The following is a 72089-nucleotide window of genomic DNA, read 5'->3' on the forward strand; positions in this document are numbered from 1 at the left end:
AAAGAACTCAGTACTCACTAATTTTGTCACCCAATCTTGTGTTTTTTCACCCTGCAACAACCAAAGCAAAGAAATTAGGTTAACTTTTCTTCATCTAAAAATCTAAATCTGAGTAAATCACACAAGTTTTGATCATTTAAAACTCTAAATCTTAGAAAAAAAAACACTCACCTCGCCATTCTGCGATGATTTTAGAGATTTAACACAATTCAGAGATGAATTGAAAGAAAATCAATCACCAGATGAGAACTTGTTTAAGGTTATGAACGGAAATTTTGATTTTGAGAGAGAGAGAAACGAAAAAAATATGAACTTTTAGACTGTCATTTCAAGGGTTTGGCGGGAACTGTAAATGGAGCCGGCCCAGGCGGCCCTAGTAATGGTTTCCGGAGAAAGTGTGAGGGGGCGCCTCTAACAAAATTCGTACTGTGATAATAAATTTTACCCTATATGTCTTCCAAGGGTTTCATCAAAAGTCGATATAACCCAAGCAGACCAAAATAAAGAAAAGATGATGAGAGAGAATTTCTGAACCCTGAACCCCTAGCGAAAGCACAAAATTGAGCTCTAATGGCTACTTCTTCTTCTTGGTCATCCTCATTTCTTATCAAACCTTCAAATGTGATTACTCCTTCTACTAACGTGCGCCATCAGAATGTCAATTTCTTTAGTCCAAAACCTTTTCCTCTTTTGAACAGAAATGGTTCTTCCACTAGACTGTTTGCTGCTTCAAAAAAGAAGACTGAAGAGATTATAAGTGCTGTTAAGCAAGTACAGGAAGAACGAAAACCATTACAAGAAGATGAGGAAGAGGTTGAAGAGGATTTACCATGGATTCAAGAGAAAGCGTTGGATGTAGTTGAGTTTACTGGTTCAGTTACTCAAGCTTTACCTGGTCCTAGAGTTGGTCAAAGTAAATTACCATGGCTTCTTGCTGTTCCTTTAGGTTATTTAGGGATTACGTTTGTTATTGCCTTTGTTAAGACTGTTCGGAAGTTTAATTCGCCTAAAGAGAAGAGACGAAAATTGGTAACAATCTCTCTCCATTTCTTTGTCTATTTTAGGGTTTTGTAGAGAAATTGGGATTTTTAGGGGTTTTATTGTTGTTGATTGATGACTTGTTTTGAAATTGTTTTATATGGTTAGGGCATAATTGGTGAAAATTTTGTTGTATGCAGGTGAATAAGAATGCTTTCTTATGCATATCAATAGATGAGTTGTTTCAGAAGGGAAGAGATGCTGTGGAACCATCCAGTCTCAAGGAGCTTATGCAAAAGGTTAGATATAAACATTACATGTGAATTTGAAGTTGTTGGTTTGGCTTGTAGTAGGGCATTGTTATTGTGGTTGAATATTATGGAGTTGATTTGATATGAGCCATTTCGCTTGCTGTTAAATAAATGCAAGTTAAATTAGAAACAGTGTAACACATGGTGGTATCAAGTTAGGTTTAATGGTCAGTTGTTAAGCCTCTGTTAGTTATTGGTGAACTTCCTATATTGCTGGTTAGACAGAAGGAGGTGACGATGAATGTTTTGTTGGGCTGGTATATATCATATAATGTTATGTTTTGTCATACGTTGGGTCAGTAAGTCATGTGGGGAAATTCTGGAAGAGGAGCGAACAAATGATTTGACCGAGCTGAATGGTTGGATGAAGCTTTGAACAAATCTATGACGTTAGGCATCTGGAATTGAGAATTAAGATGTGCAATTAGTGATCCTCTGTGAATTATCATATGAAATCTAGAGTACTTAAGGATTACATATGGTATACATCGTGGGTCAAAAAACTGTCTCCATGGGTAGTTTTTTCTATCTCTTAACAGCACTCATATGTTACATGATGGGTTTCCCCTTGCATCATTACATCGCATTTTGCAGACTTCTTATAGTGGTTCAATCTATCAGTTATTTTGCATCAGTGTACGTGATAGTTGATTTCTACAAAATGAAACGAGTCCTTAACTCATGTTACAATGAGTGTGATCACCATTAGAGATGGTTGCTCGTACGGATTCCTTGAAAAATTTGATCTGATTGGAGCATTTCCCTCACTTTAGACTATCATAAGAAGTATGCAAGGTTTTCAATATATCCAGTTGGCAATGGATGCTATTAGATTACACAACAACACTTTTTCCTATATTCTGGTCCCTATCCCATTACATCCACTTTAAGTATTAAGCTATCCTGGATTTTTGTTTTAACTCCATTTCATATGCGTCTTTATTCATTCGCTACTCTACATCCAGACAGGTTTTGGAATGGAGGAGATCTTGAGGAAGTATGTTAGATATGCAATGAATGAAAAGCCCTTCAACCCGGATATGGTAGCTGATCTAATCCAACTCAGAAAAGCTTCAATGCTGAATGATAATGAGGTTGCTGAAATTCTAAATGAGATTTCAAGACGAATTGTACGGGACAAAGGTATGTAACTGTAGTCTGATCCGCTAATGTAATTCTTATTTAGTATTTCCCTTTTCCGCTATATTCTCTGGAAGGCTAAATCATCTAAGATGCACAAAAGCTGTTAGTTTGTTGGTACTCTGTGATACGCTCACAGTACGTCGCTGTGAACATGTTGGTGGGTCTTATCAAGCAAATTCTTCATTGGAACATTACTCAGCCTAAGTGACTGCCTGATGCAAGAGATCAGCTCTACCCTCTTTTGTCTTAAGTGCATAGTAGATGATATCTTCCAATTATTGTTTGGCAATTCCAGTCTTTCGAACAGGTGTAGTTAAGAGTATTGATCTGATTAGCTGCCAGTGTCACTGCAATTAATCATAGGAAGCATCAGATATTTGGTGTGATCCAGGTAGAGTGCTTTCTATACAAAAGCACAAACTGAATATAGTGACTCTTCAAAATCTGTAACAGGAGATATGTGCTCAAACTTAGGCTTAAAATGACTTCTGCGTAGTGGGTACTTGAGTAGAGTTGGAACTTGGAAATAAGAAGACTTCTTTTGTTCGGTGTCTCTTATAGGTTTAAGACATTTTTGCGATTTATGAATACAGAATCCTGTATCAAATGACGCCTCTTAATTTGTCAAATGGAGTGCATGATCCAAAATAAGCAAAGACAAATGATGATAAGTGATTGATCTGGTGATCTACTGTAATTGCTCCACAGATGCGACAGCTAACATCTTTACTATGCCTTTTCAGGTCCTGTTGTCATGGATATTTCAGGATACTCAGAGAAGGGTTTCAAGAGAAAACTTGCTGTGCAGGCCCTTTTTGGGAAGATTTTTTATCTATCAGAGGTAAATGGAAGGATTTAATTGCATTATGTGTTTGCAAACATTGTTTTTTTTTTTGTTCCTGTGTTTTTCCACATTGTTTTCAAGTATATGGTTTATATGATTATTACACCATTCATTTTTTGCTGCTATAATAGAACTTTATGGTAAAGATTGTACGGGTCTGACCAGCAGTTGAATGAAGCTATGATATTAAAAGAAATAGTAGGCCTAATTCTAATTTTGGCACCCGAAATACTAAGTTGCATGGTGATATGCTATATACGTGTAAATACAGAATCGGGGATAGATTGATTGCATATCATGTGCCACAAGACACTTGGGATGAGTTTACCAAATGATTCTGTATTCACAACAAAAGGAGATTGAAACAAAGGATTTGGCGAGTCCTAACTTCTTTTACATTCTTGCTTGGGAGCCTGGTTATTATTTTCAGTTATGAGTTTTGGTGAATTCTATACGTTTGATGAGATGTGCGGCTTTGGTGTGTTTAATTGATTATACTTTTGTTGTGTTTACAAACCAGCTACCGGAGTTCGGTTCGAGGGAAAGCTCCTTGATCATAAAGGACATATTTGGTGTTACAGAGTAGGCCTCATTGAATGAACCAAGTCTTTTACGTCGTGGCCTCTTCTGTCTTTTCTGATTCCTGTATATTTACCTTTCCTGTTGCTATGCATTATCCAGTGAAGATGCAATTACTCTCCGAACACATACTCTGTCTGAGGCTGGGGATGTGGAGTCACTGCAGAAGATGCTTGGAAATTCGAATCCTGAAGAACCCAATGAAGGATCATCCATTGCTTCTGATGATTAATGTGTAAGATACCTCAGATATTCAAATGCAGGGGCATTAGTGGAAGATCAGTGTTAGGTTTAGCTTGATGTTCCTTTAGCGAACCGTCAGCAACATCATCTTCAATTTACTTTTGATTGTATATACTGATAACATTTTGGTAAGTCTCTTTCCCCTACCCTATACTCAGTAACATATGCATTTTTGCCAAACAAGCAGTGACTATTTTACCGGGAGATTTAATAATAAGAAAAAGAGAAAGATGTAGCCAAGGGGTATGGGAAATTTTTGCAGTAGATTTGCAGATTTAATCAAGTAAGCTGATGTTTCTTTTCTTTTTCTATTCTTTTTAAGTTTTCTTTCAATGAATGGCAAACCTATAGCGTAGGATATCTCAGTTTCAGGACTAGGAGTTGCACCACCGCATCATTAACATGGCTATTGGGATGATGTTAGTTATGAATTGAATGTCCTGACCAACGAAATAGAACCCTGACATTGGTTTTCTTATTAGACCAAAGATTCCTAGCCACCAAACCCCACTATGGCAGTTGTAACTGATTAGTTGTTCCCAAGCTCCATAACTATTCTTTTCTGTTTGTTGATTGATTAAAAACTATGCGTGACTGATTATGTGTATAATCATTATCTGAATTTTATACTTGGCTATAAGCATTTATATTCTTCTGTAGTTTTTTTCAACTTAGTTTCTTCTCAGCTAGGTGTTTTATGCATAATTCTAGACATAATTATTTGTAAGCTTGTGAGATAAGAACATTCATGAATTAGTTTTGGTCACTAAGAAGACAAAATCAGAGGCAGATTTCATGAATCAGGGATTTTATTTTCTCAATCTTAGACTATGACAACCCAAATTACGAGAAGTTTAGCAACATGTATCTTATTGAGTTATTTCTAATTTAAACAAACTAGAAACACAATCATGTTGTTAAATCATGTTTCCTTGTTCCTTAGATTTTTCCTTACCATTTTTAATACATATTAGTTGTGGATTTCGGCTGCTTTCCTTCTTGTCTTTCAAACTTCAACTCTACATTAACAGGGTTTCCTTGGTTTGCTGCTGCGGAAACCCTACTTGCTTCGCATACTGGCGTCTTAGAAGTATTCTGCTTGCTTCTTTTTATCACGTTGAAATGCTTGATAGTTGATTCACTAAAACAGTGACTTCTGCATTACATATATTGTTAGACCCACAAGTATAGCATTTTGGATTGCTTTATGATGAAGATGGTTAATTTCTTTTGAGATTTTTGTACACAGGTTTTGTTCAGTTTTTGGAAACTTGTAATGCTTTTTGACCACATTGCAAGTTACTGGCATTTTGGAGTGTTTGTTACTTTAGTTTCATTTTAATCGTTGTGGTTAACTTAGCATGATTTTACAATGGCCTCTTTGAATTTGGCATCTCAAACTAGATCTAGTTCTTAAAATTCATGAGAAAGATGATTAACAATGGATACAACAACGGCAGTTGCTTTTTTTTTTTTGGTTTTATGTACTTTATTTCATATATTTGTTTATTTCATCTGTATAAGAATTATTGCCATTGATTTCTAATAATTAGGAGAGGCGGTAAACAGATCCCATGTGACCCCAAGGACATAATAAATGTTGAAGTTTCTCCAAATTGGTATAAATGGTTTAGAATGACAACCTGCAGCTAACTGTTTTCCTAAACAATTTCGTATATTTTAATCCAGAAAACGTGAATGATAGAAAATCCAAGTTCGATGGTTTTTTTTAAGTTTTGGTTTTCTAGAGAGAGAAAATGTTAGTTGATGGGATCATATGTGGAGGTTCTGGATACCACTAGACATGCTCTGCTTAATGCTTCTTCATCCAGTATTTCTAACCTTTAAAAAGTCTCCTACTTAGGCTACTAGCAATATATTAAGGGTTAAGCTCTAATTTGTTGTTATTTTAGTACAGCTTGGTCCGGGCAGCTGGCTTTAGCTTCTACTTCTAGCATTGTAGCTTGACTAACCTTCCTAGCGAGCTTATATTGGATATGTAAGATTGCTGTGTTTAGATGCATCATTTCTTGTTAGGATTGCTTAAAGTCACACCAGATGCAGAATTTGAGATCACACGTGAACATGGGCAGAAATACAGGGACTTGCTTTGGATCCCCGAGACCTGATAATGTGAACTTCGTTTTGTTGCGACTATATTTTGGTTGGTGTCTCAAAAGAGTGCTCCACACCAAAAACGTGTAACTTATTGGAGAAAGGAGGAATTATCCACAAAATTTGTCTTGGGTGTATGAACCCATCACAAGGCGGTTTTTCAGCATATTCGTCTTTTAGTGACTCGGACTGTCTTGGAAATTTGTGTAACGTGATGAAATCCCACCCGTTGACATCCATCTGACTTGGGAAGTTAAAATGAAAAGGTACTGTAGCAGTATATTTTGTGTACCCGAAATATCAAATCTAGGTCTCTGCCAGTGTTCCACGATCTTTTTTACTCGCGAAGCTTCAACATAACTCCGATATGGGAATGATTGATTGTTCGCCTGTTACTATCTAGTTGCTTGCAATCACAATGAAGTGGACTTTAGCCACCTTTGGATCAAGGCATTGATTTATGGATATGGGCCACGCCCAAAACGGCATCAAATCGTGTATAGCACACGTAAAACTCCGACACAGTTGCAGCAGTAAGCTAAGCCGAGTCGATGATTCATGACCGACAACAAGTCAAAAGTCAAACATATCCTCTAAGGCTAAAGCTGTCTCTACTTAAATGTTAATTTAGTCTAAGCTTAGTATTATATCAAAGAAGAGAGTGGACTATGTATTATCGTTAGCATTTGATGCAACCTAATAATAACTGAACTAAACCTCAACCCCCATAAATAATATACAGATAGAGAGAGAAAAACAAACAAAATACAGCATCAGTCTGTTCATCCTTGTATGCACATCTGCAGGGTCTTTCTCCTAAATTTCTTGAGAGATTTCATTAGCATTCTCACATGTCCGTGATGATGATGTTTTGAGCACAGTCTATTATCACCAGGTAATTTATAAATTTTGGTCAGTCACCTACATTTATTTACTCACACATTTCATTCTCATACATCTACTTACATAGATTATGAGAGTTCGGTCGTTCTCTACCAACGCACCAAGGATGTAACTATATGCACTCGCTGTTTGGGCTACTTTGGTAGAGGAGTAGCTTCTTTCCTCTGGAACAACATTTTCGTGCATCATGTTGAACAAAAAAGTTGCAAGAAATATTCAATTCGATTAAAGATCGTCGTGTTAATGCTGAAAATGAAACATAAATAGGTTTTCCAGCTATTGCATCACGACTAAGGCTCTTTTCTGTGTTGAAAATTAGTTCATCATTATACACTTATAATCCTCCTTTTTCTTTCTTTTTTTATTTAGGTGATTTTTTTAGTTCTTATATGTTTATTTCCTTGCAGGTTATGTTTTGTTCATCTGTGATGGTCTGTTCATGGTAATTCATAAGTAGCCATATTACCAGTACAATTTTGTACTACTAGTAAAATGGAAGAAAATTACTATCTCATTTGCGCTTCATCAATAGTCGTATCAACTTTATTTTTCATCGTTTTTGTAAAGATTTTGCGAACGAAAAATAAAAAGATTGGGAAAAACGGCACTTGCTTGAAATTTCCTCCAGGAGGTCGAGGCTGGCCGTTGATTGGCGATAGCCTTAATTGGTACAATGCTGTTGCAGGTTCTCATCCACCCGCTTTCGTTGAAGAGCAGGTTAAAAGGTACTTAAAACCAAACTCTGATTACACGTTCTGAGTAATACAAAGCCATAGATGATGGCGCTTTCATGTCATCTCTTTTTGAACCCCACATAAGGTAAAGTATTTAAGTGCACATGTTGATATTTATGATCATATGTAGGTATGGAAGGATATTTTCATGTAGTTTATTCGGGAAAAGGGCAGTCGTATCTGCGGATCCAAGTTTTAATCGGTTTATCATGCTAAATGAAGGGAAACTATTTCAATCAAGTTACCCGAAATCATTTAGAGACTTGGTTGGAAAAAATGGGCTAATTACAGTACATGGAGAGCAACAAAGGAAACTCCATGCAATTGCATCAAGCATGATGAGACTAGATAAGCTCAGAGTTCATTTCCTTAAAGACATTCAGATGGTTATGCTTCGGACTTTAAATAATTTACATGAAGATCAAACATATCTTCTTCAAGATGTTTGCAGAAAGGTACATATACACAGAAACGGCCATGCCTTAAACATGCATTTAGTACTTGTTTGTAAGTCATATTCAAAAAAATGCTGATTTTGGAAGTCTTAAACATATTTAGGTGGCAATTGAATTGATGGTGAATCAACTAATGGGAGTCTCAAGTGAATCAGAAGTAAACCAAATGGCTGGATTCTTTTCAGACTTTGTGGATGGTTGTCTTTCCGTTCCCATTAATCTGCCAGGGTTTACATACCATACTGCAATGAAGGTATATATGATATCCTTTACTACGTGTTTTTTAATTTTCTCTGGTGATAGTAGTGTCTTATCTGACCTTCTTCATTTGTGTATGTGTGTATTAGGCAAGGGACAATATAATTAGCAAAATTGACAAGACAGTTGAGAAGATAAAAAATGAACAACTTTCAGCGACATCTGAAGCCAGAAATGGTGTTCTCGGAAGGTTAATAGAAGAACAAAGCTTACCAGATGCTGTAGTTGCGGATTTTATAATCAATTTACTGTTTGCCGGCAATGAAACTACTGCTAAAACTATGCTTTTTGCAGTATATTTTCTCAGTCAATCTCCCAAGGCACTTCAAGAAATTTTGGTAATATATACCTTACTAACATAAGATTGTTAATCTAATCTAATAAACTTATAAGTTGATCAATGTTCTAACATGTCTATAAGTTTTAACACAACAGGCAGAACAAGATGGTATCAGAGGAACTTCTGGTGATGAACACATGCTCACTTGGGAGGACTACAAGGCTATGCCTTTCACTCAGTGTGTAAGTATCCAAAACTAGAATTCTTTCATAGGAGTTGAGGTTTTAAAGAGACCTGACAGACTTCGGCTTCCAAGGAAGAACCTACAATAACAGATACTACCATGCAACTGAAACTAATCAGCATGCTCGTGTGCAGGTTATAGATGAGACACTTAGGATAGGGGGGATTGCGATATGGTTGATGAGAGAAGCAAAAGAAGATGTTGAATATCAAGGTAGCTATTTGTCTTTGTCATGCATTTTTCTAGGTGTGTTGCAAAACATTTAGTAAACAATCAAGTAGTTATTTTTCTTAATTTTTTTGTAATGCAGAATATGTAATACCGAAAGGATGCTTTGTAGTGCCATTTCTATCAGCAGTTCACTTGGATGAAAACATCTACAAGGGTGCTGTGAATTTTAATCCATGGAGATGGATGGACCCTGACAATAAGGTAACTACATTCAGTTAAATCTGATCCACAAACCCTTGCTCGACCACAAGGATCCGAGGCTTTAGTATATTAATCAGTTGTATAACAAACAGGAAAAAAGAAACTGGAGGACTAGTTCTTTCTATTCACCATTTGGAGGAGGGGCAAGATTTTGTCCCGGTGCTGAGTTAGCCCGCCTACAAATTGCCATCTTTTTACATTTCTTCCTCACCAAATACAGGTTGGCTAACTCTAAATTCTTTGTTTTGCCCTTTTTAGATTCGGAAAATGGGTTATTTGTCCAAATATTTTTAAATCATGGTTCAAATGGACGAGTAAAAATTAGTATGGGTGAAATGGACACCAAAAAAATAACAAGAATGAAACTGGATTCATCCTGACTTAAACTTAGAAAAGAGCGAGGATGAAACTGGATGAATCCTGATGTAAATTAAAAATAAGAAAAAGTATTTCAAAATGGGTAGGATGAAACTGTTTACATCCTGGCTATTTTTACATTCTTGTCCATTTAAACAGTATCAAATTTTGCATGTCCTTTTCATCCAGGAATTGTTGATTTTGGTCTTTTTAACCAATTTTGTGTTGTCGATTCATATCTAATTCAAACTTACTATGGGTTTTGATTGATCGATGCCGATGCCGTAGATGGAGCAAAGTTAAGGAAGATAGAATGTCATTCTTTCCATCGGCGCGACTTGTAAATGGTTTACAAATTCGTATGTCGAAAAGGACGGATTGATAATGATGCGTGCAATCTCGACTCAATTGTAAATGGTTTCCGGAGGAGATTGGATTGTTGAGTCTCTTGAATTGTTTATACAGATATACAAATCCATATATATTGTTTTTATTTATATATGATTTGTATATTAAATTTGATTTTTTCATGTTTGTACATTCTTCATCACCTACTACTATTACTATTTAAATTGTTTCCAAGTAGCGCATTGGACGAGACAATGAGATTTCGTTAGTCAATTATGAATAACAAGAGTTAAGAGCTTAACCTATGAGAACATATGAGATATCTGTTCTAATCACCAGAAATATGATAGCAAAGAAAAAATCTCACAGGAAGTCAGAGCAACACATAAGAATAATCGTGAGGATTAAGTATCGAGATCATCTTAGCTAAGCTACAAACTTGTATTAACAATGTTTGATTTACTCTTAGAAGGAAGAACTAATCTTTTCAGCAAGGAATTACACCAAAATTGGCAACCAAAATCGTGTGAAAGTGGATACTCGAGCGTCCGGGTGGAGACTCCTCGAACAAGCAAATTGCCTAAACCTTTTCAAACAGATGCACTGCACGAGAGTGCTTTGAGTTCGAGAGATCAATTTGTAGGACTCCGGCCTAAACCAAGAAAATGGTCGTTACAGAGTCAATTCAGTCACAAAGAGGGATGAGGGTAGATATGTAAGAGGGAAGCTGAGAAGTATATGTGAGATCAATGATGATCAAGGATTGTGGATGTATTGACGATTTCTGCAAGTTGGTGAATTGTTAAGTTCTGAAATAAGTTTTTTTCGATTGAGCGATAATTTCTTGTGGGTCGAAAATGTTGTTTACCAGATGATTCTTGGGTTTTCAATCATGGATTCCAAACTTATTTATATTGCAAGAATAGTAGACACATTGATCCCCAATAAGTGTGACAGTTGCTGGAGTGAAAGAGTGGGAAAATGGGAAATCGTGGTTAAACCAGTTCCATGTCGTGCGGAGACTTGGTTGATTGTACATCCACTACTTTGCTAACTTTCTCAACCGCTTGCATGACTTACTCACATTTCTAATAGTGGGTGTACACACATGCCGTAGGCCGCCAGACCAAAACCCTAATAAATATCCCTAATAACTCCCTCATGCCAGTTGTTAACTTGAATAGACGATGAGTCTTAGCCTTGATGATTCGAGCATAATGAACGAATGTGGTATGATATGAGACTCATGGATTGAGCATAAAGTGTCTGCTGAGACATAATAATGGAAATACGTTGAGTCTTGATGAATTGTGATATATCATTTTACCAGTCGAAGTAATAATGATATTTAGATCGAGTGTCCGATGAGATTGCTCGATCAAGGACTTATTTTGATATGTCGAGTATTCGACAAGAAATCAAAGATATTGCTGAATTATACAGAATGATCTTTTCTGATCTAATATATCGATGAGTGATCGAATGACAAAGTAGGAATCAGAAATATTGGATGGTCATCCGTTCGAACCATGTTGCACAGTCGAGCAAAAATGTTGGTAGCATGACCAAACATTAGTATAAATTAGAATATTGATTGTTGGATCAATAGAATTCTCGAATGTTGATAGTTGAATCAACATGAGGGATATTCCTACTTCAATTTTGATAGCTGGATCAATATGAGAATTACTTCTCGGTCGAGCAATTAAATATTGATACCAAGTATTACTAATTTGAGCAAATATTGCTAGTTTGGGCAAATATTGCTCGATCGAGCAAATATTGCTAGCTGGAGCAAATATTACCCGATTAATAAATTATTCGTAGCGGGACCAAATAATATAATTAAAATAATAACAGATGGACCGAATATTATTAATTAGAATGTTGATTGCTGGATCAGCATAAAAATATTAGGGTTTGAACGTGTTCAGAATTATGCTTTGCAGAGCATTTGGTTTGAAACCCTAATTTTGATCGATTGTTGATCAATGGATGATTTACTGAAAATCAAACGTGAGTGAGATAGGGACCGGTAACATGGGATGGTGGCCCGACCATGTAGCGCCCAGGTGCTCGAATGAGCATGCACCAAAGTCCTTTGTAGACCAGTTGGCGAAAGGATGATTAAATGCTCGTTTAATCATCATTAAAATAGTGCTCGTCTGAGTATTAAGTAGTAAAACCTAATTATGGAGAGAGGAGGGACAAACCAATGGGTATGGAACCGGCCTTGGTGGTTGTGTGACCATCTGATGGTCGATTGATCAAATTCCAAGTTGTTTGGAAAGAGTTTGAACCCAATATGAATTATGGAATATTAATTAGGTCAAAATCATAAGAGAGTGTGGGAACGGCTTCTGTAAGCCAAGGATACGAACTTGGTCGGTCAAGGTGGCATTCCCGTGTCACCATATTTTCCATGACTCAATCCTGAAATTTTTGGTATTTTCTGGTGCGTGTTCGAGCAATATTTTGGATTTTCAGAAGAGTTTGATCTTGACTGAAACTCTCGATTTTGCTTGAATGAGCAAGTAGAACTTTGCTCGTGCAACTAATATTTTGAGAGTATTAAAATAAATGATATTTTAATATTTGACGTTACAAGCCCGGATGGTCGTGTGACCATTTGACCTTTTGACTTTCGATAGTTTGAGCAATATTTGAGAAATATGAAAAAAATTAGGTTTTTGCTCAAACGAATGAGTTTCATGAGATGAGGGAAGAAATAATAATAATAAAATAAGGAATTGGGGAGGTGTAGGACCGGCCACGACCAAGGCATGGTCGGCCGGCCCTTGATCCCGGTCCCGTGTTTTTCCCTATTTTATATTATTATTTTCATCATTTGAGGAAATATGGAGAAAATAGGAGTTTTGCTCTAACGAGGAGTTTTCAAGAGACAAGGAAAAATAATAAATAAATTAGAAAAATAAACTAAAGGGAGAGGCGGGACCTTCCACGACGACATGACCAGTCGGCTGGTGGGCCTGGTCCCATGTGCCTCTTTTATGTTATTTTATATTGTTTTCCTTCCTATTTTGTATAGGTTTCCTCGTTCGTCCATATTTTTGAATGCTCGTTTATGCATTAGGATGCTCTCTCATGCATATTTGGATGCTCGTTCGTGCATTATTGTTAAGTACACTTGCACCATTTTCTCGGGGCTTACTCGGTGGTGCCCCACATACCCGAATAGTGAATATTTATTACTAATCCATGGAATTCAGCTGAGAATAAGCCATGAAACAGAGTAATAAAATAGATCTGTTATCTATTACTAATTCATGGAATTCAGCCGAGAATAAGCCATGAACAGAGCAATGAGATAGATTGATTATCCATTACTAATTCATGGAATTCAGCCAGGAATAAGCCATGAAACTGAGTAATGAGATAGAATAGATTATTTTTTTAGGAATTCAATTGATTAATGTTGCGCTTAAATTTAATACGTGAATTGCTCTATACTAGCATGCAATATGTCTAGGAGCATTATGTTTATTCGAGAATCGAGGTATGAGATGATAGATGCATCATACTCATTCTGAATATTGATTCTGCATAGTCAGGGAACAATGTGGCATCCTGAAGACGTTGGTGTTCTATACTCGCATGCAATATGTCTATGAGCCGTCCAATCATTAAGAGATTCAATACATATACATTCTACAAAGTCAGGGAACAGTGTGGAACCCTGAAGACGTTAACGCTCTATACTAGCATGCAATATGTCTAGGAGCCGTCGAATCATTTGGATTCTACGTAGGAGTGTTGATGAAATATGCAAAGTGTCGAAAAGCTCAATTGAGAGGATTTACGAATAACATATTCATACAGATCTCTAAGAGGGTGTACGCTCAGTCAGAGATTGTGAAATGAGCTTTCAAGAATCCTAAAATATGAGTTTCACATAGTGTCTGAAGTCGTGGCAGAAACATGTAAGATCATGATTTTACGATTTTAGCCTTTGTCGAAAATCCGTCATTAACAAACATGTATATTTAAGAACTTGAACACAAATAAAGTTAGGTAAACATGATTGGTACACAAGGTACGTGTTCGTTAGCCTCATTAGTTTTTCTAACATAAGTACTTCACCGTTTATCCATTATCTCTTAACTAATGGTGAATAATGTACCTGTAATTTGTATGATTATCATGTCTTGAGAGTTCTTCCCAAAATCCTTACCTAAGTTTAAATATCAATACTATGATTAGATAAATAATCTAGCACATATGCTTCTGAGCTTGTTATGTATAAATCCATGTGGATCATATTCCCGTTTCTTGCTTAGGAGTCAGACAGACAAAGAAAACTCTATAAAGAGCGTAAGAAGTGTTGATACCCACATCGAGTCATTATAATTTTAACTCACTAGAATGTGGTACACCTTGAGTCGAATATAACTATATTGACTATTTATCAATTTGTAGGTGCATAGAAGACAACTATGACAACCACTTGGGAGATTTGCAGTCATAACCATTCTGACAAGAAGGTCACGTAACCTCTTATCATGGATACATATTTATGGATCAACGACTCAACATGAAAAAGATACTTAAATTATTGTCTTTAGAAACATTAGGTACTTAACTTCAAGTATATGTTTAAACAATTAATCATGATGATACTAGGATTTCCCCCAAACTACTTAGCGAAACATAAGTGTACCAACAACAGGAATGAAAATATTTTGGTATTTATAGATCATGGCATCAAACATATAAAATAGAAACATAAATATTGATCAAGTTTATAAACATACATTTTTAGAAGAAGACATTATGAATCTTACGGATTTTACCAAATACTCCATATTTTACCCAATATTATAATATGTGCGCACTTACTCTTGTGCTTCCCTCATCATGTTTTGTAATAGGGAATTTCTTGGTGAGGGTGCACTTCCAATACGATCAAGTTGTGTTGGGGTGAACATTAATTTGTTCACCATATGCAATTGTAACAAACGTTTTCGCATCTATGGATTTTTCACCATCTACAGTTTTTGGCTTAGTTTGTTTCTTCTTCCAAATACTCTTGTTTTCATTTTTGGATTATCACTTTTAGAACCCTTGAGATATATATCCTTCTTTCTCAAAGTAATGGAGTACTCCATCATTTCTTTTGTCATAAAATTTTTTGGGAGATCATTCTTCTTGACAGTTAGTGCTTCATTGGTATTTTTTGGTATCCACATCTGAATGCATGGAGGAGCGCAATTGGAACCTTTTTGGATTGACTATTCTTTTGCAAGTTAGTATTTCTCCAATTGGGTGCATCGGATATTGTCTTCGATTTTACAAAGTTTTCCCTTCTATGATCATGACGATTATGAAGGGCTCTGTGTGACGTTTATAAGCAAAGCTACGATTATCTCAACAATGATTTCTTTGCCTAAAGTTCAGACGTATACAACCATAACCTCTAGGGGATTAGCATTAATTTATGATCTAGGTTTGATCACTTCTTGTGATGCATAAACAATAACATCGTGAAGTTTCTCGCTCCTTATGCAAAAAAGACATCCCCTTTGCAGGTGGCCTTTATTCCCATAATAATATCAAACATAAGGAATTTTCTTACCTGGATGCAGGTGTGCAGGCTTTGGATCTTGGTGGACTTTGATCTTTCGAACATTAACTGACGATGAATATATTTCACTTTTCCCATGAGTGGAAGCTTTTTGTTGAGAAGAATCACTAGCCTTCACAAATTTTACCTCTTTGCTAGTACTTGGAGCATTTATTCCCTTATAGCCCAATACTCATGTGTCACGATGATTTTTACTTGCTCCTAACATTGAGGTTAATTTATTTGAGCTAGTATTGAACTTTTTCAAGTCCTATTCCAACATATTTATTTTATCAAGGGAAGCAACTAGATCATCCTCAAGGCGTTTTCTCGAGAGAGACAAGCACTTTCTCCAACTTATATAAATATCGACGAAAATTATCACATCCAAATGACTTTTTACTTAGGTCTTGCTCACGATTTTTGATGATCGAACTGTTAATGTGATAACCACAATCAAAACCATAATAAATTCTTCTGAATTTCTTGTTTTCTCGACATAGAGGAGTCAGAAGATAAATGAGACAAGAAGTCGCATCTTTCTTTTTTCAAAAAAGAGTCCAACAGTTTAAAGCACTCTGAGATTTCCCCATATACATCTCTATCAATATCTGAGTCATGTTCATCAAAAATTTCATCCAACTGTTTTCCTAGGCGTGAATCTCCTAGTTATCAACACTTTCTACATAATTATCAAGATGAAGTTGTCTAGTAGATTCACTCGAGGTGATTTTATGAGAGTATTCAGATATTTCTTTTGATGAGATAGTTCCCTCGGGTGTTAAATCTAAATTTCAACAATATCAGATCATGTGCGTTCTACATTCGATTTTATGTCTATAGGTCAGATGACTACAAACACATACTTATTAGGTCTTTACAGTGTTTGCCTGCTCCGATACCAATTGAATAAGGAGAAGGTACCAAGTACACCACCAAATTTTTCATTTTGCAACCTGCATGGACAAAACCTAACACAATTACAAGTAGATCTAACAAATATCATTGAACAATATGTATGTAGATTTTTTTATTATCTCTTCCACAATCAATGTGTTTAGACTAAAAGTTTGTAAACCTGATTCGGTAAAAGAGTTCTTGGAAAATCTTAAAAACAATATCTAAGATTAATCTAGTCGTATCCAAATCAAGAGGAGATGAATTTTATTAAGTATGATACTTGCAATCTATCTTTCAAGATACGAATTCAACAAGAGCGAGTCTTGTTTTTTAATATCTATTAATAAGGTGTTAAACTATCCAGATTGACTGCGTACTATTTGTGATATTCCTATATAAAGATAAATAATATAATGTGGAAAAGGACAAACACAAGACACCAGAAATTTTGTAAATGTACCTGCAGAAAACCCCCCGAACCTCATCCATCTTTGAACACCAAATTGTATTAAGATACTACAGACTCTAGCCTACTATTAGACTAAGGACTAGAATTTAATTGAGACCGAATTAACCCTCCAAGCAATTCAGCTGCAGTTGTGCTCCTTACATCCAAGGAACCTTTCAAGGTTCTAAGAAGTTGATTCCCTTGGCTGTCGTCCTTTACAGCATAAGAGTTGCTTCAACCTCAATGAGGACTTTTGATATCAATATGCCTCTAATAGATAAACATATTTGATTTCCTTTTTGGTTTTACCATTTAGGTTTAGTGATCTATTTGCAGTTGACAAAGTCCAGCAGACCTTACGAATCCGGAACACTTATACTTAGTTAGCAAAGAATAATGGATTACTAACCATATCTCAAGAAAAATCCGAACAAATCAAAGAAGAGTTTAGATTTCCATCTCGAGGAATCACAAAATCTGAGACAAAGAGAACTTTGCGATTTCTATATATAGCGTTCTTGACATGAGATTACGAAAATCTCAAAGATCATTAACAACAAGATTCGGATACACAAACTATCAAGTAAACGATAGTCAGATCGGGCATTAATAATCCCTAAGTGAAGTTTCACAGTGGTAACCTAGTTATATTTCATAGAGGAAACATAGGTCATAGAGGACAACTCTAGCAAGCAACTATGACACAATAGTGCCAGTGATTGATAAATCTTTTTGCATTAGTCTATCTATTCATACATTTTCAAGGCTCTAGGTAGCTTAGAATTCAAACTAAGATAACTTGATATCCAAGCAAACACTTTCTCAGTTTAGATGAAATTATTATTAGGAATTCATGTAAGCATGTGAGAAGTCCGCCTTGAAATTACAGATAAGAGTATACACTATGGTCCAGGGTTCTGGAACCGTAAAAAATGATGTTCATGTTAACAAGTATGCCTAGTGAACCTACAAGCATAAGTAGTGTTTATTAAAACTTAAGACTTGAACCATGATCCACAAACACACATTGCTTTAGTGAACAAGGTTGTCTCAGAAGTATAAATGAGATTTGTAGCAATGGAAAACATCTTTGTGAAAATAATTCATGAGCATCTTCTTAAATCAGAACTGGGTAGGTACGCCTATCGTGTATGCATACATATGGGCAGTCCGCGAACTCAGGATCCCAGGGTACGCGTACCATATATGTATACCTTGGTCATCGGAAACTCAGATCCCAGGGGTACATGTACTGGGTATGCGTACCTCCCCATATTCTCGAACTCAGATCAACATGATATGCGTACTAAGCATGCGTACCTGTCATGTGTCCAGAATTCAGTATCCTGAAAAGTCTCTTCAAATAATTTAAAAGATTCCTAATCTCCATAGATAATAAATATTATTATTTGGGAAATTTATAAATGATCAACTTGAAATGAAAAAAAAATCGTGAACAATAAATTGTTCTTAACCAAGATTGTTAAGGATCTGTGAACATCCAGTGTGAAAACGCGAAGGGTATAACAACCACACCCAATATTTCGTTCGACAATCTATATGGACTAAACTCCAATATAATTCCGAGAGTACCAACTTAAAAGTGATACTCAATCAAGAAATATATCAAATAGATTTATCTCTTTCTCAATACAATCAGCAAATCGAACAGATATAAATCCGTGAGCCTGATTGATATGAGAATAACTTGGATGGTACCAAAGGTCAATGCCCAAGTGTCAATCAAGTTTTATCCAACAAACCAGGTCGGATTTATCAATTGTGATTGAACTACGCACAACCTGTGATATTTCAATTATATAAACAAATATAATGCGGAAAATAAATAACACATACACTAGAAATTTTGTTAACGAATAAACCGCAAATGCAAAAAAATCCTAGGACCTAGTCCAGATTTGAACACCACACTGTATTAAGTCGCTACAGATTCTAGCCTACTACAAGTTAACTTCAGACTGGAATGTAGTTGAGTTCTAACCAAGTCTCACACCGATTAAGGTACAGTCGTGTTCCTTACGCCTCTTGAATCCCAGCAGGACTCTGCGTACGTGATTCCCTTAACAACAAAAAGTTGCTATGACCTAAAGTCGAAGACTTATGAAAAAATCTGTCTCCCACAGATATTTTTATTCTGGATTTGTTTCCATATTTAGATAAATCAAGGTGAACAGGAAACTCAACTAATAATCCGGTTTTATACTCCCGAAGAGAAACCTATAAATATTATTCACCTCACAATAACCTAACTGATTAACAGAAGAAGTTATTATGGAATCACAAGAGCCTGAGACGAAAGAATTGTTGTGATTACTTTTTATATCTTACCTATCGGTGATGAATTTCGAGTAAATCTTAGAGAAGACAAAACTCAATACGATAGAACAAGCAAAATCAGAATACGCAACTACAAAAAAATAGTTGGATCTAGATTCACGAATCCCAAATAAAGTCTTAGAGCCGTTAACCTAATAATGGTTTTGGAAAACCTAGGTTAAAGGAGAATTGACTCTAGTTTGCAACTAGGACACACGAAAGTGTCGGGATTAGGTTTCCCAGATGCTAGAGTTCTCCCTTATATAATCTTTCAAATCAGGGTTGCTTACAATCAAAGCTAAGATATCTTAGTAACATGGCATTTGATATTCACCGTTAGATGAACTCCTGATTTAAGATTCAATATAAGTCTGTTTAGAAATTAAATAATCAATCTCACTGTTAGATGGTATTAGCTTTGTTAGAGCATTGCTCAGTCGAACATGCAATCGTTGTTATCTCAAGCTTGTTTGTCAAGTTTAGTTGCCAAGACTATAAGTCTTGATTTATAATATACTTATAGCTAAGTCTCGGATTAGGATAGAATGTGTAATTGAGCTTTAGACTTCACGGTGTTCATCGATTGAAGACGGATAACTACTAAGGAAGCTTGTGGAACTTCATCAAGAAAAGGTATATGGATAATTGAACTCATCTATCACTCGAAAGTCTACTTCTACTCTATCTCCTATATGAGACAAAAGTCGTATAGCTATATAGACTTCAATTACACATATTTGATATTTCGAGCTGAGTTTAACTCGCTTACATTTTTATCGAAATATGTGTTGGAAAGCTTTCGCTTTAACCAAGTTCATCTTGTATTCTTGACGAAAGTCAAAACATGATCATGTGAAAATAGATTGGTAACATCTTATATGATTTGTGTGAGACAGTCATTTGGTGTAGACTCGGAATGTTTCGTATTGATAATTTGATCACTTGAAAATTGCTTTGAAGCTAATAGTTTGTGTGAGACAGCTATTGTCGTCTTCTAAGAATGTTTCAATGATTGAACTGGGAGTTTGGAATAATTAACCATTGATTCGAAATAGCACAGTATGCGTACTTGTATGCTAAATATTGTAATTGGTTAAACGATTGAAGTCCGGGAACTTAGTAAGCATACCCGTATGCATACTGATTTCAACTGATGTTGGTCGTGAATGATAGTATGCGTACCCATTTATATGCTAGAGAACAGACCAGTTCCGGGAACTCTAGGTATGCGTACTTGTTTGCATACTGGAGAACCCATACCAAATCTGGCTACTTAGGTATGCGTACCCGTTTGCATATTTGAGTGGGTTAAGTTCTAAAATCGGTTTGTTCATGAACAAATACATTTATAAAATAAAGAATGAAATATTTTGCAAACCATAATATTGATGAATTTATTCGAGTGAATCAAAATCGATTTGGCTTCAATTGTGGCTTGTATACTTGTATGAAAATATAAACAATTGAACAACTCCATAACTAGTTTCATCTGATTCATTTGAACTAATTGTGTTAAGATGAATAAGGTTGATGTGAAAGTGTTCATATGGCTAACTTCGGTTAACTATTGTTGAGCCAACCAAGTGTACACTTTTAGGTACGGTTACCTATATCTAAATGAAGTAACATTTCATTTGTGTATAATAAGCTAAGTTCGATCTAATGGTTGAAAGCTTAATCAGGTTTTCATCTAACGGTGAACATTGAATGCTTTGTTACCAAGGTAACACTGATTGCAAACCCTGATTTGAAGACTATATAAGGGAGAACTCTAGCAACTGGGAAACCTAATACCCACACCTCATGTGTGATCCTAGTTGCGACTAGAGTCGATTCTCCTTTCACCTAGATTTTTCCTAAAACCATTATAGGTTAATGACTTAAATACTTCATTAGGATTGTGAAGCCAGACCCAACTATTTTCTCTGTAATTGTGTGTTCTGATCTTACTTTGTTCTATCGTATTGAGTACTATCTTCTCTAAGATTTTCTCGAGATTTAATCTCCGATATGTAAGATAAAAATTAGTCACAAATATCTTCGTCTCATTGTTTGTGATTCCACAATATCTTGTTGCGCTACCATACGGTTAAGATTATTGTGAGGTGATTGATACTACTAGGATGTTCTTTGGGAATATAAGTTTGTTGTATCAATTGGTTTTTGTTCACCTTGACTTATCAAAATACGGAACAAAACTCGTAGGTATTTTATGTGGGAAACAGATTTATCTATTCGATAGACTTTTCTATGTGAGACAGATTTGTTTATCAAGTCTTCAACTTTGGGTCGTAGCAACTTTTAGTTGTGGGTGAGATCAGCTAAGGGAATAAAGTACGCAGAATCCGGTAATGGTTCTAGAGGCGTAAGGAACGCGATTGTACCTTGATCAGTGTGAGATTGGTTAGGGCTCAACTACATTCCAGTCCATAGTTAACTTGCAGCAGGTTAGTGTCTGTAGAGGCTTAATACAGTGTGGTTCAAATCTGGACTAGGTCCCTAAGTTTTTCTGTATTTGCGATTTCCTCGTTAACAAAATTTCTGGTGTCTATTTTATTTATTTTCCGCATTATATTTGTTTATATAATTGAAATATCACAGGTTGTGCGTAGTTCAATTAATTAGATAATCCTACCTTTGGTTGTTGATATAAATTGATTGACACTTGAACATTGGTCTTTGGTACCGTTCAAGTTGTTTCTCATAATAATCAGGCTCACAGATTTTATCTGTTTGATTTTTTGATTACATTGAGAAACAAAGATATAACTCTTGGATATATTTCCATTGATTAAGTCTGACTGTGTAGTTGATTCTCTTGGAAATTATATTGGAGTTTGTCCATACATATTTCCTAAACGAAATATTGTGTGTGGTTGTTAGACCCCCTCTTTTTCAATTGGTATCAGAGCAAGCAAACACGTTTAAGACCTTATAAGTCTGTGTTTGTAGCGACCTGACTCTATGGACTGTTGTGATATCTCTGGCAATGCATCACCAGTTCAGAAACATTCTGACTTGGTTCAAAGCCTTGTTTCTCCTGCGAAATCTCTCACGTCATCTCCAATGTCTGAAATTGTGTATAACTGGGAAAAACGCCTAGATGAACAGTTGGATGATCTTTCAGATGAAAGTGATTCAGATGAGGGACAAGATGTTGATGAGGAAGTCTCACAATATATCAAGCTTTTTGACCAACTTATAAAGAAAAAGAAGTCAACATCTTGCTTGGCTTAATTTCTGACTCCTTCCTGTCTAGAAAACATGAAATTGAGAAAAATCTTTAAGGGATACGATTGTGGTTATAATCTCTTACAATCTTTTCTTAAAGATCGTGAATAATATGTGTGTTCAAAGAAATCCGAATGTGATAATCTTCGTCGAAATCTCTTTGTATTGAAAGAAAGACTTGCAGAAACTGAAGCAAGATATGACTCTCAACAAAACTGTTTTAATGACAGAGAAGTCGGCTTTCTCGCCAGAGAAAAACAATTGGAGGCTGATCTAACTGCTAGTCTTGATAAGGTCAAATCACTGGAAGAGAATCTGGAAAGATTCAATACTATCTCTACAAAATTATCCACTATGTTGGGAGCATGTAAAGAACATCGTGATACACGTGGCCTGGGCTATAAAGGAATAGATGCTCCAAGTGCTAGTAAGATCAATTTTGTATGTGCTAATGACAATTTCCTAAGTGAAAGTTTCACTTATATCAAAAGTGAAAAACTACCTTCAGCAGCAGATGTTTCTAAAAATAAAGATTGTCAACCTTCAAAAACAATTTATATGAGAACAGTCAAAAACATTCCCTTCAACTGTTATTATTGCGGAAACAAATGTCACACTGTAAGGAGATGTCTCTTTCGATTGCAGAATGAAAAACTTCATAACATTCTTGTACGGATGTCTAAAGAAGTAATCAAACCTTCTTCTCATTATGCTGGTGTTAAAAGTCAGGTCTACAATCAAGAAAAGTGTTATGATGGGCCAATTCTTGGTTGTAAATATGACACAAAATATGTTTACAATTGTAAAGAGAACAATTTTATATGGACGACTGACAAAATAGACAACTCTGTGATGAAAAAGGTTTCGGAAAAAGAGAAAACCCTCAAACTCATCTCCTCTCATTGGAGAAAGTCTTGAATCTAAAGTGTCTGTTCCCGAATACATTCACATCAATAATTGTGTTTTGGAGCTCAAGACCAGTATCAATAGACTCAAGCGAAGTATCAAGAAGACAAGAAAAGCAATTGTGTCAGGTATTTCCTGTCCTTCTCTTATTAATTCTCTTAAGAAATCTTGTGATTTTTCTGATGTCAGTCAAGAAAGAAAAGGGGAAAATGTCAATACCCTTGATGAGCTATATGCTCGTCAAACCACAACATGACCACCTTTTTAGGTGTGTCCTCTCTGAGATCATGTGAGGATGCACATATTTCACAAGAAGCGAGTTTCTTCTTGTCTAGTGGTCTGTGTTGTATTTGTTTTGGTTTATTAATAATATGATCATCTCACTGTCCCTGCTCCGGTTATTTATTGCTCTATGTAACATAAGTGATCAATGTTTCTTGAGGAAAAATCTTTGTAAAACTTCCTTTTGCTCTTTCCTAATGACAGTTGATTTGTTGTCCATCAACTATTGTCTTGTGCTCTATTTTTTGAGCAAAGATATTATGTCATATATTTAGAAATTGTCTTTGATTTTTATCAAAAACCTCTTCTAAAATAGGCTCCATTGACCGCTTGGTTTTTGAACCTGGTTCATAACCACGAGCGTACGTGCACCCGACCCTCTATCGAACGTATATGAGTAACCCTAGGGTTTCCCTATGAAAGTCTCTCTTATATATATATCATTAACTTCTTTCTCTAATATATACTCATTCCATAATGTCAAAGATTTCTCCTGTGAGATCACCATGTGCACAAAGGATGGATGCAAAAAGGAAGACAATGTTGAAGGAGGCAATGCTATTAAGTTTCACGAAAAAACTCTCTTCATAACCTGATTTCATGCAGTCGATCATGAAAAAGATCTTCTAGTTCAGTTATCATCTCAATTAGTTAAAAATCTTCTTAGATATTCTGAGATTGTACGTGGACAACTTGAAATTGCAACAAACAATCTCGTTTTTCTGAAATCTAAACTGAAGAAGGCAACTGATGAACTTGCTTGTGTCCGTTCCATGGTTGATAATTATGTCTAAAAGATTTGTTTTGTCTAGGAAACTTCTTATGAGAATTTATTCTTGTGTTTTAAGAAGGATAACTAGGGTTTGAAATAACAATTATTGTGAATACACATAGCTATTGCCAACGTTTTTCATCTTGCAATGTTTTTAGATTTTATTTAAATTTCAAGGTTTATTTGGAAGATGATTTTGCAGTATTAATCTTTATTGGTTTTATATATAGCAAAAATAATTTTATGGAATATGTGTGTCTATTATATGTCATTACATAGAATGAACTTTTGATGACAAAGATTAAGTCTATGGTATCATTATGCAAATATTGATGAAAATAGAATGAATATTTGTATATTCCGCAGTATTGATTTTCCCTGATCCACTTCTATGTGAAAGTATTATGCGGCTCCGTAAGTTCTCTTATGTTGAGCGTTTCCGATTAAATTAATCATGGGTTCTCTTGTGGTTAATTTAATTGAGTTCTCTGGATACAAATTCATGTTTCATGTGATTTGTTAATGTCCAGATAAATCCTTCTTTTATTGTAAAAGTAAGGTCGCTCTTGTTGTTCTTTCGGGAATGACATTTTATGGGGGAGAGTTCTTAATTGAACTTGTGCTTAATCGCCAAATCTTTGTAGGGAGTGCGGCTGTGGAATATTTTAGGAGTTATCTTGTATCTTTATAAACTCCTTGATGAATACACTAAGTTTCGATTATGTGAAATCATCGAAACAAAGTTGATATGTTCTCTTTTAATCATGAAGTATCTCTATGAGATTTCATTATGATCCCGCTAGTTTTCGTACCTTTGCCAATTTATATTGAAAAAAATGGGGAAAATTATGGATCATTATGTAAGGGGGAATGGTTTTCATTGTGAGATGAAGTATTGACTAAGGGGGAGTGATACATATCACCATAGTATTGTTGTCAAAGTTGTGATACAATTGGACTTTGATGATGTGTAATAATACTAGAACATTGTTTAATAATACGAAAACATATTTTTTTATATATTGTCATAGCTACGGATCTTCAACAACTATGATGCTGATTTGAACACGTTCAGAATCACTGGAGTACTTGGAAGTGACGAAGTTTTCGAGTAATGTTTAAGAACCAAAGAAATCAAGCATTTGGATGAGAAGCTACAAAGTTTTCATATTTTGTAATCCATATGTATTGATAGTTTTCTCACTAAAATTGACAAAGGGGGAGATTGTCAGAGCATTTCTCGGTCGAACTCACAAGTGTTGCTATCTCAAGCTTTTTTGTCAAGTTTAGTTGCCAAAACTATAAGTCTTGATTTATAGTCTACTTATAGCCAAGTCTCGGATTAGGATAGAATGTGTAGTTGAGCTTTAGACTTCACGACGTTCATCGATTGAAGAAGAAGAACTACTAAGGGGATCTTGTGGAACTTCATCAAAAAAAGGTATGTCGAGACTTAAACTAATATATCACTCAAAAGTCTATTTATACTCTATCTCCTATTTGAGACAAAAGTCGTATAACTATATAGACTTCAATTATACACATTTGATATTTCGAGCTGAGTTTTTACATATTTCTCAAAATATGTGTTGGTAAGCTTTCACTTTAACCAAGTTCATCTTATATTCTTGACGAAAGTCAAAAGATGATCATGTGAAAATCGCCTGGTAACATCTTATATGATTTTTTTGAGATAGTCATTTGGGGTAGACTCAGAATTTTCGTATTGATCATTTGATCATGTGAAAATTGCGTTGAAGATAATAATTTGCGTGAGACAGCTATTGTCGTCTTTTAAGAATGTTTCAATGATTGAAATGGGGGTTTAGCAGAATTAACCATTGACTGGATATAGCACAGTATGCGTACTTGTATGCTAACTGTTGTAGATATATTCCAAGTCCGGGAACTTAGTATGCATACCCGTATGTGTATTGGTTAAACAGTTGAAGTACGACAACTTAGTATGCATACCCGTATGCGTACTGATTTTAACTGATGTTGGTCCTGAACGATAGTATGCGTAACCGTTTGCATACTGCTGAACATACCAAGTCCGGGAACTCTAGGTATGCGTACCTGTTTGCATACTAGCAAACCTAGACCAAGTCCGGCTACTTAGGCATGCGTACCCGTTTGCATACTTGAGTGGGTTAAGTTCTAAAATCGGGTTGTTCATGAACAAATACATTCATAAAATAAGGATTGCATTCTTATGAAAACTGTGGCTATCATGTTCACGAATTGATTCGAGTGAATCAAAATCGATTTTGCTTTAATTGTGTCTTGTATACTTCTTTGAGAATATAAAAAATTAAACAACTCTATAACTAGTTTCATTAGAGTAATTTGAACTAGTTGTGTTAAGATGAATAAGGTTGATATGAAAGCATTCGTTAACTTCGGTTAACTATTATTGAGCCAACCAAGTGTACACGTTTAGGTACGGTTACCCATATCTAAATGAAGTAACATTTCATTTGTGTATAACAAGCTAAGTTCAATCTAACGGTTGAAAGATATTAGCTTGAATCTAATCAAGTTTTCATTTAACGATGAGTATTGAATGCTTTGTTACCAAGGTAACATTGATTGCAAAACCCATATTTGAAGACTATATAAGGGAGAACTCTAGCAACTGTGAAACCTAATCCCCACACCTCATGTGTGATACTAGTTGCAACTAGAGTCGATTTTCTTTTAACTTAGGTTTTTCCTAAAGCCATTATAGGTTAACGACTTAAAGTCTTCATTGGGATGGTGAAGCCAGAACCCAAATATTTTCTCTTTAGTTGCATGTTCTGATCTTACTTTGTTCTAGAGTATTGAGTACTATCTTATCTAAGATTTGTGAGATTTAATCTCCGATAGGTAAGATAAAAAGTAGTCACAAACATCTTCGTCTCATCGTTTATGATTCCACAATATCTTGTTCCGCTACCATACGGTTAAGATTATTGTGAGGTGACTGATATTACTAGGTTGTTCTTCGGGAATATAAGTCCTATGTATCAATTGGTTCCTGTTCACTTAGATTTATCAAAAGATGGAACAAAACTAGGTATTTCTGTGGGAGACAAATTTATCTATTCAATAGACTTTTCTGTGTGAGACATATTTGTTTATCAAGTCTTCAACTTTGGGTCATAACAACTCTTAGTTGTGGGTGAGGTCAGCTAAGGTAATCAAGTGCGCAGAATCCGGCATGGTTCTAGAGGGTTAAAGAATGCGACTGTACTTTGATAAATGTGAGATTAGTTAGGGCTCAACTACATTCCATACCGAAGTTAAATTGCATTAGGATAGTGTGTGTAGCATCTTAATACATTGTAGTGTTCAAATCTGGACTAAGTCCCGGGGTTTTTCTGCATTTGCGGTTTCCTCGTTAACAAAATTTATGGTGTCTGTGTTGTTTCTTTTCCGCATTATATTTGTTTATATAATTGAAACATCACAGGTTGTGTGTATTTCAATCAATTAGATAATCCAACCTTTGGTTGTTGATATAAATTGATTGACACTTGATATTGGTCTTTGGTACCGTTCAAGTTGTTTCTCATAATAATCAGGGTCGGGGACTCTATCTGTTTGATTTAATGATTACATTGAGAAACATAGATATAACTCTTGGATATATTTCGATTGATTGAGTCTGACTTTCTAGTTGATTCTTCTTGTAAATTATGTTGGAGTTTGTCCATACAGATTGCCTAAACGAAATATTGGGTGTGGTTGTTAGACCCACGCTTTTTCAAGCTTGATACACACAAATGAAATATACCTATATTTAGATACGGATGAACCATACCCAAACTTGTATACTTTGTTGGCTCAATAATAGTTAACCGAAGTTAGCCATATTAACACTTATAGTTTAGCCATATTCATCTAACACTTCTAGATCAAATATGATGATCAATTAATCATGATAGATAATCAAATTAATCTAAATGTGTTTCAAGAGAGTTGGTTAAGTGTTTATCATCTCATAGAAATATATATATATGAACCATTTGAAACAAAATCGGTTTGGTTTGTAATTGTATAAAGTACTTATACAAGAACCAATTCATGAACATAATGCCACGGTTTGTAAAACTAGTTCACATACCTTTATACATTAAAGTTCCATGGACTTAAGTTCGCAAACTGAGTTCATGAGTATGAAAATCACACTTTACTGATTATAGAACTTGACCACTGTGTTCGCAAACTGAGTACACGAACAACGGTTCCAAACTTTGGATTTGTCCAGCCGTTCGCAAACAGAGTACGCGAACAGCAGTTACGGAATTGGCCTTGTCTAGCCGTTTGAAAACAAGGTACGTGAACAATAATTCCGTACCTTTTCATAGGTAAACCAGTTCGCAAACAATAGTTCCGGACTTGTACAGTAACAAGGTATACATTCTGCATTATATCCATACATAGTAGTCGTTCTAAAACTCTCATTTAATCATTGAAACATCCTTGGAAGACAACAATGATAATTTTACACATACCACTAGCTTCAAGTAATTTTCAAGTGAGTAATCGATCAATACGAAACTTCCCAAGTTGACATCAAATGACTGTCTCACACAAATCATGTAAGATGTTCAAGGTGAAAAAGTATGGGTACAACAACCTCACCCAATATTTCGCTTAGTAATCTGTATGGACTAACTCCAATGTACTTTTAAGAGAATCAACTAGACAGTTAGACTCAATCTTAATAAAAAGTATATCAAAGAGTTATATCTTAATTTCTCGATTCAATCCTTACTCAAACAAATAGAAATCTGCGAGCCTGATTGAATAAAAGAGAAATAACTTGAACGGTACCAAATACCAATGATCAAGGATCAATCAACAACCAAAGGTTGTATTTAACAATTGATCGATTCAACGCATAACCTGTGATATTTCAATTATATAACAAAATAAAATGCGGAAAATAAATAACACAGATACCAGAAGTTTTGCTAACGAGGAAACCGCAAATAAAGAAAAACCCCGGGATCTAGTCCAGATTGAACACACACTGTATTAAGCCGCTACAAACACTATCCTACTACAAACTAACTTCGGTACGGACTGTAGTTGAACCCCAATCAATCTCACACTGATCCAAGGTACATTTGCGCTCCTTACGTCTCTGATCCCAGCAGGATACTACGCACTAGATTCCCTTAGCTTATCTCACCCACAACTAAGAGTTGCTACGACCCAAAGTCGAAGACTTTAATAAACAAATCCGTCTCACACAAAAGTCTACAGGAATAGATAAATCTGTCTCCCATAGAAATACCTACGAGTTTTGTTCCGTCTTTTGATAAATCAAGGTGAAGAGGAACGAATTGATATACCAGACTTATATTCCCGACGAACATCCTAGAAATATCAATCACCTCACAATAATATTAATCGACTAGCGAAATAAGATATTGTGGAATCACAAACGATGAGACGAAGGTGTTTGTGACTACTTTTCTGTCTTGCCTATCGGAGACATAAATCTCAATCCAATCTTACGATTGCACTCAATCACGATAGAAACAGCAAGATCATATCACACAACTACAGGGAAAATAGTTGGGTCTATCTTCACAATCCCAATGAAGTCTTCAAGTCGTTAACCTACAGGGTCTCCAGAGAAACCTAAGGTTAAAGGATAATCGACTCTATCTTATACAACTAGTATCACACAAAAGGTGTGGGTATTAGGTTTCCCAGTTGCTATAGTTCTCCTTTATATAGTCCCTAAATCAGGTTTTGCAATCTAAGTTACCTTAGTAACAAAGCATTCAATATTCACCGTTAGATGAAAACCTAATTAGATTCAAGCTAAGATCTTTCAACCTTTAGATCGAACTTAGCTTGTTATACACAAATAAAATGTAACTTCATATAGGTTTGAGTAACCGTACCTAAACGTGTACACTTAGTTGGTTCAACAATAGTTAACCAATGGTTAGCCATATGAGCACTTTCATATCAACCTTATTCATCTTCACCATAACTAGTTCAAATGACTCAAAAGAACTAGTTAGAGAGTTGTTCAATTCCTTAAATCTTATAGAAGTATATAATACATAATCGAAAAAAAACTATTTTGATTCACTCGAATCGATTCATGAACATTGTAGCCACGGTTTGCAAAGATTGCATTCCTTAATTTATAAATGTCTTAGTTCATGAATAAACCGTTTTAAGAAAATAACCCACTTAAGTACGCATACCGGTACATATACTTAAGTACACGTATCGAGCTTGTTTTCAGTTCATAAACTCCAACAGAAATTCACGGGATGTGAACTTCCGAAAGTACGCGTCTTAGCTCCGGACATCCTAAACCAGTAAAGTACGCATACTTTGGTTCAAGGATTTTGGACTTACTCAAGTATGAGTTCACATACAATGTTTATATCCATTCATGGTTATATATTCTAAACTCTCATTTCAATCATTGAAACATTCTTAGAGGATGTTATATAGTTTTTATTCACAAAATATTTTTCATCAAAGCGATTTTCAAGTCATTTAAATGATTAACTTGACTTTCGTCACGAGTAAAGATGAACTTGGCCAAAGCGAAAGCTTACCAACACATATTTCGAGAAATAAATAAGCGAGATAAGCTCTGCTCGAAATAGCAAATCTGTATAATCGAAGTCTATATAGCAATACGATTTTTGTCTCGAGATAGGAGATATAATAGATAGAATTTTGAGTGATAGATAATTTCAAGTCTCTACATACTCTTTTGTCGATTAAGATTCACCAGTTCCTTGAGTAGTTCTTCGTCTTTGCATGATGAACGCCGTGGAGTATAGAGCTCAACTACACTTACTATCCTAGTCCGAGACTTAACTATAAGTAGACTAGAAATCAATACTTATAGTTTTGGAAACTAAACTTCAGAAACAAGCTTGAGATAGCAACGCTTGCGAGTTCGACCGAATGCTCTAACAAAAGGTAATTTTTACATGATCATATTTGACTTAACATTTAGTTTCCAACAAATAAATTGTCTCCAAGTAAACTCGTTAAGTATACGATGAACTTAACTAAAGCTAAAAGCTTCCAACACGTATTTTGAGAAATAGATAAACGAGATAAAGTCGGCTCGAAATACCAAATGTGTGTAATGTAAAAGTCTATATAGCTCTACGACTTTGTCTCATTAGAAGATAGAATAGAATAGACTTCTGAGTGATAGATAAGTTTTAGTCTCCATATACCTTTTGTTGATGAAGTTCCTCCATCTTCAGTAGATCTTCTTCTTCAATTGGTGAACACCGTGAAGTCTAAATCTCAACTACACACTTTTATCCTAATCAGAGACACAAATATAAGTGGACTAGAAATCAAGTATATAGTTTTGATCAACTAAACTTGACAAACAAGCTTGAGATAGCAACGCTTGCGATTTCGACTGAGCAGTGCTCTATCACATTACTTGAATCATATTTCGAGAGATTTAATAAGAAAATCTTGACTCGAAATTTATTTTTTGCAATAGTAAACCTACTAAAATCATAAGATACAGTCTTATAAGATAGAATGGTAAATACGGTGAGTAAATAGGATGGTTCAGTCACATACCTCTTTATCGATGAAGTTCTCCAAATGTCTACGTTAATTTCTTCTTCAGTCTTAAATCATCGAGGATTATCCCATCATGTCTGATATTAAACTACCACACTTTAATCGTAGTCCGAAACTGATTTTAGTAGATTAGAAATGAAGATATAATTTTGTGCGTCTAACATCAACGAGCTTGAGATAGCAAAACTCGCGAGTTTGAACGAGTTGTGCTCTTACCCATTCTACCCTATAAAAAACCTTAGAAATATTAATCTTTAAACCCAGTAATTCATTTTTCCTTTTCTTTTTCCTTCTCATTTTACGAATAAGTTAATGGGTATGGCTATGTTGTCAGAAATCTACCTTCCGAAGATGAAGTGATAAATAATTTTATTCAGAAAACTCTTCAATCTGCTAACTATTAATTTTACAATCTTATAATAAGTATTGTCTATAGAAATTGGTCTAAGTTTAGCAAGGGTAACGGGGTTCGGAGTCTTAGATATAAGAGAAATGAAAGAGGCGTATATTTCTTTAGAGATGTGGCCACTTTTAAAGAAAGTTTGAACCTTTTATTGTTAAATCAGGCTCTGATGTATCCCAATTCTGCTGAAAGAATATAGGGGAAAACCATCAAGGCCCGGGATTTTATTAGGTTCCGTCGGAAATAAAGTTTTCCTAATCTCAACCATGGTTGGGGAACAATAGAGCATTTTATTATATATCAGACATAGTGATGCAAGCAGGAATTAAGTCAATTATGTTTTAATCAATATATGGCTTAACAACGGTGGCTATGCTATGGAAATGACCAGTAACACAAGAAGCAATTTCAATCTTAATGTTTAACCAAATATGTTTATTTTTTATCTCGTCTTAGCTCTACCATAGAAATACCTAATGTTTATTATCCAAAGCTATATTTTGGTCCCTGTATTGTCTTTCCAAAAAAATTCTTTAATATTATTACCAAAGAGTAAGGTTATTCCTTAGGGAAGCAAGGTCATGAGACTTACTGGAGTAGTTGTTTCTACTATCAATCCTATTTAGCTCCTTTTTTACATTCTTTATGTTTGTGTTTATCTTTTCTTATCGAAAGAGTTCTTGTTCCACCTAAGAAGAAAATACCTAACACTAGCAAGTTTTTTAGTTAGAGTAATGTAGTAAAACCCTAAATATAAGTATTCCAACAATCCTGGATAAAATATTTACATTCTTCATGTTTCATCCAGTCACCAAAATGCTTAAAATAGGTGTCACCATCATTCCAAATGTTATGAGTATTGAGACAAATAAGAACATGATTTGAGGCCAAATGCCCCAGATGTCTAACGCTAGAGTTGTTAAAACAAGTACATGCCGGTCTTGGTTTATTCAAAAAGTGAAAAGTAGACGATTCTGATTTGTCATTCACAATATCCTAATTAGGACGCAAATAAAGCCACGATGGAAGACTACAAAATGGTTGGAACAACCAAAATCATCCATGTAATCATGCCTTTAGTAGCTGGAGCGAATAAACAAATAAAAATAAATATTCATCTTTCAGTGTTTTTTTTCAGACCGATAAATTGGGTAATTTGGTTTTTGGTACTTGTATTTTGTCCAATGTTAGTGTTTGGTCTAACATTTGTCCAGCTTAGGGTTTAGTACCTGGACTCCATGTTGACCCGAGTTGACTATGTTAAGTGAAATTTTCAGTTAATTAATTATGTAATTACTAAAATATTTTTTACTTTAGTAACAATGACTAACCAAGTCCTTAACCTTTTATACCGAGTCACACCGGTTCAAACCAAGTTGCACCCGTTCAAACCAATGAGCTTATGTATTATTTTTCACGAACACTCTCTTTCTCTCTGAAGCTCTCTTTCTCTGCTCCTACCTCTCTATTGTCTTACTTCTCCACTGTTAATTTCTCTTTGTTTTTGTAAATATTTTCTTTTTCTTTCGATTGTCGAGTCACATAAACGTATCAAGCTTTGCTTTTATTGCATCACATGATGAAGAACACCCTCGTTGCAGAGATTTGGAATCTAGGGTTTGTTTTGGAGAATTTGACGAAAGAAGAGGCCAAACAAAAATTATGTAATTGTTGTTGCAAAGATAATTAGGGTTTAGTTACGGTGTAATTTGGTTCACAATTTGGGTTTTAATTTTCCTTGGGTTTTAATTTGGGTTCATATTTAGAGAATTTGATGAAAGAAGAGGCCAAACAAAAGTTATGTAATCGTTGTTGCAGAGATGATTAGAGTTTAGTTACGTTATAATTTGGGTTTATAATATGGGTTTTGATTTTCCTTGGGTTTTAATTTGGGTTCATAATAGAAACGATTCAATTCAGTAGGGTTTCAATTGGGGGGAGAATATTTAATCTTGTTCACGTATTGAATCTTGACGATCAATTGTTGGTGATAATTTATTTATTCATCTTTTTATGCGATTTTATTAGGTTTTAATTTTACTCAAGTTCCCCAAATTGGGATTTTGCTGAATCTTTTTGTGTTGAATCTTGCTGTCGTGGTTTGTGAATTGGGTAAGTTAAGGTTTACTCAGTTTCCCCAAATTATCTTGAATTTTCATTAATATTGCAATTCGAGATTTTGTATGTGTTCTGTGTTTCCTCAATTTTGATATTTTGAATAAACTGTATTGAAGTATTGTACAATTGGGTTGGAGTTTTTAATTTGGGGAAGAACATCAATTAGGGTTAACGGCCATGTTAACAGTGCTAACTAAATAGATTTTATTTCATTCTATAAAATTATTATTAAACAGAAGTCAAGGCTTAACGGGTCAACTCGGATCAACGTTATTTCCAAGTACCAAACCCTAAGTTGGACAAAAGTTAGACCAAACATTAAACTTGGACAAAATGTAAGTACCAAAAACCAAATATCCCTAAATTTTTTAATGCTGACAAATTTTGAAATCAAATCATTTATGTTATCACCCAAAGATTTTATCATTGTACTACTACATTAATTTTTTTATTAGTCTTTTTAGTTCGTAGAGAGCACTTGAGGCGTTACAGGAGATAACACAAAATTTAGTTCTTTTTTCTTTGAACCCAAAAATTGCACATTTAGACTTTACATCCAAAAATCTTAAATCTGTTTGCATCCAATTCGCCTGTCTTCCTATATGCAGATAAAACAATATATTGGACAAGCATGGCAATAAGCTCATCCCTAATGAAAAACATACATTATAGAGTTTCTTGTTCGCTTCCCATTTTAGGTGCACATTGGTTACTAACAGTGAGCAAAAGATTGGGTTTGACTAAACTAGTTTGAAACGTTGTTCCCATTTCTTCAAGATAAATAATTAGTGGATAAGGCCGGTTTTTATAATCAACAGATTTGCCACTTTTGCACCCACTATCAATCTGGAAAAGTGGCAAACATAATAGTCTTGATCTAAATGTATTGCTTAGCCCATCTATATATAGTCTCGACCTTCCGTAGAGGCTACATCGAGTGATTAAGTTTATGTCGCCAACAACATGTGGTCATGGACGTTCGACAATATTTACATCGCACAATGTTTCCTCATCCAATGACTATATATAAATCCTTTAAAAATATTCAATCTATTACACAATTCAACTCACATAATTCTCTTTGGAAGCGACTCGTGATTACTACACACGAGAGGAAGATGTTGGTCTTAGTTGCGTTTGGATATCAGTTGCAAGTGATAGGGGAATAAATCTTACCAGTTTTATTAATTTATGAGATGTTATATTTATTAGGTTTATCACGTTAGCCGGTATTGAAAATTCAAAAACTAGGAAGAACCTTGAAGTTATATTTTTTTATCATTAAGGATCACATGTGAGAAATTATGCGAAATTTGTGGATGGTTTACCAAAATCATCCTGGATTGTCCATCGAAAAACGAATGAGTATCTTAATAAATTTTTAATTAAGCATTTTGAACAAATCAATTTTAATTAATTAATCAATATCATATTAGATTATAATTTATCTCTATATTCAGAAAACGTTGGCCCCTGTAGTAAATTTTTCAAAGTCAATGACATGGAATATAATTACGATGAATGGTATGAACTCTTTAAGATTCATGCGTTTGGATTCAATGTTGATTAATTGCTATGTAATGAAATTTAAAATCAGTTTGGATTTGAATATTAACCTTAAGATAATTTTCATGAATAAAAACAGTACAATTACATCAAATACTTGAAATCAAATTACATTTATATACTACTGATTTTTTTGATCATTAAAGATCATTTCGACCAGGTTTCTTAGATCAAGAGTGGTGCTCGACATAACATAAAAATCACTTGTTTGAGTACGAGTTGGTGGTTGAGTAAAACCAAGGTAAGTATCTCCAAAGTAATTTGAGGGGATAATTCATGAGGAGGGTAGCACGATAGCAATCTTGAAATGCTGACGTCGCTGAGGTAATTGGGGTATAAAGAGTATATTTCCGAGGTGCTTCAATGTTCAAGCCACCACCAAGAGTTTTTAGCTGATCTACTTCAATGTCAAAGCCACTACCAGGAGTTTTTAATTGAAATGCTTCAATATCAAAGCCTCCTTCATTGCCGGGTGGTATTTGGGTCTCTCTTGCCAATATTTTGGATAAAGCAGTGACTTTTATGACTTACACGACTTTTGATTTCTAGGAGTAGAACCAGAAGGAGAACCTCCACCACCACCAAACAAAGACATGCACCACCAAAGATAAAACCACCACCACCACCACCAAAAGAAAGAGCTGCATCACCATGGCCACTACCATAGGTGGAAGAAACTTGAGTAGACAGGTTAAACATCAAGTTATCCCTCAACTAGTTCATCTCATTCAAGTGAAGTGATCGTAATTTGTGTATATAATATTCAAACTCGTTCAACCTATCCTGATATTGGTCTTGTATAGCTTGTACGCACCCCCCCCCCCCCCACCCCCTCAATATGAATTAGTGTGATATCGAGACCTTGATAAGTAATTGGAACTGTGATAGTCTCTCCACTTTAATATATAGTCTGCACATCCCAAGAAAACCCTGACATAGCTGTTGATGAAGCTCTTTGTCTACTAGGACATGAAAGCGGCGGACGTTGGTGGTGGAGATTGGGAAATAAGACAATCAATAACAAGTGGAATCCTACCTAAAGTTGGCATGTATATCGAATATATCTCACCCAAACACCGTGGTCGCATACCAACGGTATATTTGAAAATATTATTAAACCAATCAAGGTACTTGAAACAACAAGGGTACCAAGTCCACCGTAATATTTTCGATATCAACCTATATGACACGCACCTTGCATGATCTAATATTGACAGCGACTATTAAGAAGATAACAACCACAAGGTGTACACTTGGTACATATTATAAGTATGAAACCAATCCTCAATTATAAGGATCAACCCAAGTGTTTTGATTAATGTACAAGGGTATTTACTTTTAATTATAACTAAAAAATTATTATAATTGCGGAAAGGAAAAATAAATAACACGACATAAGATTTTGCTAACGAGGAAACCGCAAATGCAGAAAAATATGGTACCTAGTCCAGTTTTGGATACTCTCAATTTAAGCCGCTACACAAAGACCACTACCAACTTCGTGTAGTTGATACCAAGTAATCTACCCCTAGTTACCTAGTTTCCTCAGTATCCCTAAGCCTAAAATTAATCTGGCCAATGCACTGAATCTTAAGATAGAGTTCACTATCATAAGTTGCTTCACCTCCCTGTGAAGACTTCAAGCACTCAACTCTTTTGGATCGTCTTCCAAAACAACAAAGGACTAATACGTTTTCGGTATTCAATATCAAGAAGTAAACCAGAGATATATGTTGAGTTCAACAAAGGCACTTCCGTTTAATCTAATAAACTCATTTGTTCAGTAAGATCTACCAATATCAGTATTATTAAGGTAACCAGATCCAGATATACAAACTATTATGGTACTAAAGAATACCATAAAATAATAATTTTTTGATTTACTACGACTAGTAATCAATTGTCTATCAAAGATAAACAACACTTAGTCGGATCCCAACCGATCAAGTGTATGCACGAAGTGAATCACAAAGATGAGAATTCAACAAGAAATCTTCTTGTCTTCAAAGTACCTACACAAACAATCTTGATACCTTGTGACCGACAATGCACGTAACAGAGTATATTAACAATGGATGATCACAAGCCTATCGTCAGATCTAAAAACATATATGCACTACCATTAATCCTTGATCTATTTTGAGTGACCTTGTATCAGAAGAGAAGGTTCTTAGAATAAAGAAACTAGGTGCAATCAAGTTTTAACAACCGTTAGTCAATCAAATCAATAATGGAAAACTAAAATAACAATGCAAATTCTAGTTTCTCACCAATTGTACTATTTAGACGCTTTTGATCCCATGGAAGTCTTTAAAGGACGTAAGAGATTTTTCCTAATTAGGTTATTCTCCTCTCCAATATAGTATTACAAGTAATACTATTAGTCGGCTACAACAGTGACTACAAAATGAAGTGCATGCCTTATGATAAGTTTGTAATAAGAATAAACTTCACTAATTATGAACCAAGGTAGTTTGGACACTGAAGAATTTCCATAACCGAAAATGTCTAAAGATTTGCCATATATTCCTATTTTCGATTTTGTCTAATCCCAACCAATATTCAATTGTAATACCGAAATACCTATATACAACTCAAAATTAGCTGGTATACTAGTACACTTTACTAATATATCTTCCAGAGATATGTTTTACTTGGTGGAAAAATAAAACATATACATTTGAATATCTTAATAAAAAGATTCTCAAACATTTCAGTTTGGGATATCACCTTGAGTATCAAGAAATATCTTTGAACAATAAAAGATAAGATTTGTGCACATGTTCAAATTACTCACAATGTCGACATCTTGAAATTTCCTATTTTGCAAACCCAACTTCCAAAATCACACAATCCCTAAAATATACGTGACATCGGAGAGGAGGGGGAACTCAAATGCCACCAAGGATATAGTCGGTCTCTTCCTTTAACTGAGGGGAGTTGGGAAATCAAACACTTATCTGAACTCAGATCAACCACTTTTTAGTTTAGTTGAATTAACAAGCTCTAAATTGCTAGATATACGCGCATGAAGTGCACTATACATGGACCGATGGAACAAGGGGACCCAAATCTTGTAAAAAGCTATTTGGCCCATATAGTTTCCAAATTTGTTAAATCTAGCCTAGGTGAAAGCTAAGACTAACCTAATAACAAGATACCAAATTAGCGTAAATATCAAAATTTGTTAACATCAATCACAAACAATAACAAAATTATAATGTTGAAATATTCTGATATATTTGTTCATAATTTCGTGATCCTATCTGGAATCTATACAATGTCCTGACATATCCGTTCATCATTTTGTATGCCCAAGTCAAAATAACAAGTTTTGTTAATTGAGCTGAACTTTAAAAAGCTACGTGTAAGGTTTTACTCACTTTATATACCTTTGCGACATTTATGTTATTCAATTGAGATGAGTAAATATGAGACGAAGGAATCTTTTTTAGCCTCTCTAGGCCCTAGTTAGTAAGTTCGATTCGCGAATCATTCACGAATTTTACCGTATTACGAATTTTACCGTCTTATTTGCGTACGTTTGCAATTCCGAACCCAAGTCGCGTATTATGTGGCATTCCCAGATTATTTGCGAATCGTTCACGAATTTTACGTATCCCGAATGATACGTCCGCTTAATTCGCCATAAATTCTTTAGCTTTTACTTTTCAAAGACTCCACTTTTTGGGCTTTACTGCCTCCCGAGCATATACGACCGAATATTAGACGTGTTGTAATTTTTATGAAACAAAAACGAGTGAAGAGATTTGAAGGTGAAGGTGAGAGAGATCTCAAACTCACTAACCAAGCATCTAAACCACCATACGACGTCCTCTTGGATAACTAATGTTGTATATATTATTAATATCATCATATTAAGTTTATTTTTTCTTTAAATAACTCACACATATGCATAAAAATTGGTCTATGACCTTATAAATACAAATTATTTGTTATATATAGATACCGAATTTTCAGAGCCGAACTCACATTTATAAATCGAATTATACACGTACGTATGCCGTTCCGAATTACTGACGAATCACGTCCCGTTGACCGAATTTTGGGACGAATCTGAATTTTATAAAACCGTATAATACTCGTACGTTCGCCGTTCCGTACGTTTGCCGAATCCCGAATTGCTAACTAGGCTCTAGGCGGAGGTTCTTGGTTCCATCACGGACACCATGACCAACTTATTGTTTAGACATATCGAACTCCTGTTGTTTCTTACGAGCCCAAGTTAATCCATTCATAGAGATATTACTTACAATTTTGTCTTTTATGTTTCTCTTTCCTCTTGGGTTATTCATTATTTTTTTTTATTATTTATTTATTTATTTATTTATTTTTTTTGGAGAAAAACAGGTTTGACTAAAAAAATTTGGAGATAAAATGTCAAAAAGGTGGAGAAAGAAATATGTTAAATCAGGCAAATGAAATAATAAGGGAAGGTGTGTATTTATAAACGTTAAAAAATCAATAATCGAAAATAAATTTGATGATTAGCTGCAGACTTCAAATCGAGCGACATATTCTTGACCGCTGGCAATAGACTCGGTCGTTTTTCCATGACGAGGCAAGTTTGCCGGGCCACCTTTGCCATGCCCCATAAGAACCGGACTAAAAGGTAGCCCCTTTATTCCTACTTCTGGTTTTTGATGTTCCATTAAACGTTTCAAGGTTTACTATATAAAACTAAGTCGGAAATTAGAATCCCCAATTTGATTCGTGAAGCAAAACAACTCCCACAAATTCTTGATTCTCATTAGGGTTTTCATCAATCCTTCAAGTACTATTGATTGTTGTTAGTTTTATCGTTAATGGCTGGAAGAGAAGTTCGAGAGTATACCAATCTTAGCGACCCTAAAGGTAACACTCCCATCTCTCTCTTTCTTTGTCTGTCTTTGTCTTTGTTAGTGTACATTCTAGGGTTTCTAAGTGGATTTTCTTTCTGGGTTTTGTCTATTTTAAAGACTGATGATGCAGATGTTATTGTTTTAAATAGGATGCTGTTAGTATTGAAAATTCTTGTTTTAGGGTTTTATCATCAATGTTAATTTGGTTTGGTTGGTTTTGTTGATTTTACTCAGATAAGAAATTTGGGAAGGGTAAGGATAAAATTGATGATGAAGACGTTACGTTCCAACGCATGGTAGCCAAGGTTAGTGAATCTACCCTGGTATCATCATTGTTAAGTAAACTATGATTGTTGTACTTTTGGGTAGAAACGAATTTATACACTTTGATCAGTTCATTAGTATTTATATGGAATAAGACAGTTCCCCTTTATCTGTTAACTTACAATTTGAACAAACTGGGCAGCATAACATTTGTTTGGATTAAGATTGATGTGGACAGTTATTAGCTCAAATGTGGTACAACATAGGAAAACAATCTGATAGTTTCAATTCTGCTGGATGCGGCAAGTGTGCAACTTGACATGAGAGAAGAGAAAAGGAGTTGTAGGGAACTTAAATTATAGGGAACTTGTTTATTCTTCATCAATCTCTTTGTTTGAATATTCCCTTTGACCAAATAGAAAAATAATGTATCGTCATTCTACGTCGTGTCGAATCTGTTGGTATAATGCTTTACTGTCAGTTTAAGCTTAGTAGGAGTTCTCTATTAACCGAGCCGTGCTTGTCAGATGAGAACATATTTCTTCAAGACTTCAACATCTTTAAACTTTTGTAATTGCTTGCCTTTCGTGCTTGGTAAACTTTGTCTGAATATCAGAAGGAAATACTTATAGCTCCAACTTTTTTTAGTTTCTTATACACTTGGATAGTTGTAATGGTGGTGTGCTACTTATCGAAAGAGAATTGTGGTAGTTAGTTTGGTGTTCTTCGGATTAATGAGCAAGTGCTTGTTCTCTCTTGTTTGGATTATGTTTTGTAAGTCTTCTCATAACGTGCCCTGGCAGGGTTCTTGGCTTCTTACCGGGTGGTTAATGCGAGCAGATGCAGGAGGTTGCTGGAGAAAGAGGAGGTTACCTTCACGGGAGAGGCGGTAAGTGTATCTATCAGGAAAGGCTTCTCACGAACATGACATACTCATGCAGTGTACATGTGACTATCTCTAAGCCATTTTCAGGGGGATTTTGTTTTTTATGTTAGTTTAATCAAATGGATGCAGCTTTGGACAGCGATGACCTGCTCTACCTCAAGGAACAGATGGAAGCTGAAGAGGATGCTGAACGCATGTTACGTCGAACTGAGAAACGGGCATTTGCTGCATTTAAAATATCCTTACAGAATGTTGCATGTGTTGTTAAATAAGAAATTGGTGCAATAGAATATAAGAGTCTCTCTGTTTCAGTCACACACGCCCACACACTCATAAACACTCTCTGCTCTATGTTATCTATGTACCTTTTATCTGTATTTCTTAACTGAAGGATACAAAGCTGCAAGTTTAGCAGACTCTGGGCCTGCGCCAGTGCCTTTGCCCCTTCGTGTTGAACCGAAGCCGAAAAGTGGGATCAGGTAGCTCTTCCTTGTCTGAAGCTGACACTTTTGAGCCTCTTTAAGCTCTTGAATGGAGATTGATTGTTGTGATTTGTGAAAATGCAGGCAACAAGATCTCCTCAAAAAGATTGTCGAGATTAGACCTAAGCGACACAGAGTGTCTAGCCCATCTAGTGCAAATCAACCTGCCGCAGTTTCAAGTGGCCAACCTTCTACAAACGAAAGAATCGAGCACAAGATCGAGAAAGAGCTCCCTCCTTTAAAGCCTAATAATGAAGAAAAAGCAGAGCCTAAACCAGAAAATCCTGTCAGGAGCCTATTAGGTTTAGCTTATGAAAGTTCTGATGACGAAGAAGACTGACTACTGAACATGTGGTATGTATTGATGCAACTGTGTATCTTAATTCATATATCGATTCCCAGACATATTTTAGTAGTATTTTATACCAGCATACCTGAGTATCTATCTCTTTTGCATGCGTTTATTGATAAAGAACAAAAACTATAGTAAACAATAAAAAGTTCTTGAAACTAGATAGTAAAACTTAGTATCTTGCTTTTCAAACAACTGAACGTCACTTTTCCAATCAGCATATGGATCTCGTAGTGCATCGTAAGGCACCTGATGAACTTGTTAATGACCTTACTGCTCCAACATTTGCGACTGGGAAGCTCTGGTCACGATTGTATCGCGGGCTTGCCACACGCCTTCCTGTCTGCCTGAAAGATGCCCCATTGATGAATCTATCCCTCACAGAACTCCAATTCCATGACTGGCTTCTGCCTAATCCGTCCTGCCTCCATGTCACCTGTATTAACTTATTTCTTTAGTTGGTTAACAAAAACTCTGGGTTGTAAAATGCTTCCAGTTAAAGGGCTATCATCAGTCAAATTTTCTTTTAGTTCTACAGATAAAATTTAACAATATTCAGACCTCTTTCTTTCCTTTTGGTGCGATGAAAAGATTGGCTTCACTCTTTATACTTGGATTCATACTTCCTCCAATTGCATACACACCCCATCCATTATATAGATTGTTTGCGACGTGAGCATATCCAAAACGCACCCTGTGAAATTTGTTTGTCAGAAAAGTAAATGAAGTTGGAGCAGAGCAGTCAGCATTGCTGATACCGATTTCTTGAGCAAATTATGTAGAAATTCCGGTTACCTTGGCATTCGCTGATTGCAATTTGGACCAAAGTGGTTGAAGATTACAGTTACCCTCATGTTCCTATCCTGAGTAAACCCATCGTCATGACCTAGAAGCATCACCTTGTTATGGTCTCTGAACCAGTTGTTTGAGATGGTTATGTCAGTAGACCCACGTGTGACGTCAATTAGACCATCTTGGCATTGAGAAAGGGTGTTGTGATCGATCCAAATCTTCCAAGAACTCACCATCCGGATTGCATCTCCGTCAACAGGTCCAAGATTTACAATCTTTGAACCTGGTCCTAACACAAGGCCAGGAGTTTGGGCGCGACATTGATGGAAACGAAGACCATGGATGATCACATCATGCACCTGATTGTGAATTTATCAATGAGTTTAGCATCAAAATAGAAAATTGGAAACAACAAACTATGTACTGTGTTTATTACCCTTTGAAGCAAGAAGCAACCCCCACCGGCAATGTGAACATCAACTCCTCTGCCATCGATGGTAGTGAAACTACCAACAAGAAGTGACTTCTGGAGTTTGATGTGCATATTCCTTTGGAAAGTGATCCAAACCTTTCCTCTCAGCTTGCTAGTCCCATATCTCAATGTCCCATATCTAGGATTTAACGGGTCATCACTCGGATCGGTAACTCTGTAATGAGTCGCACCCCGTCCTATATTGTTTGTCATTTTTCCTGCAAAACCCACCGAGCAACGCCCTAGTTGCTGACGGTTTCTCCTCCAATTAGGATTAGTTCGCCAACATTTGTCGATCACGTTCATGGCGAAAATTGGGCTTGCTAGGAAAATGAGAAGCAAGACAGTAAGAGCACAGGATGCATAACTAGGATTGCCTTTGGAGTAGGCCATCTTAAGTCTTGTTTCGTTTGTTTGATGAAAATAGAAAAATAGAAAAAAGATTACAAGTTTCAGATACTATACGCACAAATCAGTTTTGATGGATTGAAAATGTATGGGTAGAAGTGGTGCTTGGCTTAGATGTGGAGAAGGCTATATATAAATGAACTCGACATGCATCTATTTAATGAAAGAAAACTTATGCAATTAAATTAGCCTAGTTGTTTTGGATCTTTAACTAGCGAAACCGAATGCGCATTAAAACAGTTTCAGTTTCATTACGAAACTTCAAGTAAACACAACAGGATCTGTTTTTTTGACACCAGGAAACATCGAAAAAAATAAAGACGGTATGTAAAAGAAAACTGATCGATATTACGTATAAAACTTCGATTAATTTACTTCAATATAGAACTTATTCAAACTAAACGCCTTTGCTTAATACTCTCTTTTAACTATCTAAACTTATCGGCGACAAACAACTCCGTAGCCATTGCTCGTTCTGCTAGTACAATCTACAGTCATGGTTGGATCCAAAACCAAAGAATTGGTTTCGTCGTCTGAATTCTCGGACGAGAAAATGCAGCGCCTACAATCTGAAGATAAGAGATACGATGTCTTGAATTTGTCTTCTCCACCCATTACCGGCATGGAAACACCTCTCTTAACCGGGTTTATGAAGTCAGGTCGATAAGTCTGACCCAAAACACCTTCAACACTCTCTGACAGATCCAAGAACTTGAACTGAACTTCCAAATGAGCAAAACAGTCATCAGATGGTATCTGATAATTGTGAATGCGATCATCTTCTTTGGTGACAGGGACTACATTTACATAAAACTCAGTAATGCCTGGCAGTTTTACTAACACACGGTTGCGTGTTGATGTTCTTTCAACTGTTAGTTGACCGTCTGATGCGACCCATGTACTGAGATGACCTTCTTCAATGGTCAGCGGTTCGTTATTGTACGTGAAAACAAGTTGATCAACAAGGTCATCCCATTGAGCTACCTTCTTTGCAGCTAAGGTGAATGTCTGGGTATTGAACATGAAACCAAGGGCTTGAATCCATGTGTTATCACGGTTTCTTCCTTGTGGTCTTCTCCCGATGAAACGAGCATTGACTTGAAACTTGGTATCAGAAACTAAACTGAAAGTTTGGTTAGTCTTTCCATGGAAGTAAAACATGACACCATCTCCTCCAACAAACCTTGGATCGTAGCAGGCTGACCCAATTCCTGTGCAGTCTGGCACGCGATCTACACAAAAGAATAAAAACAAAAATATAACTTTTTGCGTACATGCTGCGTAAATGGAAACAATGAGATGGATCTATCATTTAGAACTTACTCTTGCATATGGCTTCACAAGAAACGGAGTTGCAGTCGATGAAACAAGCTTTATCTCTAGCACTAGATGGTTTCAACATAGGACATTCTTGTGGGCACGCGATGTTTCTCTGGAAACAGTTCGTAGTTGGGTCATTGCAGCTGTAAGTTTGTGGTGGAAATACTTTAGCCGCGACTTTTGATGGCGGTTGTGCAGTTGGTGTTCTCTCGTAAGGGTCAGCAAGAGTTGGCTGAGCTAAAGAGACCAAAGAGCTGATCAGGACTAGGACTAGGAAATGAAGTGATGAACTACTACTGCTGTGAGTGTACATGACTGCAGTCACTGGTCACTCGCTCACTGAAGAACCTTAAAGTTGTAAACCTCCAACTGAAGTGAAGTCATGGATACACAAATGAAGACAAGACTCTAGCTAGCTAGTAGTTGTAAAGAAATTCATATATAGAATTTTGATTAGATCTTGTTATCAGATAAAGTAATGTTAAACTATAGAATGATAGTTAATGCAGCTAACTAAGGAAAGATAGGTTAAGTAGAGTCGGTGAAGCTCACTTAATTTATTGTTTATAATATCAGATTATTGAGATTGTTGATAACATTGGAGATTGAAAGCTGAGCTGTTTCTTCGCATCACCACATGCATTTATGCCAAGGAAGGCTCCGGGGTGGAGAAATTTTACATTATTGCATCGTCTGTATAGTTTGTTTATCTCACATAGTGGTGGTTACCAATGGACATATTTGTGGAACTGATAGGTTTGACCCATAGTCTATGCCTCGTAATGGGGCGGCCTGCTGCTCCTCGTTTAATGCTTCCAGTTACTCACTGGACTCTCTACAGTATACATCACCTCAAACAACTGCATGTGTCCAGAACCCATCTCACTCATATGCATATGCAGTGATGATATTCTCTTTTTCTTGACGAGTACAATAGCACATCTATGGGGTTATCAATAATGCTACTTTGACCGTGACAAATCCCCGGTGAAAATCCGGGAAGAGAGAAACTTAACCGGCCCTTGTTAGCTCCTGGTGGGAGGCCAGGGCTCTCTCTCCCGGGATTTGTCACGGTCAACCTAGCACTACTATGGGGTTAGCACTAGGGGTGTAAATAATACCCGAAAATACTCGGCCTGCCTGTACCCGCCCGAGCCCGTCTGTACCCGAATTAGCCCAAAGCCAGTTATGGCCCGTCATGGACCACCCGGCCTGGCCCGGATTAATTTATTGGGCGGTCTCGGGCTTTGCGATTAATTATGATGCCCGGCCTGATACCCGGCCTGGTGCCCGACCTGAAAGCCTTCTGTGTGCCATTAATCATTTAATATCCTGTTAAAAAGACTTAAAAATTACAATTTTATAATTGTCAATTTTGTGTCAAGAAAAATAAAATATATAATTATTTTTACTTATAATTAACCTTTTCAAAACATTAATGGTAATATATTTTCTTATTAGAAAATTTATTGTACTCTAATTAATTATTTATTATAGGCTAAAATTAAAAATTTGTCAGTGTAATATAAATATAAAATAATACTATCACTTACGATATGCGATGTTGGAAAGGAAAGGATATTGTATTTAATGCCGTTCATTTGAAAATTTAAACTTAAAAAAAAAAAAATTCAAAATAGTGGCATGTCCGGCCCAATCTGGCCTGCCCGTATAAAAAGCGGGCTTTGGACGGTCTTTGGGTAGCAAATTATCTACTTGTGGCCGGTCTGTCCGGCCTGAATTTGTTTACGGGCTCACAAATATTAAGCCTGGCCTGCCCGACCTGTCTTAATTTTTGGGTCGGGCGGCCCGGCCTGCCCGAATTTACAACCCTAGTTAGCACTACACACAAAGTACACTTCTTTTCTGTTTTATCAACACGCATTAGTTGATTAATGACTCTTATTTTTTTTTTATTTTTTTTTTTTTGTTACTGAAATAAGAATTTGGTGTTTGTATATAAGATTGTTGGTGTATACCGGTTATTATTATTAATGCAGAATTTTTCTTGCTGATTATATTTATTTACATATACTAGATCAGATCTGACTCCACTATCCAATGTCTTAAATTTTCTCTCTTTCTCTAAATCACCTGGGAAGCATCCCCGAGAAACGTAAAGAACACATTTCATATGCGCTTGGAATCCGAAGCCAAATTTAGGAGCCTGCTTTTTAGATTAGGAGTGCTTGCTAAGTTGAACAGATTATGGTTTTGTTAATTAAATCTACGTATCTGTCACATTTGAACTTGGCTAGACTAGTGGAAATTAGGCCATTCGTATTAGAGCATCCATGATGATGCTCACCACAAAATGCAAAATGGTGCTTACACATAGGTGATTGTGCAATCCACAACAAGGTTTTTGAATCGTGAATTGGTTTTTTATTTTTAAAAATCAAATCGCAAGTTAAATCGTGAATTGAAGATTCGTTTGCCTACAAATAATATTGATTTATGGGAACATTCGACAAAAGTAATAAATACTTGTTGCGCTAGTAAGTTATAAAGTTTAAGTAGTTTCTATATTAATCAAAACAAACAGTATGGTATAGTGGTTAGGGAGATGTGAGCGTTATCGGAGGTCTGAGAGGCGAAATGAAAATCCTCGACAACTCACTTTCTACTTTGTCACCTTATATTTCTTTTAGTATAACCCAAACTTTGACCGAATAATAAAACTAAAAAAGAAAAAGTGTTAAAATCCCACAAAGAAAAAAAGAAATGAGTCTTCACAGTTCAATGAAGATTCAGTTCGAAGCGAATGAAAATTGACTCGAATCATACGAGTCAACTCGTAACTTATATGATTTTTAATACCACGATCCAAATATTAAAGGTGTGAAATCCTGTTCGTCAAGAAATACTCTCTCCGTCCTATAAATAGGTGATCTAGTTCAAGTTTGAACTTTGAACAATTCTCAAGGCAAAGAAGAGAGACGAGGATATCTTTTATAATTATACATTTATGTATAATAATTAGTAAAATTTAAAAACGGTTTATCTATCAAACTATACCACCGACATTCATAAACTCTATATCGCTGAAATGTATTTCAAAACACCTACATAACGAATATAAACATGGCTATCAAATTATACATATTTTTTATACTAACACAATAATCAATTAAAATGGTGGTTATAGAAATATCCCCTTGTTTAATAATATAGGTCACCTATTACTGGGACAAAACTTAAAAGTAGTTAAAACCTCTGATGAACGCAAGACTTTCTGCAAAGAAGTTTACTTAGGTCTTCAACGACAAGATTAAAACGCATATGAGTTTTTGTGTCACCTTGTCGAACTCCTCTACTGTTTTTAATTTTACCAAAGATTCCTTTTTATATATATGATAAACAAGGAACCTTTTCATTTATGGAAATTGGAGGTTACAATAAGTTTAAGATCAAAAATAAGAGAATAACAAGAACATACCGTAAAAGTACAATACCGAGAAAATCGACAAGAGAAAGAGAAGGACTCCCAGAGTAAGACAAATACAAGTATGAATAACATCCGATTTAACCAAAGGAATGGTTTTTCTCGGAATTAAAATCTAACCATTTTGTTTGTTTTTCTTCTTTAGAAAGATATGCTCCCAAAATAGTGATTTGCTCAAATCTCTTGTAACTAGTGATGAAGTTTCCGTCGTCAAAGAAATCTCCGTTGAAGATTCCGTCTTCGGATGAGTTGATAATGAAGATTTCGTCGTCGGAGACAACAAAGATGAAGAGTTCGGCGTTGAAGAGCATCACTATTGATCTTAAAACTTAACCCAATAACCAAGAATCGCCATTAAAGTGAAAATAAACCTCAAAAGAATAGATAAAACCACCATAATGGTGTAGATAAGTATAAAACATGATAATAGCTAAGCTACAATTACTGACTAACATAAAAAGCAAGGAATAGAGAAGAATTCTGCTCAGATTTGGTCTAAAATGGACCAGATCTGAGCAGAGAAGAGTTCTTGATGATGTTTTTTTTTAAAGAAGATGGAGTGAGAGAGAGGAGAGAGATAAGGAAATTTTCATCCAGATCAAAATAGACAGAGACACTGTAGAAATACAAACTCCAGACAATTTTCTCCACATCTCACCAAACCCCATTGCTTGCAGTATATAATCTAAATATGACCAACATAATTGGTCAAAAGTTTTTTCGAGATCCAATTTCACAATTAGAATATTGATATTATTACGAAGCCTAAGTGTCTACTAACTCATTAGCAATAACCACCATGTAAATGTCTACTTTTTAAAAAGCGGCCTGATTGGAGGAGATGACTTTTTTTCGATAAACAACTTTAACCCGTTTTTCAAAACTTTTGACAGTATCTTGTACGCTCTAGATAAAATGCTGATAGGCCTATAATCTATGATGGGTTTCAGTTTGATCACCTTTTGGAATTGGAGCATCATAGGTGATATTGATGATACTAGAGAAACAATTATCGGTGTAGAGCTCCTGAAAGAAGCAAACATGTCATTTTTAATAAGATACCAACATTTATCGAATAAGATGATAGGATAGTCATTGGCACTAAGTGCTTTTTCTTGACCCTATCCTTTGACAGTGAAAAAACGGGGGTCTAACAACCACACCAAAAATTTCGTTCGGCAATATGTATGGACTAACTCTAATATAATTCCAAGAGAATCAACTAGACAGTCAGACTCAATCAAGGAAATATATCCAAGGGTTATATCTCTTTATCAAATCAATCAGCAAATCAACAAGATGGAGTCCGTGAACTGACTGGTATGAGAATAACAAGAAAAACAGCACCAAAGACCAATGCTCAAGTGTCAATCAATTTATATAAACAACCAAAGGTTGGATTTACTAATTGATTGAATTACGCAGAACCTGTGATATTTCAATGATATAAACAAATATAATGCGGAAAAGAAATAACACATACACCAGCAATTTTGTTAACGAGGAAACCGCAAATGCAGAAAAACCCCGGGACCTAGTCCAGATTTGAACACCACACTGTATTAAGCTGCTAGAGACACTAGCCTACTACAAGTTAACTTCATACTGTAAAGTAGTTGAGCCCTAACCAAGTCTCACACCGACTAAGGTACAGTCGCGTTCCTTACGTCTCTGAATCCCAGCAGGACTCTATGCACTTGATTGCCTTAACTGATCTCACCCATAACTAAGAGTTGCTACTACCAAAAGTCTAAGACTTATAAATAAATTTTTCTCCCACAGATAAGTCTATTTTGATAGATAAATCTGTCTCCCACGGAAGTACCTATAAAGTTTTTGTTCAGGCTTTTGATGAATCAAGGTGAACATGAAACCAACTGATAATCCGGTCTTATATTCCCAAATAACATCCTAGAAATATCAATCACTCACAATAACTTAACTAGATGGTAGTAGAAGAAGTTATTATGGAATCACAAAGAATGAGACGAAGAGTTTTGTGATTACTTTTTATATCTTACCTTTCAGAGATAAATCTCGAGCATATCTTAGAGAAGATAGTACTCAATACAATAGAAAAACTAACATAAGAACACGAAAATATAGAGAATATAGTTGGGTCAGGCTTCACGAATCCCAAATGAAGTCTTCAAGTCGTTAACCTATAACGGTTATGGGAAAACCTAGGTTAAAGGAGTTCCGACTCTAGTCGCAACTAGGACACAGAAAAATATCGGGATTAGGTTTTCTAGTTGCTAGAGTTCTCCCTTGTATAGTCTTTCAAATCAGGGTTTGCTTATAATCAAAGCCAGGTTAGCTTAGAAACAAAGCATTCAATATTCACCATTAGATGAAAACCTGGTTTAAGATTCAAGCTAAGTTTGCTTAAAACCAAAGCAATATCTCTCCATAATTATATGGTCTTAGATTGTTACACACAAATGAAATATACCTTCATTTAGATATGGGTATACCGTACCTAAACGTGTATATTGAGTTGGCTCAACAATAGTTAACCGAAGTTAGCCATATGAACACTTTTGTCTTAACCACATTCATCTAATGCTTCTAGATCAAATATGATGATCAATCAAATACGAAAGATAATTAAATGAATCTAATTATGTTACTCGTAGAGTTTTTCAATTGTTTATATCTCATAGAAGTATACAAGACACAATTGAAACAAAATCGGATTTGATTCATGATTGTACAAAGTACTTATACAAGAATCAATTCATGAACATTAAGCCACGGTTTGCAAAGATTGCACTCCTTAATTTATAAATGTATTTGTTCATGAATACGGAATCATACTTAAACCGAAATTAGAACTTTAATCACTAAGTTTGCAAACGGGTACGCAAATTTTAGTTCCGGACTTTGGTCTTGTCCAGCAGTTTGCAAACTGGTATGCATACTGATGTCCCGGACCTTAACTCAGGTAGAACCGTTCAGATACTAGTATGCAAAATTGGTTCCCGGAGTTTAACAGTTAAAAATGTTCGCATGCTGGTATGCAAACAAGGTTTCCGGACCTGAATCATACCAAAACAGTTTGCATACTGGTATGCATACTCTGTTGTATCCAGACAAAGGTTAATTGTTCTAAACTCCCATTTCAATCATTGAAACATCCTTCGAAGACGATAATAGCTGTCTCACACAAACTATTAGCTAATAGGTAATTTTCAAGTGATCGAATGATGAATACGAAATATTCCGAGTCGACGTCAAATGACCGTCTCACACAAATTATGTAAGATGTTTCAAGGCAATTTTCACATGATCATTTTTTGACTTACTATTTAGTTTCCAACAAATAAATTGTTTCAAACTAAACATGTAGAATCTTGTCAATTTGTGTGATAAGTAATAACTGGACTAGATCTAGGAAGCAGGGCCGTCTTAGTGTGCAGGCGAGCTAGGCGGTCGCCTACGGCCCCAAATTATTGGGGGCCCGAAAAAAAATTGTTTACAAATGAATGACTAACATTCGTAAGTGTTGCTAAATGATTTTGTTACATTTACAAATATAACAGACAATTGTAACAAGCTAAATCTAAACTATCGTTTTTAGTAGTATGTGAACTTATCTCCAAAACTAAAAAAATTGCTTATATTTTTGACTAACTATCACATAAAAAGGTCCCAAAATTGAAGCTCGCCTAGGACACCCCGAAACTGTAAGACGGCCTTGCTAGGAAGAGGCCCCATAGACCATATATTGTGTGAACCATGCAGAGGTAAATCAATAAGATTATGTGTTTCTATGAAATTCATAAAGTGTTTCATACAACTAAAAAGGATTGTACCTCCTTTTTCCTCGCATGAAAAACTAATAACGTTGAAATATCCTGCCACCACCCATGGTAAAGGATGAAGAGGTCTCACATAATTGAATTCCTCTCGTAAGTATTACTTACAAGTAGGATTATTATGACTGTAAACTCCGTAAGAAACTATTGAAAAGAATCACTCATGCTCTTTACAACCATAGAAAGAGTATATACCCCATGGAAAATATTACAAACTTCGAAATCGTTTTTCTCTTCCATAACCAGATTATGCCATCTGAAGCCCAGATAGAAGGGAGGAAGTTATAAAAAAAAATAAAAATGGATCGCATAAGTCTGAAATTTCTGATAGAGCAAAAGTGAATAGGAGAGGGTAACTAGTACACCACCAACTTTTTATTTCAGGAACCTATATGAACAATCCTTGTACAATCTATATGTCCGGTTACGAAACTGTATATAAGATTGTCTTAACAAGGTAAACCTAGTATATACCCGAACTGTTCACGAACCGAATTCCAACAACAACAAGTCTTGTAATCTATATTTCAAGACAAGAATTCAACAAGAACGATTCTGGTGGGTTCTTTAGAGCTGAGTTAATATTATGTAGGTTTATACGTACAACCTGTGATATTTCAATTATAAAGATAAAATAATACTATGTGGAAAAGAAATAACACAAACACGAGAGATTTTTGTTAGCGAGGAAAATTACAATTTTCCTCAAAAACCCCAGACCTAGTCCAGATTAAACACACACTGGTTTAGCCGATACAACAATTTCCTACTATTAGATTTCATATTAGATGTAATACCTGCTTCAATTGTATTAGTTCACCTGTAACACTCCTAGCAGAACACTGGTTCTCTTTAGGGATTGATCTAGTAGATTTTCTGGCAGAACGCCAACTCTGTTTAACAGATACTAATCTAAATCCTCTAGCAGAACGTTAATTCTCTTTAGAATATGCTCCTCAATAATTAGGGTTTACATATTCTGGAACCTAATTGATTCTATCTCACAAGGTCAACTAAAAATAATCTATAGATACCTTGATTTATAAAATCTAGGGTTTATGAAAATTACCTAGGAATTGCTCTTTTAGATCTTCTAGCAGAACACCAACTCTTTTAATAGATAGTAATCTAAATTCTGTAGCAGAACGTTATCTCTCTTTAGAATATGCTCCTCAACAATTAGTGTTTACACATTCAAAAGCTAATTGATTCTATCTCATAAGATCAAGTAAAAATAATTTATAGATATATTGATATATAAAATTTAGGGTTTATGAAAATCACCTAGATACAAGGTATATGGAAAAGATAACTTGCTTATGCTTTACGATCCCCAAGTAAAATCTTTTAGAATATCACTCTTGTTCGTGAAGAATAAAGATGCGGAAAACAACCTTATATAATTCACACACAATATTCCAAAGGATGGATGGCGCAGTTACATGAAACCTCTATTTATAATGAATGATCAAGCCTAGGTTGCTTAGAAACAAAGCCAAGAATTAACCCAAAGACTGAGCACTTTTTTTTCCCGATAGATAAAGAGGAAAATAAACAAATAATCAAGTATTATTGTTATCCTTTAACGTAGATGTCTTCGTGAGTCTTCAATCTTTAATCTTCAGGGATAACTTTAATTTCATACTCTACTTCTTAAACCTAATCTAGTCCGAAGCTGAATTTAGTAGACTAAATCAATAATGTTTTTTGGCATCTAAATTATTACACCCACAATGGGGAGATCCCTCTTCTTAAAATTATCATCTATTGATATTTTATGTGTCGTATTTGTAAAACTATCATTCTTAAAAATGCAGGTTCTTTTAAGCTAAGTCTAATGGACACATGCCACATCAGGTGGGAAGGGTTCTTAGGTTTTATATATACGTAGAGATAAAAAACCTAAGCGAGACATCTCTCTCTTAAATAATTTTTCTTATATTAAATACAAATCCAGCACCTTATAAATATATACTTTATTAAATTGTATTAGAATATTAGATTCAAAAATTGAGGCAAGTTCTTTGACGGACCAGCACCAAGCCACGCATACCGAAACTCCCAGATGCACATCACTTGTAAATGCAGTGACCGGGTTGTGAAGCTTCAATGCATATTAATTTTCTTCGCAAACATGATTTACAAGAAAGATTACTTAGATGTATCTTCCACACAATTCCAACTTACCCTTGTTTTGCGAAAGGTGCAAGGCGATAAAGGCTAATGGTAATACATTTGCATTCTTCACTGACTTTTGACTCCTGTCCAAGAATAGGGTATATGCCTTGAACTTGCACATAGGACATTGCAAGAGTGAAGATTACATACTTTTTTTAGATATACTTCTTGTGTGTTACCATGTATTACGGTTGTTTTATGGTTTATATCTTTTATTAGGCGAATCATCTGAAAAGAAGCTACAATGTGATAAAATGAGCAAGGATTTGAAGTATATCAACGGAAAATGACCAAATCTCAAATGGAACTCATTTAAATACAAGATTTCATTTTCACCATTTAGAATAGAACAAAGAGACAAATCCAACACAAAAAGAGTGAGATGCAAATAGACGGGAAAAAACCATGACGACCCTAAAAGATAACCATGACAAGTCTTGAGATTTTTCAGGCATAATAAGGTCGCTTTTGGTCCCTAAAAGTCTTCAAGGTTTTATAAAATATCCATTATGATTATTGGAACTTTCCATACAATAAATTCGAGTGATTTTTGGGTGTTTGGAGTCATCCAGGTCGTGCCAAAGGACCGTAATGATTGTGCAAACGTGAAAGACAAGTTTTGAAACGTTTTGGACTTCTAAATAGAGGAAACTTGGACGCAATGGGTTTTAAACCCTAGGATGAGAGGATACTTAAAGGACAAATATTGAAGGCTATAAAAGAGATCTCTAACATCTCTAATATATCTATAATATCTCTTTACTCCAAATCTCTTAATAGAATAAACATCCCAAAACATAAGGTTTACCTATTTGAAGGGAAACCATTCATTTTTATAATATGAGTAGCTAAATCTTTTATTTATTAAGGATGAATACAATGTTCTAAGCATGAATCTTTATTATTTATACCATTTTATTTGGAGTTTAATAATTATCGCTTGTCTTTGTTGTATCAAAGGTTTATGATTACTAGATTATTTAGGATGCATACTAAATTAGTCATATTGATTTTTCTAATGCTAAAAGAAGTCGATTAGACGGGGGATAAGTAATAGTCTCTTAACTCTTTACACAAGTAGAAATCGTGAGACCTTACATAGGGATTACGTGGACCAATTTTGAGTGAAGACAACATCAGCAAGTCAAGGTAAGAGTTTAAATACTATGACCAACCTAAATTAAAAAAGCCTAAAACGTTCGATTGGATACACCTTGAGTTAGGTACTACTTGGTGGTTCAGACGAAGAAAAATTGGTAGTTGAGAGATTTCGTATCCAGTAATAAAGGGAGTTTTGGGGATAACACTGAGCTAGTTGTTATTCTACGGTTGGTGATGAATGATTCTAATGAAATATAGATAAGTGTATTAACTCAGTATACGTTTGGTAACGACGAAAGATTTCTTTAATCATCTTTTGTTTTTATTATCTCTTGGTTATTTCATAATCCAACCCCCATTAGTATTTATTTTTTATTATATATTTTTTAATCTAAATAACATATCAATTACCAATCTCTTTGTCGGAGTGATCCTTTCTACCGTTATATTACTAGTTAATTAGTAAGAAATTTATATTTAATTTGTCGCACTTACAACACGCATCACAAGCCTAATCCGCGTCATTATTCCGTTTATGTAGCGAGTTGAATACATACACTGATCTTGCTTGTGCAATGGTACATCGGCCCAACATAAACTATTTTTGCCTTGTATCGTTCTTGTGATGCAAGTATGTGTAGAAGATCCCCTAACTTTCATGCCGCTTAGCTTCCTTTCATGGACATGCTCAATCCGAAATTGGTAAATTCCTGTGTGGAGTAGCTTGATAGGAAGTATGAGCATCCAAAAAATAGACTGCAACTACCTCATCAAGTATGTCGCAATCATCTCGCGATGAAATGATATGAGCCACAAGGTGCTGGAACACTAATATTGCAACTCATTGCGGTGACCTACTACACTACTTTGTAGCTCAAAGGGATCATGCACAGACTGTAGTCCACCATTGTCGGGACTAGAAACTAAATCCAAATCATGTTTTAAGGTCAAATCCAAGCAAATCCTAGTCCGCATAGGTCAAAGGTTCTTTCGCAAATGATACATACAAGTGTGCATCATTGACCTTTCCCTCGTATGACAATGCAACAACGATAATGCATATGCGTCATGAAGCTTACTCGAGTAAGCAACATGATATATATGTATATTTTCACGTCATATATGCTTCACCGGACAAGCTTCATAGCTTAAGGATGCATCTCCGCTTAATGTACCTTCAACTAACACCCCTTCCATATATATGTCTTACCGACAATTTTCTAAATAGAAAAAGGGGAAATCTTGATGATTTCCCCGTGAACTTGATGATTCTATGAAGAAAACTAAGCTCTTGCTATAAAATTGGAAATCTTTTAGGCTTTTGATAGGATAACGTGAAAATTTGAGATCGGTACACTCAGATAACTTGGATTTTTTGATGAAGGGTGTGGTATGATTGAACAATTTTTATACATTGTCACTACTTCTATATTGACCAATGGTTCTGCTGGTAAAGTAATCACTCCTCAAAGAAGTATAAATAAAGGTGATCTTATCTCATCTTACCTTTTCATATTGTGTATAAAGCTTTCTTGCAGGCTGAGAAGGATAGTAACACTCAAGATATGAAAGTGAATAGATATTGAACCTATATTTCTAGTTCTTTTCTGGAGGTGATTATTTGATTTTCTCTACGGAAAATGGAGCAACATGCAAACATCTTTCTGGGATAATAGAGCAATTAAGTTTATATGTTGCAAATCTGTCAATTTTCTCTAAGGGGAATCTGGTATAATTCAACCCCAAGGTAAATAATGAAATTTTTCTAAATGATAAGTACCTAGGTGTCCCTTTTATGCTTCAAAGAAGAAAAGTGCAATCATTCTTTTCCCTTGAATATAAGTTCCAATAAAACCCAGCTTCATGGACATCTAAATTTCTTAATCAACCTTGTATAACTGTACTCACTCAGTCTATTCTTGGATATTTTTCCACTCATCATATGATAGCATCTCCAAAGAAACTAATAGATAAATCGGATTATATATCGATGAGATTCTGGTAGGGACAAAAAACATGACTTTAAAGGTATTTTCCATAGAAAATAGAAAAACATTGCTCAACGTAGACCTTTATGTAAAATGATTATTTAGCAAGTTGTTGTTCTGAATCAAGCTTTGCTTGCTAAAATTGCATGAAGAATACTTCAGTTTTCATTACTCTCTGGGTTCAAGTCCTGAAAGGTAAGTAGTTTATAACATCAGTCCCCTTAGTTAGTGGCGCTGTTAATAATGGGTCGTGGATATTGATAGGTATCTATCAAGACCTTGAAATCATTATAAAGAACTATTGTTGGACAGTAAAAAATGGCAATTCTATTAATATTTGGAAAAACACATGGACGTCATCAATCCCATTTATGCTTAATTTTTAATATGCCTCTATGAGTATAATGATACTAAGAATTGGAATGATCATACTCTTTAATTCTATAATGTTAGTGTATTGTGAGGAAAATACCAGAAATCGATATTCCATTTAATATAGAAGATTACCTAAGATGGACTTTTCTCAGTGAAATCTTCCTATAAAATTATCCAACAAGAAAATTAGTCAGTTATGGGTTCTTCTAGTCAACCTAATATTCCTTGGAAGACTTTTCTGATAACAAATTTTCCATCTAAAGTCCTTCACTTTCTTTGAAAGTGCATCCTAATATTTGTCTCGAAACATGGTTGTATTTCTCATATGACTCGTATGATACGAGTAATATTGATGTTTATCCTTTCGGTGATAAAATTATGTTTTGTTGCAAATTTGGAACCTAGATGTTTATTTGTTTTTCAACAAGTGAAGCCTCGGATTCTCAAAATGGTAAACCTAATTATGAAGTATGGATGTCTTCGATTGGTTTCTACTTTATCTTATAATACATATATTAGAAGTACTAATAGAAATGACATCTGGACTAAACCAAATTCTTCGAGGTTGAAAATAATTTTTAATGCTTTGTTTATTTAAGCATCTAAAGATACAAAACTAGGACTACAAAAAAGATCGTTGGACGGTGAGCAAGTGGAGGCCAAAGTATATATATTTACTTGAGGCAGTGGTCCGGGATGGAGACAAACAAAAGAGTACGGGGAGACCCCGAGAACGTTATTACCGCATTAAATGGAAATTTGGATGTAGTTGGACAACCAGAAATGTTATGTTAGTTACTCTGCATTTTTTTTTCTTTTTTTTTTCCTTTGAATGGAACACCAGAAACGTGTTTCCATACCCTATATTAAAAGAGAACAAAAAATTCCATGAGGTGTCTGTTGTGTTGGCTGTCCTCGGCTCAGTTTTGAGGAAGTGCATTCAATTGCTAAATATGATATACATCTTTCAAATGATGATGAGAATTATTTTTAGGGGCATGAATTGGTAATTTTGTAACTTATTAAACTCTCCTTTCATATTGAAAAGAGAAAAAAAATCCAAAACCTTCCTCGTTGGGTTGTAGTGCAATCCGAAATCCGGTTGGTAACCTATAATATGCACCTCACTAATCATCTATATAATCCATGTGAATTAAGAGGGCGGTGCCAAAAATTATGAGATGGGGTGCAAAATTTTTTTATAGACAAAAAAACTTTTATAGGAGGTGCAAACAAGCAAAAATAGCCTTGTATATAACAAACCTTTTTTTTTTGAAAAGGATAGAACAAGTAATTCGAAAACTTTAAGGTAACTCGGTGTTAATTCAGACTTATCTTCTTCATCTGTATCACAAATTTCTTTATCCTAATCTTCGAAACTCTCTTCTACATGTATTAATTTTTTAATTATCCGCATTTTGATTTAATTTTTAATGATTACCTTATATATTCTCTTTTAGGTTCTGATTGAAAGTATCGAGGATTTTCCTACAGACACATATAGTTGTTTTCTATGTCTCTTATTCAATATACAACCCGTGCTGTAACAGCATGACTCGATAATAAATAATTTCACATATTTTGACCTTGATTTCGTGTAGTTCGTATGCAGTTATTAAATAACATGACCATTGGTTTCAGTATCGTTTTCAATTATTATGTGTTTTAACCGAGTTTATTATAACCTTAAAACGATCAACCAAGTTTTATACTTTATAATGCTACACGTTTAATAGAGTTAAGAAATTAAAATAGTATGTTATTACTCACCAAAACCCGCCACCATCACAAATCGTATGATACCATTTTTTTCTTCACCACCACCCAGTGGCAGAGCCAGGGGTTGACTAACCTGGCTCTAGCACCCTTTGAAATTCTATTAACTATAAAAAAAGTCTTTAATTTTATCCTATAAATAGTACTTTTCCCATCTATATTTAGCGTTTGGTCCGCCAAAATTTACATGTTTCTTCTGGAAAAAAGTAGCCCTCTCGATGTCAATTTCCGACTCCGCCATTACCACCACCACTTCCACCCACCCACTATTGGTTGTTAGACGTAATTCTAATCACGAATCATAAACGTTATGTATAAGATTGAACAAAAGGTCGTCAATTAATTTGTTTCATTATATTGCAATCAATTAAAAAATCATGATTATACAGTATAGTACAAAAGATTGCAGGGTACCATTTGGGTGATCCAACGATCATGAACATTTTGTCTTATATAATTCAATATCATCCTTGAAGTATATGGTGCCTGCATTTATCAATCGTGCTAAAAACATCCAGCCACATTTTTCACAATATAATGTTGTTCGTGGTGTAACAACACAAACCTAATATTGTCCATCACTACTCACCAGCATCCACCGGTATTACTTCCTCTACCACCACCAAAGGCGGAGAAATGATTTTGAGAAAAGGGGAACAAAAATTCTTGGGAAGTTGCATACAGGTGCAAAATGGATTTTGTAGCCCATTTTATGATAAAAAAGACAAAAAATAATTACAATTAGGTTTGGCTCCGCTCCCGACCATTACTAATGTTTTCGCCTTCACCACTTTGTAAGAACTGCCAACGTTCCCACTGCCGCCACAAATTTCTACTGATATTATTTTTATTTTTATCAAAATCATTTATTAATGAAATAAATATTTATTAAATTAATTAAGAGGACGTTTATAATTAAAAAGATAATGATCATCTATTATGAACAACTAGTGAAACACTACTTAATTATAATAAATTACTTTATAATGAGAAAATCAATAGATCGTTTATTTGAATAATTAGTGAAACACTAATTAATATAGCACTTATAGCATTTAAGTTCAACAAACCATTACCGTAGATTTATCTTCCTCGTACATAAATCTCGGCCGCTCTTTATCTAGCTTAACTTAGCCAAGCTTTGTTATGTATTATAGATCATACCCTTTTATTTGATTCTCACTTTAGACTCCCTGATTCACACTTTTGTTGGTTGTTTCTTCAAGAGGATCCAAAAATCACTTTTTCTGCAAATCTTCTTCTCGGCTTTCCATATTTATTTCTATTTTATTCACACGCTTGGGTCTAATAGACATCCAGCCTTCTTAACTCTAGACCTACCCCTATATCATCTATTCAATTCTCTCAAGTTTTCGTACAAGTTTAACACATTCACTATGCAGATTTTCTGCAGGATCAGATTGATAAGCACGCTTCTCTTTCTCCTTCATCTTCTTTTCCTAAGTTTTATCATCTCCAAAAAACTCAGTTCTCTGGAGACTCAAGTCTGTGAGGCTCATCAAGTCGTGGAAAGAACCTCTCTATCGGAAAGGATTAAAGTTTTAAAACAACCTATTATGTCGACTGAAGACTTAATTCAAGGAGACAACCTATGGAAATTCTTCTTCTTAGGCGAAGTCTACCCTTGTAAGGACTATACAGTGGCTGAGTTAGAAAAGGAACTCAAAAAACTTTGGATCAAAAGTAAAGACATTTATATTAAGAAGGAAGAAGAGGAAGATTGCTACATGATTAAATTCTACAATAAGAAGGAGTATGATATGGTCTTCAAACTCAGGCCATGGTTTATAGAGGGAGACTCACTAGTTATGGATCCCTAATATTCCAAAAATCAAAGTTGATCTTACGAAACAACTTCTGTGGCTAAGATTATACAACATGCAACCAGAGTTTGCAAACCCTCCATTTGTAAAAAGCATAACATCAGCAATAGGTGAACTCATAGAGTTAGATCCTCCTGAAGGTAAGGTACATAAAGCAAAAGTTCTTTAAGATGTAAGAGATCCTTTAAGAAGGGGATTTTGGATGAAAAATGTTGTGGGAGAAAAAGTGTGGATCAGGCTCTATTGGCAAAGATCAGGATTGTGAAACTATATCAAACTTCTTATTGCATCAACAGAAAGTTTATTTATCTTCAAGCTCAATTCTTGATTCTCCTTCTTAGAATAACCTAGATACTAGGGTTGTCAAAATAAGCAATAATAGGGGATTACAAATGATGGAAGAACATGAGAATGAACATGCAGGAAACGTAACTAATGATCAGATGCATGCAATTAATGAGACTCGGGAAATAATGGCGTAACAACAAGTACAAGAAACTATCATTAACTCATGTTACCATGCACAAGTTTCTGCAGAAATGATGACCTGCACTAATGAACAAAATCAGCTAGTGAATCAACGAGTTAACTCACTAACTCGTACTGACCCAACTGCAACTCTGGGATGCAATCAATAAAGAATGATTCAAATACATTTTAATAGAGTAAGAGATAAGGATGAGACTGTTCATAGACAAGGAAAGAGAATAAAAATGGAGGAAGGTGGTCCTAGTAGTTCTCAAGTTGTGGATTCATTACTCTCTTCAGAAATCAATATAGAACCCTCGAATATCTTGGATTATACTTCCAATCTCATCTTCAATCAAGATAATTTCACGGGTAATAAAAATTTGAGTGATGATGAGGGTATTCATCAAAATCTGCTCAGAAATTACTTAGTTATGGGAGAGTTTGATGTTACCTTTGATAATTACAATATGGATAATCTAGATCCAGATTTCATCCAACCAACACGTTGTTTCAACAAGCCAATACATAACCTAATTAGAATCTTAAAAAACCTTCTCAATCAATACAAATTCCTCAAATCAGATCGATCTTTCCAATGAAAATACTCAGATTCTTAATGATAATCATACTGAATCGCCTAACTTCATTCCTTCTTATCATGGGATAGTTTCTGAGCAAAACTACTCAAAGAGGTTCAAAGGAAAATCTTCATGTGTGGATAGTTAACTAGGTTACCCTCATTCTCGTTTCTTAATCTATTTACTATTCTGATCAATTTTCTTTTTATCTCTTCATTCTTTTATCCCTATAATTTCAAACCTAGTATTTTTTTCACAATGAAAATTCTTAGTTGGAATGTTCAGGGCTTTGCTTTAAAAGAAACTAGAGATAATCTAGCAGACATTATTAAAAATCATAACCCAGATATAATCTTTCTTGTTGAAACTAAAATTAAAGAAGACAAAATAAAATTATTAACCAGACCCTACTGCTATCCAAATTCTCTATTTGTCACCTCAATAGGATTATCTGGAGGTATCATTCTTCTCTGGAAAAATGGGTTCCCATATATATAATGTGTTCTCAGGACAACATGATTCACTTACTAGTCAAATCAAATCCTTCAAAAGAAGAATGGCTTCTTTCTTGCATCTATGGTTCTACTCATAATGATTTGAAAAAGTGTAAAAGATCTTAGTGAAAATGTTTTCCAATCCTGGGTGGTTTTAGGTGATCTTAATGTTCACATAAGCTCAAATGTCCAAACCTCAGATCAAACATTAATAAACAATTAGGTCTCTACTACTATTGATGCAGCTGGTCTCATGGATATGGGATTTGTAGGAAACAAATTTACTTGGTCTAACAAATTGAATGATAAAGGTTATAAAAGGTCAAGACTAGATATGGCACTTCACAATGCTCATTGGAAGATAGAGTTTCCAGACTCTAAATTGTTTCACTTACCTTTCTTAGGCTCAGATCACTATAATATTCTCTTAGTGACAGAAGCAGATTGCAGAAGACCCAAATATTGTTGGAAATTTTACAAATGTTGGTTGAAGGATCCGTCTTATGCCCAACTTATTGCTAGTTCATGGTCCTCTCAATCCAACTCTTGTTCAGTCCTAAGCATCCAACAGAAACTCTCTTTTACAAGGAAAAACTTGTCTAAATGGAAGAGACAGAAATTTGGTCAAATAGAACATCATGTACATCAGTTAAAGAAAAATTTAACTCATCTGAATCCTTTCCTTTCAACAATCAGATTAGTCACCAAATTGATAATACCATCAATAATCTGCATTACTCGAGGAGTATTGAAGCAGAATTCTGGCAGCAAAAATCCTGTGATCAATGGGTCAAAGAAGCTGATAATAATTCCTCTTACTTCCATGTTTTTGCAAATAGAAGAATAGATAGAAATAATATCACTTCTTAAAGAGACCCAAATGGTAGATGGTATCATTCAAGGGATGAATTAGCAAACATTTTTTCGGAAATAGCCACCACTCAAATCCTTATATTCAAGATTCCTCCTTTGATCATATATAACAAGTAATTACTTCTTCTGATACTGAATTCCTCATGAGGATGCCAGATAAAGATGAAATCCATGAGGTAGTCAAAAGCTTACCCAGCTGGAATTCTCCTGGGCCAAATGGCTTCCCGGCAGGTTTCTTTTAAACACAATGGGATACAGTAGGGGATGCTATTATCAAATAGTGCAAGAGTTTTTTAAAACAAGGAAATTACCTTCTCACTTGAATCACACTTCTATCTGTTAAATTCCAAAATCCCAATACCCATCAACACTAATGATTACAGACCTATTGGTCTTTGTAATAATTCTTACAAAATCATCTCTAAGTTGCTAGTCATGAGGATGAAAACTATTATGGATAAATTTATTTCTCCTACCCAAGTAACTTATGTCCCGAAAAGATTTATAAATGATAATATCATAATATCTCATGAGTTGATTCACTCTATGAAGAGATCAAAACCGAAAAAAGGAAACACAGCTCTAAAGCTTGATATGTCCAAGGCTTTTGATCGACTAGAATGGATATTTTTATATAAAATTCTTCTGTCACTAGGCTTCTGTTTGGAATGGATGGAATTAATTCATAAATGCATCTCAACAACGCAAATCTCTATAAGGCTCAATGGAAGCTCTTGTGATCAATATACTCCCACCAGAGGATTGAGGCAGGGGGATCCTTTATCCTCTGTCTATTTATATATCACTGCTATAGAATTATTCTCAATAAGTTTATTCCTAGCTGAACATAATAACCTTATTAAAGGCATAAAAGTGACAAAAGAAGCTACATTAGTCAATCATCTGTTGTTTGCAGATGACTGTTTGCTATTCTTTCAGGATGACCAAAGAAGTATATCCTCTATCCTAGATATCCTAAGTAACTTTGGTGCTCTATCATGACAGATTATCAATTTTACAGAGTCAACATCCTTTATCATGGGTGACTTATATCATCAACAGAAATTGGAAATAGTTGGGAAACTAGGTTAAAACAGATGTGTTCTTCTGATAAACACCTAGGATTACCAATTTTTCTAAGACAAGTTAAAACTCTCTAATGCAAGACCATCAATGATGCTTTTCAAAATAGACTCAACAGTTGGAACTCAAAACTTCTGAATCAACCAACTAGGACTACTATGGTCAAATCATTGTTGAATTCAATCCCAGCACATTATATGAGCAACTTTAAGTTACCTAAACACACATTGAAACAACTTGATACAATTAATAGAAAATTCTGGTGGGGTCATAAGAATAATAGAGTCATCAACTTCATAGCTTGGAATTCTCTATGCAACTCAAAAGCTGAAGGAGGGCTAGATTTTAGAAATTTAGAGCAGTTTAACATGGATTTAATAACCAAGTTAGCGTGGAGACTTTGTACAGAATTTGAACATCTATGGGTCAAAATTATGAAACCAAAGTATTCAACTTATTGTGGTTTTCTACATCTTTAAGAAGAACATTCTTATTCCTCTTGGATCTGGAAAGGAATAGAACATGACCTGAAAATTGTTAGAAAATTCCACAGATGGGATGTTAGATGCGGCACAAAAACTCTAGTTTGGTATGATAAACGGATAAAGGGTCTAAACCATCCTCCGATTCCAAATAGTAGCTACGCAGAACCAGCTAGAATAGTTTATGTTTGTGATCTTATACTACAAAATCCTAGAAGATGGAATGTTTCTCTGGTTAGGGAAGTGTTTCAAGAAGACACAACTAATCTAGTTTTGAAAATGCATTTAGTTCAACAAGGTCAAGACTCAATTATTTGGGAACCAGATAGAAGAGGTGTTTTCACTGTTAAATCCACTTAGAATGCTCTAACTCCTCAGAGTCAGCATTTATAATCTCATTAGTACCAAAAACAGTTTGGAAACATCTATGGAAAACTAAACGCCACATAGAGTTAAGCATTTTATTTGTAAATGTCTTCGGAACATCGTTCCAACAATGGTCAAGTTGAGCTTTTACAAGGATGGAAATGATACTAGCTGTCCTATATGTAATCAAGCTCCTGAAACTCTGGACCATCTCATTATAGATTACGACTCAGCTAGATCAATCTGGTTATCTATGAACATAAATGTCTGCAACATTCAGTCTGCTAACACTTCTGTAGTTTCTTGGATTAAGAGTTGGTTTTCAGATCCATCTATCATGCAACAGGACTCTTGGAACACTTGGATAATCAAGGTTATGATAACTTCTTGGGAGATTTGGAAGAATAGATGCAATAAAGTGTTCCGCAACAGAACTTTAAATACTTTGAAGTTAGTTAAAAATATACATTATCAAACAAACCAATGTCTCAAGAGTGCTTCTTATCATCAGAAAAATCATAGCCTTAATCCTTCTTTGGTGCATTATCCAATCTGGCAACCTCCTCCAGCTAATCAACTTAAGATTAATATTGATGCTTCTTATGATGAGGTGAAAAAAGTATTTGGTATTGGACTAATAATCAGAGATTGTACAGGTGCCTGCAGGGGAATCAGAGGCAAATACTGCAATGAAGGACTAAATGCACAGCAGACTGAATGTTTTGCATTGTAAGAAGGTATCATTTGGGCCAACTCTTTAAACATTTCAAATGTTTTGTTTGAAACAGACTGTCTTAATGTAGTGAACTCTCTAAAAGGTGCAGCTAAGTATGTTTAGTGGGAGAACCAAGGTCTTGTAACAGAAATAAAGCACCTCCTAAATAGTATTATCGATAGTTCAATTAACTATGTAAAAAGAACTGTGAACATGGCAGCTCATAAGCTGGCTAACAAAGCTAGAACTACTAAAACTTCTTTTAAGTTTTTTGGTAGCATCCTAGACAATTACTTAGATATCTTAAGGGATGTTTGATGTACTAGTTGTATTATCTTCCGTTTAATATAAATATTCCATTGTGTCAAAAAAAATATAGCAGATTTTTTCTAATTGGGCCTAAAGTAGGCTTTGGAGCCAACTTGACAGGGTTGCAAGTGGACACCCTTGCAATGGGCTGGCTCCGCCCAAACGGGTGTGATTCAAACCTCCCCCTCTATCACACCGTTATGGAAGTATGAGATAAAAGTAGAAAAACAAAAAGAAAGAACGATTTTTTGGGGACCATGACTTTTTTGAGGGGACCATGATTTGATTAGGCCATCTTCCTCATGGTTATAAAGGTTGACCTAAAAAGGTGGAGATGACTAAGTTACCCTTTTATTAATTAAATAAATATTTATTTAATTAATTAATTTTAAAAAAATGATTTTTTTTTGTATGTGGTTAGGCTAGGGGAAATAAATTAAATCTAGTCGAACTTGAAGTTCGGCTAAGATAAAATATATAAAAGTGTTTTTAGATAGGAGTTCTGTTAAGTAAAAAATTTCTAAAACTTTTGCGAACGCACCGGTTTTCAAAGATTTCTATGAATATAACCGAACCATGTTCAGTGCATTTTCAGATAGGAGTTCGGTTAAGTAAAAAATTTCTACAAAAATTGCGAACGGACCGAACTTAAAGTTTGGTTAGGTACAAAATTTTTAAAAATTTGGTGAACGCACCGAACTATGAGTTCGGTTTGCAAGGAAATTTTTCGTTCTAACCGACGTGTTCTTGGTGTTCTATGTTTCGGGGAGTTCGGTTAGAAAACTAGGATTTTTCTAAACTACTCCAAATCAAACAATACTCTGTAACTTACATTTCAACCCTAATTTGATGATTTCTAATCGACTTTTTCAATCAAAAACATATTAAAGCAATGAGTTTGTGGGAAAATATTTCTGAATTTACATATCACTAAAGGGTTTGCGAGATAAATACTTGAAAATTTGTATGTCGAACCAAAGCTAATAAAAAATTAAAAAGTTATAAAAAATTAAAATTTTGAAGAAAAAAAGATTAAAATTTTTATTAAAAAAAAAACTAAAATTAAAATAATATAAGGGCATTTTGGTCATTAACTAAAAAATATGTGGATAAGGGGTTTCACTTTACTTCTAAATGTCCTCCTAAAATTGAAACCATATTGAAACCATGGTCCCCAGAAAATGGTTCAAAAGAAAGCTTTAATTAACAGTTTAAACTTTGGAGAAGGATCAAACTTTGGGCTACAATAGCAAAACTGTAGGGCTTCTTTTCAGACTGAAGTATCATCTCAACATATTTTCAAAAAATGGCCTTCATATTTTCTACATATTGGATCGCTGAACTATCATTTTCTACATTGTTGATCAAGTGTTGATTAGTATAATCTAAGTACTGATCAAGAGTTGAATCTTCACAAAAGATACCTACAAAGTTACTACCTCAATTTCCTTTTTCTTTCTATTAGGCCTGACGAGTTCCGCCAAATATTTGAGGGACTTATTCCTAATTTATAGACATTGTCCTGCAGATAGTTCTCTGTAACTTCTGATACACCTGATTAATAAAAGGACACATTAGTAACCCAAAAAAGACTTTTAAAAAAAATATCAGCACCATTATAAATGGAACAGAACAAAATTAAGGTACTACCCATTTCATTGTATACTCCGACATTCATGATAGACAAAAGAAAAGGAGGATATTTCTCCATCACAGTAATTACCTTGAAGCAATTTACAGCTTTCTCCACAATTTAATGACATCACCAGCAAAGGACCTCAGCTTTCCCCAAATATTTGGTACCTCCTTTGACTTCTTGCTTAATATGTTTCTGCACAACATACATAGTATATCACATATTCAAACAGTAATCCTACTGGAGATGATAGAGTGTAAGAATGACGTGTGACGGAAATAGCAAAGTTGGTCATGGGAAAGGCTGGAGAGTGGAGCTATAGTATCCTTGATCAATAAACAAGGTTCTTCGTAAGGCGTGACTTCTCATTAACTCCACCATCCAGTTACCTTGTAGTTTCACTAGACTAAGTAACATAACTTGTTTGTGATATAGAGGACCAAACGCTGATAAAAGTTCACATAGAAAAATTTGTCACAGAAAAACACCTCGAAAGCTCATCTCCTTCCAGGTCTTCTTGAGCGACTCCTGTTGAACCATCTGAACTCAACAAGCCTTCAGAGTTAGCTGCTTCTTTACCAGTGTCACATGGTTTTGCAGTCTCTCCACTCAAGGAGTTCTCAACATAAGTGGGAACCTGTGGTTTTTCTTTTGCTTCTACGTCATTGCTAATGATGATTGTTGAAGACTTGACCTTTTCTTCTGAACCATGCACGACCTCTTCTTTCAAGCCATTAATACCCAAAGATCTTCCAGACATAGCTGCTTCTTTAGTACTATCACAAGGTTTTGCAGTCTCTCCACTCAAGGAGTTCTCGACATAAGTGGGAATCTGTGGCTTTTCTTTTGCTTCTAAATCACAGCTAATGATTATGGTCGAAGACTTGGCCTTTTCTTCCGAACCATCTGAACCATGCACGACCTCTTCTTTCAAACCATTAATACCCAAAGATCTTTCAGACATAGCTGCTTCTTTAGTACTATCACAAGGTTTTGCAGTCTCTCCACTCAAGGAGTTCTCGACATAAGTGGGAATCTGTGGCTTTTCTTTTGCTTCTAAATCACAGCTAATGATTATGGTCGAAGACTTGGCCTTTTCTTCCGAACCATCTGAACCATGCACGACCTCTTCTTTCAAACCATTAATACCCAAAGATCTTTCAGACTTAGCTGCTTCTTTAGCACTATCACAAGGTTTTACAGTCTCTCCACTCAAGGAGTTCTCAACATAATTGGGAATCTGTGGCTTTTCTTTTGCCTCTAAATCACTGCTAATGATTACGGTTGAAGACTTGACCTCTGCAGCCTCTCCAGTCAAAGGTTTCTCAGCACGATGGCAAACTTCAGGCTTTACTTTTGCTTCTACATCATTTGTAATGATGATTGTTGAAGGCTCCTCCTTAACTGTTGAGCTCAGTTCATGGCTCTTCAGATCCACTGCTGGTTCTGTGCTAGTGATCTCTTCAACCTTGGTAAAACCTTGATCTTCTATCTTAGGAACTTTGGTTTGCAATAATTGCTGGTCAGCCTCGCTGACATGGGAGGTTTTAGATTTGTGGTCTAGTTCCTGCACCAACCTCCTAATAGTGTAGTGAGAACCTCCCATTTGCTTACGAATTTCAGTAATTGTAGGAAATTTTCCTCCATTCAATGTCTTGTAACTATGAAAGACACCAAGCAAAGTGCTTCAGTTAAAACAATCGCTTTCCAGAAACAGAAAAACAAAGAACAATGATACTACTAATGAACTGCTAGTACTACTAGATTCCAATTAACGCTAAAAACTCTGGAGAATGAAAAAATTACCATCATATTTGTGCCTATTGGTATTCGTGTATCAAACTTAAGAACAATATCCAGGACAACATGTGACATACTGAAAACGTTGACAACAAGACTGAATCAAGTACCGATTACCACATTTTGGTCATGCAAGTTTCACATGTTTAACTTTAAACTAAAAGGGCTATCTGACTCGGTCATAGATGCATGGCATACATATATGTTGGCTAAAGTTTTCATCTAAATTTGACGAAAGGAAACCTCACCCTAAATTCAAAAGATACGTGAAGGATACTGTTTTTTCATTTATAATTCAGTGCTTTCGTTGAACAATAATAAGTAAGTTCATTCTTGTAGATCAGAAAAATGAAACATATATAATATAGGTGTTCAATTTTCCAACAAACAAGTGCAACACACTTCACATAAAAAAAGCTGCTCCCACATGCGGTGATATCTACGCAGTGAGAGTACTGATAGATAGATCATTCAAACTGCCGATAAGCAGTATACATGCTCTTCGAGGCTTGCTCCCATGAAATCATGCACGTGAAACAATCGAAGTCCCACATAATATAA

General features: G+C 35.1%; 6 protein-coding genes across 8 annotated transcripts in view; 3 read left to right on the forward strand and 3 right to left on the reverse strand.

Annotated features, from left to right (window-relative positions):
* Window positions 1-491: 491 nt before the first annotated feature.
* On the forward strand, window positions 492-4362 carry LOC113303485. Its single transcript, XM_026552518.1, has 6 exons — window positions 492-1029; window positions 1179-1277; window positions 2255-2432; window positions 3176-3273; window positions 3797-3858; window positions 3958-4362. The coding sequence occupies exons 1-6, from the start codon at window positions 571-573 to the stop codon at window positions 4085-4087; spliced, it is 1026 nt and encodes a 341-aa protein (XP_026408303.1). The 5' UTR covers window positions 492-570; the 3' UTR covers window positions 4088-4362.
* A 2683-nt stretch (window positions 4363-7045) lies between these two features.
* LOC113301625 (abietadienol/abietadienal oxidase-like) lies at window positions 7046-10419 on the forward strand. Its single transcript, XM_026550412.1, has 10 exons — window positions 7046-7108; window positions 7524-7841; window positions 7981-8305; window positions 8409-8558; window positions 8653-8901; window positions 8999-9085; window positions 9222-9300; window positions 9398-9519; window positions 9612-9739; window positions 10165-10419. The coding sequence occupies exons 2-10, from the start codon at window positions 7609-7611 to the stop codon at window positions 10256-10258; spliced, it is 1467 nt and encodes a 488-aa protein (XP_026406197.1). The 5' UTR covers window positions 7046-7108; window positions 7524-7608; the 3' UTR covers window positions 10259-10419.
* Window positions 10420-41023: 30604 nt separating this feature from the next.
* Window positions 41024-43812, forward strand: LOC113303487. 3 transcript variants are annotated; one of them, XM_026552522.1, is made up of 7 exons: window positions 41024-41233; window positions 41455-41525; window positions 42325-42373; window positions 42500-42606; window positions 42767-42849; window positions 42937-43206; window positions 43423-43812. In XM_026552522.1, the coding sequence occupies exons 1-6, from the start codon at window positions 41185-41187 to the stop codon at window positions 43190-43192; spliced, it is 615 nt and encodes a 204-aa protein (XP_026408307.1). In that variant the 5' UTR covers window positions 41024-41184; the 3' UTR covers window positions 43193-43206; window positions 43423-43812. The 3 variants fall into 3 exon arrangements, with proteins under 3 accessions (XP_026408307.1, XP_026408308.1, XP_026408306.1); XM_026552523.1 differs by lacking the exon at window positions 43423-43812 and having other exon boundaries at window positions 42288-42373; window positions 42937-43287; XM_026552521.1 differs by lacking the exon at window positions 43423-43812 and having other exon boundaries at window positions 42937-43287.
* Window positions 43419-44963, reverse strand: LOC113303486 (pectate lyase 1-like). The gene is made up of 4 exons (XM_026552520.1): window positions 44433-44963; window positions 44000-44355; window positions 43766-43898; window positions 43419-43640 (listed from the first exon to the last, which is right to left on the reverse strand). Exons 1-4 carry the CDS (start codon window positions 44859-44861, stop codon window positions 43419-43421), a joined length of 1140 nt encoding a protein of 379 aa, XP_026408305.1. The 5' UTR covers window positions 44862-44963.
* A 241-nt stretch (window positions 44964-45204) lies between these two features.
* LOC113301996 lies at window positions 45205-46592 on the reverse strand. Its single transcript, XM_026550821.1, has 2 exons — window positions 46200-46592; window positions 45205-46108 (listed from the first exon to the last, which is right to left on the reverse strand). The coding sequence occupies exons 1-2, from the start codon at window positions 46507-46509 to the stop codon at window positions 45315-45317; spliced, it is 1104 nt and encodes a 367-aa protein (XP_026406606.1). The 5' UTR covers window positions 46510-46592; the 3' UTR covers window positions 45205-45314.
* Window positions 46593-69347: 22755 nt separating this feature from the next.
* The window catches only part of LOC113303488, a 4530-nt gene continuing 1788 nt past the window's right edge, over window positions 69348-72089 (reverse strand). The window contains exons 3-5 of the mRNA XM_026552524.1: window positions 70217-71389; window positions 69816-69923; window positions 69348-69646 (exon numbers count right to left, since the gene is read on the reverse strand). Of these exons, the coding sequence (XP_026408309.1) occupies window positions 69827-69923; window positions 70217-71389 (1270 nt within the window). The 3' untranslated portion in view covers window positions 69348-69646; window positions 69816-69826. The remainder of the gene's footprint in view (window positions 69647-69815; window positions 69924-70216; window positions 71390-72089) is intronic.

The sequence above is a fragment of the Papaver somniferum genome, chromosome 8, assembly GCF_003573695.1.
Source record: "Papaver somniferum cultivar HN1 chromosome 8, ASM357369v1, whole genome shotgun sequence".
NCBI classification, from domain to species: domain Eukaryota; kingdom Viridiplantae; phylum Streptophyta; class Magnoliopsida; order Ranunculales; family Papaveraceae; genus Papaver; species Papaver somniferum.

Bases quoted from the DNA above. Each gene is read 5' to 3' on its own strand.
- LOC113301996 (XM_026550821.1), bottom strand. From the start codon at position 46,509: ATGTACACTCACAGCAGTAGTAGTTCATCACTTCATTTCCTAGTCCTA. The intron at 46,109-46,199 runs GTAAGTTCTAAA...TCTTTTGTGTAG, and splicing joins TTGTGAAGCCATATGCAAGA to ATCGCGTGCCAGACTGCACA.
- LOC113301625 (XM_026550412.1), top strand. From the start codon at position 7,609: ATGGAAGAAAATTACTATCTCATTTGCGCTTCATCAATAGTCGTATCA. The intron at 8,902-8,998 runs GTAATATATACC...TTAACACAACAG, and splicing joins AGGCACTTCAAGAAATTTTG to GCAGAACAAGATGGTATCAG. The intron at 9,301-9,397 runs GTAGCTATTTGT...TTTGTAATGCAG, and splicing joins AGAAGATGTTGAATATCAAG to AATATGTAATACCGAAAGGA.
- LOC113303485 (XM_026552518.1), top strand. From the start codon at position 571: ATGGCTACTTCTTCTTCTTGGTCATCCTCATTTCTTATCAAACCTTCA. The intron at 1,278-2,254 runs GTTAGATATAAA...CTCTACATCCAG, and splicing joins TCAAGGAGCTTATGCAAAAG to ACAGGTTTTGGAATGGAGGA. The intron at 2,433-3,175 runs GTATGTAACTGT...ATGCCTTTTCAG, and splicing joins ACGAATTGTACGGGACAAAG to GTCCTGTTGTCATGGATATT.
- LOC113303487 (XM_026552522.1), top strand. From the start codon at position 41,185: ATGGCTGGAAGAGAAGTTCGAGAGTATACCAATCTTAGCGACCCTAAA. The intron at 41,234-41,454 runs GTAACACTCCCA...GATTTTACTCAG, and splicing joins CAATCTTAGCGACCCTAAAG to ATAAGAAATTTGGGAAGGGT. The intron at 42,850-42,936 runs GTAGCTCTTCCT...GTGAAAATGCAG, and splicing joins AAGCCGAAAAGTGGGATCAG to GCAACAAGATCTCCTCAAAA.
- LOC113303486 (XM_026552520.1), bottom strand. From the start codon at position 44,861: ATGGCCTACTCCAAAGGCAATCCTAGTTATGCATCCTGTGCTCTTACT. The intron at 43,899-43,999 runs GTAACCGGAATT...CAAATTTCACAG, and splicing joins TGCAATCAGCGAATGCCAAG to GGTGCGTTTTGGATATGCTC. The intron at 43,641-43,765 runs GTCTGAATATTG...AAGTTAATACAG, and splicing joins CACCAAAAGGAAAGAAAGAG to GTGACATGGAGGCAGGACGG.